We start from the raw sequence: 72089 nt of genomic DNA on the forward strand, positions 1-72089 counted from the left end.
ACAAACCAATATTAAGCAAAGTTGATAGAAAAATACGCGGGAAAATCATAATTTTTTTAAAAGACTTTTTTGGTTTTTTTTTTATTTTTTTGGACTGGGCCTAACCCGGCCCAACCATTTTGGTCTAGGCCAGTTCTGTCTGGCCTAGTGAACATGGATAACTCTCCACTGTTCACGTAAACGGTGGAGGTTGCACGTAGAGAAGGAGAGAAGGAAAATAAAGGAGGGGGAAGCTGACATGCGGTGGCGGTGTTGTTGTTGACAGTGGGCGAAGAGGAGGACTGACAGTGGTTTGCGGTGGACGCTGCTGGTTGTTCTTCCTCCTTCTCTGTATTTTCCTTCTACCTTTCTTCTGCTATCTCTTCTCCTTCCCTCTATTTTTCTGTTCTTCTCTTTTTGTTCTTTGGTATTCGCGGTGCTGCTGACGGCAACGTTGAGGCGGCTGGCGAAGGTTCGCGATGAGGAAATGGTGGCAGTTGCTACGGTTCTTTTTTTTCCCTGTGCAGAGACACCAACCTCCTCTTTTCTCTTTCTTATTTTCCTTTGTTTTCCTCCATTTGATTTCTCTATATTCTCTCGTCTTCTCATTTTTTTCATCCTTAGCAAGGTTTTTTTTTCCTCCCCTCTTCTATTCCTTTTTGGTGGTATTTATAGGGGTAGGGAGAGCGGGATCGACTGTAACAACCCTAATTTTTCTATTAGTTTATCCGTTAATCTCCCCCCTATAAAGGGTAGATGGAGCAAAAAAAAAAAAAAATTTCTCTCACCGAAATTTCTAACGAAATTTCGGCAGAGTCTCCTCTATACCGGGAGATCCCAAGTTATCGACAATGTACCCTGCACACATTTAGAATCACATCTCATCCACAATCACATCCATGTTTAGTACAATCAACTACATAATTCATTCCAGATTATGCTCAGGACCATATTCATTCCCAAACTCCATCTTACATCACACGCATAAGTTAATAATTAAAATAGCCAAATTCGAGCATGAAGATTGCATATATATATATATATAACACAACACAATTTAATATTCTAACATAGTCTAGTACATTCTAATATCTCAAGCATAGGTTGATACATTTAATATTTCAGAAACAAAATATTACGAATATAATATTCTATACAGGTTACATGTTTACTGCATGACAAAATTACACCACAAGTCCCTAAGTTCTTAACTTATACAAAAAGAGATCAAAGAACTTAAAATCTATTCCTGACATGAATGGGAGGGACCTGCAAAAATATAAATTTTCCATATAATTAAAAATAAATGATTAAAAAATACAAGCAATTTACGGAAGAAAAATTAAACAGCATATCTATCTACTTAAATCATAAACCCCTTTTAATGGTTATATAAGAATTCTCCTTTTTTTTTTGCTTTATTTTATATTATAACAATATTTTGAATTATTATAAACCCCCCTTCTTTGTACATTTTATTCTCGGGCTTCACAATCTTCCCTCCTAATAAAAATTTCATCCCCGAAATTTAAACTGCATACCTGACTCAAGGAATAGTTGGGGGTATTTTTCCTTAATCTCTGATTCTCTCTCCCACGTTTCTTCCTCAATTTGTGAGTTCCTCCACAACACTCTGACTAGTGATACTCTCTTATTCACTCTGATCCATGATCTTGACTGGCCTGGTTTCGAGTGTCAAGTTTTCTTTTACTTCCATAGGAACTGGAGGTAACACTCGGGAAGGATCCACTTCCGCCTTCCGTAATAATGATACATGAAATACATTGTGAATCTTCTCTAGGTGTGCCGGTAGCTTCAAGCGGTAAGCAACCAGCCCTATCCTAGCTATCACCTCAAATGGGCCAATGTACCTCGGAGCAAGCTTTCCTTTCATTTCAAACCGAATGATGCCCTTCCACGGTGCCACCTTTAAGAATACTCTATCCCCTATTTGGAATTCTAAAGGTCTCCTCCGGTTATCTAAATAACTCTTATGTCTATCTTGGGCTTCCTTCATTCTTTGCCTGATAACCCTTACTTTATCAGTTGTTATTTCTACCATTTCAGGACCCAGGAGTTTCCTTTCTCCAATTTCATCCCAGCATATCGAAGTGCGACATTTTCTCCCATAAAGGGCTTCATATGGAGCCATCCCGATAGTAGCTTGGTAACTATTATTATACGTGAACTCTACCAACGGTAAGAAGTCTTCCTAGCCCCAAACTCTAGCACACATGACCTTAGAAGGTCTTCAAGTGTTTGGATAGTTCTTTCAGATTGGCCATCTATCTGGGGGTGGAATGTCGTGCTCAGGTTTACCTCGGTTCCTAAAGCTCATTGTAAGCATGGCCATAACCTCAAGGTAAATCTCGGGTCTCGTTCTGACACCATTGATATGGGCACTCCGTGTAGTCTAATCACTTCGTTCACGTATAATTTGGCTAACTTGTCTACGGGGTTTGTCATTTTGATGGGCAAGAACAGAGTCAACTTTGTCAGTCGATCTACCACTACCCATATAGCATCATTGCCCTTTTTCCCCTTTAGCAAGCCGGTTACAAAGTCCATGGCTATATTTTCCCATTTCCATTCTGGAATTGGTAGTGGTTGTAATTCTCCTGCCGGCCTTTAATGTTCTATCTCTGTTGACATATCCCACATCTTGACATATATTCCGTTATCTCCTTCATATTTGGCCACCAGTAATACTCCCTAAGATCCCTATACATCTTGGTGCTCCCAGGATGGGTTGCAAACCGAGATTCATGAGCTTCCTTCAATATCTCATCCTTTAAGGTCTTATTCTCAGGCACGTAAACTCGTTTTCCCATCGCCACCAACCCTCCTGGCAACACTTGAAGGAATAACTCTTTGCCTTGCTTTATCTTTTCCTTGATTTTCCTTACACCCTCATCCGCCAACTGAACTTCTAGAACTTTATCCCGTAACACCGATCTAATCTTCATATGAGCTAGTAGTGACCCTTCAGGACCCACACTTAATTGTATTCCCATCCTTTTTAATTCCCTCACATTCCTTTGTTCTGAAGTTTCTATATCACCCATCACTGCTTTCCCTTTTCGACTTAATGCATCTGCCACTACATTGGCTTTGCCAGGATGGTAATCAATTATGCAATCATAGTCCTTTATCAATTCCACCCACCTCCTCTGCCGCATGTTTAGTTCCTTCTACGACATTAAATACTTCAAACTTTTATGGTCGGTGAAAATCTGCACTTGTGTTCCATACAAGTAATGTCTCCATACTCGTAAGGCAAATACTACTACTGCAAGTTCCAAGTCATGGACCGAATAATTCACTTCATGCAGCTTTAGCTGTCTGGAAGCATATGCGATCACCTTCCCATGCTGCATCAATACGCATCCCAAACCCCTGCTTGAGGCATCACTGTAAACAATGAACCCTTCTGTTCCAGAATGAAGGGCCAAAACAGGGGCTGATGTAAGCCTTCTTTTCAACTCCTGGAAACTCTCCTCACATTCCTTTGACCAATTAAACCTTACCTCTTTACTAGTCGACTTGGTCAGAGGCGATGCTATTGTAGAAAATCCTTCAATAAACCTCCTATAATACCCTGCGAGGCCCAAGAAACTTCGAATTTCGGTCACATTTGTGGGCTTCTCCCACTTTAGAACTGCCTCTACTTTTCCTGGATCCACACATATTCCTCCAGCTGAGATAACATGTCCCAAAAATATCACCTCTTTGAGCCAGAACTCACATTTATCCAATTTCGCATACAATTTATTTTCTCTCAATATTTCTAACACCTTCCTTAAGTGCTTCTCGTGCTCCAGATAAGAGCTCGAATATATCAGTATATCATCAATAAACACTACCACACATTTATCCAAATAAAACCGGAACACTCAATTCATTAGATCTATAAATATTGTAGGGGCATTAGTTAACCCAAATGGCATTACTAAGAATTCATAATGGCCATAGCGAGTTCTAAAGGCAGTCTTCTGTATGTCATGTTCTCTGATTCTTAATTGATGATACCCCGATCTCAAATCTATCTTCGAGAATACTCTCGCACCCTTCAACTGATCAAACAGGTCATCTATCCGTGGTAGCGGATACTTGTTCTTTACCGTCACTTTGTTCAGTTGACGATAATCAATACATAACCTGAATGTACCATCCTTCTTCTTTACAAATAACATCGGGGCTCCCCAAGGTGAATCGCTCGGCCGTATGAATCCTTTGTCCAACAACTCTTGAAGCTGGATCTTCAATTTGGCTAGTTCTATAGGGGCCATTCTATAAGGGGACTGTGCTATAGGGTTGACTCCTGAAAGAGTCTCAATGGAAACCTCAATTTCCCTGATTGGAGGTAGTTCTGGTAATTCCTCTGGAAACATGTCTGGAAATTCTTTTACAATAGGGATATTTGTTAATTCTATGCTTCCCTTCTTTAATTCTCTCACATGAGACAACCAGGCAGGGCATCCCTTTCTAATCAGTTTTCCGGCCGTCATGACCGAGATTATGGAGTTTGGAATTACCCTCCTCTCTCCCCTGAATACTACCCTTTTTCCACTCATATCTTGGAGGTTTACAGTCTTTGTGAAACAATCTACTCGTGCTCTATGTCTACTCAACCAATCCATTCCCAGTATCAAGTCAAAATCATCTAATGCTAAAGGCATGAGATCTGCCCTTAGCTCTGCCCCCTCAATGTTTAGTATCACTCCCTTGTATACCTCATCAATGTTTATATTTTTCCCTAAAGGTGTACTAACTACCATTCCCACATTCAATCTACTTGGTAACACATTTAAATTTCTAGTAATTCGATGGGACACAAAAGAATGACTGGCCCCAGGATCAATTAAAGCATAAGCTTGTATTAAACTTAATCGTAGTGTACCTGCTACGACATCTGGCATTGCCCCCATATCTTCCTGGGTCATGTGGTATATCCTGCCCCGAGTCCTTTCCTCCTGGAATCTGGATCGGCCTTTGTTAGCACTTGTCCCTGACTGAGTAGGTCGTACAGGCCGATCAACTGTCACTGACTGTTGCTGGCTTTGGGTAGCCATCCCCTGTCCATGTACTCCTTCAGTGACTCTATGTGGACATTCTTTCTTTCTATGACCCGTTTCCCCACAATGGAAACAACCTCTTCCCAAATACTGGCAGTCCCTCCATCGATGCCCTTCCCCTCTACAAATATAGCATCTTCCTGGTGTGGCTAAACAATCCCCGGGGTGTTTCTGATTACATCTCATGCATATCGGGTAGATATGTCCTCTATGCTCCATGGAACCCCCTATAACACTTGCCCCTTGGCAAGTCTGACCTCCCACGGATCCCCCAACATTAACTCGTCTAACTCCTCCTGAACTCCCACCATGAACAAAACTCCCCCTTTTTTCAGTAATGGCCTGAATGATGACCCACTCTTTCCTTTCTTTAGAGGAGGATTCCTTCCTATAGGAAGTGTGAAATCCCTTCTTTTGAATCCCGTGGTCTGACTCTGTTCACTTATTGGCCTTGGTGTGTCATTCATTACTCTTTCTATACCCTAAGCAGCTCGCACTAACTCTCGAATCGACTGAAACTGCATAGCCACCAAAATTAATTTAAGCTCTTGCCTGAGTCCATCCCGAAACCGTTCCACTCGATGATGCTCAGTGGGAAGATGGGTGGTGGCAAAGATAGATAAATCCTGGAACCTCCTTTCATACTCCAAGACAGTCATATTCCCCTGTTTCAGATCCAAGAACTCCTGCTCTTTTTCTTTTCGGTGCTGCCAGGAGTAATACTGTTCCTCGAATTCTTCTTGAAAGTTTCTCCACCTCAAATCTTCTCCTGCCCTTCTTTCTCTAATGGTCTCCCACCAGGAGTGGGCACTCTTCATTAACAACTGGGTCACACAATCTACTCGGGTTTCCTCTGGCACCTACATTTGATCTATAACCCTTTCTACCTTCCTTAACCAATGCCCTGCTACTTCGGCGTCTTCTTCCCCTGAATAGGTCGTGCAACCCATTTCTCGCATGCCTTTCACCCATTGAACCAGGGTGATTACTCTTTCCGTCCGAGGAGTAGAATTGGATGCACCTGCAGCCATCCCTGCTGCTACTGCCTTGACCAATTTCTCGAGAAATATGGGGTCCGAATAGGGATTCGGGGTGACCGTTGATGTCACTAGCGGTGGCCTGTCTTCTGATCCTTGGCCACCCAGTGTTTCAGCCAACGACACTTCTGTCCGAGAAGTGACAAGGTCATCCTGATGTCCCCCTGAATCTCCCCTCTCTGAATGGGTCGACGCCACAGATTGATGGGAGGCAGTGCCCATTAATGGGTCTCTTTCGGTTTCATCCCCAGAAAGTGAGTCATACTCTCTTTCTTACACTGGGGACGAAACAGCCCTTGCGGCTTGCCGTGTACGAGCCATCCTGCAACATTTTTTTTTCCAAAATCACATTAGTATTTCAATCCCTGAAACTGCAACCAAATGCTCTAATACCAACTGTAACAACCCCAATTTTTCTATTAGTTTATCCATTAATCTCCCCCTATAAAGGGTAGATGGAGCAAAAAAAAAAAAAATTTTCTCTCGCCGAAATTTCTAACGAAATTTCGGCAGAGTCTCCTCTATACCGGGAGATCCCAAGTTATCGACAATGTACCCTGCACACATTTAGAATCACATCTCATCCACAATCACATCCATGTTTAGTACAATCAACTGCATAATTCATTCCAGATTATGCTCAGGACCATATTCATTCCCAAATTCCATCTTACATCACACGCATAAGTTAATAATTAAAATAGCCAAATTCGAGCATGAAGATTGCATATATATATATATATATATATATATATATATATATATATATATATATATATATATATATGTATATAACACAACACAATTTAATATTCTAACATAGTCTAGTACATTCTAATATCCCAAGCATAGGTTGATACATTTAATATTTCAGAAACAAAATATTACGAATATAATATTCTATACAGGTTACATGTTTACTGCATGACAAAATTACACCACAAATCCCTAAGTTCTTAACTTATACAAAAAGGGATCAAAGAACTTAAAATCTATTCCTGACATGAATGGGAGGGACCTGCAAAAATATAAATTTTCCATATAATTAAAAATAAATGATTAAAAAATACAAGCCATTTACGGAAGAAAAATTAAACAGCATATCTATCTACTTAAATCATAAACCCCTTTTAATGGTTATATAAGAATTCTCTTTTTTTTTTTGCTTTATTTTGTATTATAACAACATTTTGAATTATTATAAACCCCCTCTTCTTTGTACATTTTATTCTCGGGCTTCACATCGACCCTGCCCTGTCCTATTATGGCGTATGGGGAGTGAGGCCACCCTACCCTGCCACGGTGCCAGGGAAGGTGGCCAATAGGGAGCCGTTTGCAGTGCGTGACTCCCCTTGTATTTTCATCATGAGGGGGTGTAGGTTGCGTTGGGTTTTGGGTTTTGACAATGGTTGGGCAAGTGGGGGGGGGGAGAGAGTGAGACAGGAAGAAACAAAAGAAAAAAAACAAAAAGTTTCTCTTCCTCTGTTGCTCGTCCAGGGGAAGAAGAAGAAGAAGAGTACTACTTAAAACGACACTATTTTGTGTTTCTGTCCTTTTTTTGTGTGGGGATCTAAAAATGAATAACAACAGATACCCCCTCTTTAGAATACTTATAGAGCAAAAACTAGTTGAGAGCTTTGCATAGTAAGTTTTGTAAAGATAAACAAGAATGGCTTGCTTTAATGTGAAATAAAGGTAGCACATACAACCTAAGGACAAGTTCTATTTATTAAGTGAGCATGGGTAGGTTTCTACCCAGTCTAAAAAAGGTCTCATATCTGCCTAGTGACGATCTTTGTAAAGACAGTATGGGGGTGTTGTGAGAAATGGTTAAGGCATGTGTGCCCACTATTATCAAGCAGACACTTATATATGAGTTGGGTTTTTCACGCATCTAAACCCTGACCCATAGTCATAGGGCAGATCATTAATCCCCCACCTAACTTAAAAGCTTTGCATGCTTTCAAAAATTAAGACATGAGATGCATGAGAAAATTATATACAATGCATGAATAAATATGTACACAATTTAAAACATATAAGAAAATAAGGAAATGCAATATCAACAATAACATACAAACCAAATCATAAAACACAACAATCAGGAAAAAAAAACAAAGCTTAGTGACACGACCAAAAAATTAATGTCTTCTCCCAAGTGCAAAAGTGTCAAAGTAATAAATAACCTGACAAGACCGGGGTCGAACCACAGGGAGGTTAACTATATAAATTATAGATGATGATAGTAATAGTAATAGTAATAGTAATAACAATAACAACAGCAACAATAGTAAGTATAATAATAATAATAATAATAAGTTAAAGAGGACTTTGAGATGTAAGACTAATGTGAGGATTAAACAATGATAAAAACAAATGTTAAGGTTATAGGATCCACTAATGATATTTCAAACAAGTATAGTATAAACTCTTATTATTAAACCACACACAAAGAAGGTTGTAATCGGATTATAAATTTTTACATGATTACATTAGTTATCTTATTCGAATAATGCTAGTACATGTAAATGTTGTCAGGCATTCATGATTATAACTTATGTTAACAACAAATCAAGTTCCTTTCATAGCACAAGTGTCGGTTATACCATATGGTTTGGGCTATGAAAGTGCCAAGTATTTGTTGTACCAAGGGTTATACAACATAAATCTAGATTAACCATTTAACAAGCAAAGTATTAAAAGTGAACAAGATAATAAATATAAAACATGTTAGTATCAAACATTAAGGTCCATGTTGAGTTTATACTATACTTATTCTTACACTATTAGTGTAACCTTTTCACATTGACATAATAAACTTAGCTACACATAATGAAAGAGAGAAACATAAATAAACAAGATAAGAACATAAATAAGATATAAGTTAACTAAGTAAAGGAAAGGAAATGAAAAGCATAAAAAAGAGATTAATATAAATAAAACTTAAGCATTACAAAGAGAGAGCAAGAGCATGATCTTGATCTGAAAACCAAGATGCCTAAATGCATGGCAAATGCCTCCTTTTATAGGCAAAAATTTAGAACTATTGATTTGATGACTAATTGTTGAGTGGGTGGCCATATTTTGACTTGGTGACAATCCTTATCTTCTTGTCTGAACAAAATGTCATTAATAATGTCAGAATTTGAACAAACTTAAACATGAAAGTTCTAGGAAATTTTCTCAGCTTTGCAACAAAAAAAGAATCAGTGTATTTGGACTTCTAGAACTTGAGATATGGGCTGAACACTTAACAGTATCTGGGCTGCAGGACAGATTCTGACTTCTCTGTTGTTGCTAAGATTTGGACTTCCAAACAACAGAATTAAGTCTTGCACTCCTATGAATTTTTTAGGCCTATGTCTTAGCTTTTTAGCCATATAAACCAAATTGAAATCCAAGATCTAGAACTTCAGATATGACCCAATGACTGAACAGTGTTCCAGTTTGGACTGAACCAGCATCTCTTTTCTAAGCTTAACCCTCTCTTTGTCTTCTTAATTTTTGTAGTTCAACTCATCAATCAATCCTTTGATTTATGTGATAAGCCTGCATTTAAGATGAACATTTACCAAAATTAAAGGTATCTTATAATATTAGACTTGTTATTATAAAACATGCTTTAGTTAAGGAGTTATTGATACTTCAAGTGCAAAATGATGATATAAAACCTAGATAAAAATACACTTTTAAGTACTAATCACTTAGTCCACAAGATCCCTAGTGGAGTTGTCATTTTGTCGCACGTGCCCGCGCGGCGTCGCGAGGATCGTCCACTCTTGTAAATATGTATCCGGGAAAATCAAGAAAATGGGAAAGATAAGGAATTCTTGTCTTTTATTAGTGGAATGGAGGAATGAGAGTCGCCGCCTGGTATTTTGGTCACTAGGAACCCTAACTAGTTTTAGAGATCGGGCACAAAGACTAGTTGCCTAAAGAAAATGTATTAGCACCCCAAATACGCCCTGCTTAAGGTAAACTGCATTGTTTGATTGTCTGATAAAAGCTAAGGTATGGTCATGTTTTCTGGTTGTTGGCATGTCTAAGGTTTAAGAAAATTCATTCTCAGTAAGGAGATCCTTATCTTATCGGGTAAAACCTAATCGTTCTAACGTAAAAAAAAAACTACTTTTTCAATATCAGGAATACGTTTTATGTATAAATTCATATTCCCAGATACTAAAAGAAAACAAAATATTTTTTGGGTATTTTTAAAATATTGGCCTAGTTTTTATGGCTTTAATAAACTGGTTATTAAAGTCAAAATGCATGCTGAATATTTTTTTTTTTGAATTTTTGTTGTATAAAAATACGATATGATTTGTTTGTTTGTTTTTTTTTTAATCTTTGAGAGACTTGACTGTATGTATGAAAATAAGATTTTTTTTTCCTTTTATAATTTTTTTGCAATGTTTCGATGAAAACCAGGTATTTTAATACTAGATTTTGTATTTTTACAATATAAAAATACAAACCAATATTAAGCAAAGTTCATAGAAAAGTACGTTGAAAAATCATAAATTTTTTTGGAAAAGATTTTTTTGGTTTTTTTTTGAAATGTTTTTGGACTGGGCCGGACCCGGCTGAACCATTTTGGTCTAGGCTGGTTCTGTCCGTCCTAGTGAATAGTGGAGAAGTCTCCACTATTCATGTGAACAATGAAGAGCGAATTAATTCACTCTCTAATATTCACTTGTAGAACAATAGAGGTTGCACGCAGAGAAGGAGAAGAGGAAAATAAAGGAGGGGGAAGTTGACCTGTGGTGGAGGTGTTGTTGTTAACGGTGGGTGAAGAGGAGGACTGAAAACGGTTTGCAGTAGACGCTGCTGGTTGTTCTTTCTCTTTCTCTATATTTTCCTTTTCCCTTTCTTCTGTTATCTCTTCTCCTTCCCTCTATTTTTCTATTCTTCTCCTTTTGTTTTCTTGTAATGGTGGTGTTGCTGGTGACAGCGTTGAGGCGGCTAGCGATGGTTCATGGCGAGGAACGGTGACAGCTGCTGCAGTTCTTCTTCTTCCCTGTGCAAAGAAACCAACCTCCTTTTTTCTTTCTTATTTCCCTCTGTTTTTCTCTATTTGATTTCTCTCTATTATCTTGTCCTCTTCTCTATTTTTTTTTTACCTTACAAGGTTTTTTTTCCTCCCCTCTTTTGTTCTTTTCTAGTGGTATTTGTAGGGGCAGGGGGAGCGAGATCGACCCTACCCCTATCCCATTATGGCATATACGGAGTGAGACCACCCTACCCTACCCTTGTGCCGAGTAAGGTGGCCAATAGGGAGCCGCTTGCAGGGCGTGACTCCCCTGGTATTTTCATCATGAGAGGGTGTGGGTTGCATTGGGTTTTGAGTTTTGATAATGCTTGGGTGAGTGGGGGGGAGGGAGAGAAAGAGAGCGAGGTAGGAAGAAACAAAAAGTTTCTCTTCCCCTGTTGCACATTCAGGGACAAAAAGTTTCTCTTCCCCTGTTGCACATTCAGGGGAAGAAGAAGAAGAAGAGTGCTGCTTAAAACGACATTGTTTTGTGTTTCCTTTTTTTTTGTGCGGGGATCCAAAAATAGGTAACAACAGATGTCCTTTCTTTATAATACTTACAGAACAAAGACTAGTTGAGAGCTTTGTATAGTAAGTTTTGTAAAGATAAACAAAACTTAACTTCCGAAATTGATCTTTTCAAAGCTTGGCCGATCTGAAACTCTATCTTTACAATAATCTCCTTTAACCAGAAACAAATGATCAATATGTACAACTTAGTTATTCTAAGATCTCGATCTGGTGATCCTATAAATTCTTTTTTTGGTTAGTGATTAGTACTTAAAAGTGTATTTTTATCAAGGTTTTATATCATTATTTTGCACTTAAAGTATCAATAACTCCTGAACTAGAGCATGTTTTATAATAACAAGTCTAATAATATAATATATCTTTAATTTATGGTAAATGCTTATTTTGAATGCAGATATATCTCACAATTAAAAGGATTGATTGATGTGTTTAATATTGAAATTGAGAAGACAAAGAAAAGGCTAAGAGAAGAGATGTTGGTTCAATTCCAACTGGAACACCATTCGGTTATTGGATCATAACTGGAGTTGTAGACCTTGGATTTAGGTCTCCTTTATATGTATGGAAAGCTAAGACATAGACCTAAAACTTTCATGGGAGTCCAAGACTCAATTCTGCCATTTTCAAGTTCAAATCTTAGCAACAATGGAGAAGTCGGAATATGTCTTGCAGCTCAGACACTGTACGGTTTTTAGCTCATATCTTGAGTTCTAGAAGTCCAAATGAGCTCTGGTTTTTTTTGTTAGAAAGCTGAGACAATTGCCCACAACTTTAATGGTTCAATGGGCTATAATTCTGATGTTAGCAATGATGTTTTGGCCAGCCAAGAATATCAATAATCAGCCAACAATATCAATAACCAGCGGCCAACAATGTCAAAAACCAGCCACCAAATCAGTGGTTGGCCACCAATTATTTTCTTAGTCAACCAATCAATAGTTCTGAATTTTAGCCTATAAAAGGAGGCATTTGCCATGTATTTAGTCATCTTGGTTTTCAAATCAAGATCATGTTTTTGCTTTCTTTCTTTATATTTTTATAATGCTTAAGTTTTGCTTTCATTAATCTCTTGTTTATGTTTTTCATCATAACTATGTTCTTATCTAGTTTATTTATGTTCTTCTTCTTTATTATGTTTAGCTAAGTTAATTATGTCAAGGTGAAAATGTTTCTCTAATAGTGTTAGAATATGTATAATATAAACTCAACATGGACTTTAATGTTTATATCCAAGAAAGATTGTTATTAACATGTTTTATCTTTTTATCTTACTAATTCTTAATACCTTGCTTGTTAAATGGTTAATCTAGTTTTGTGTTGTATAACATTTGGTACAATAAATGCTTGATCCTTCATAGTCTTCGACCGACATCGTTATTATGATAGGAACTTGATTTGTTGTCAACATAAGTTAGCATCATGAATACCTGACAATATTTACAAGTATGGTGTTACTTAGATAAGATGATTAATATGATTTTGTTAATACTTTCTAATGAGCCATTAACGATAAATCATCCGATTGGAACCTCCTTTGTGTGTGGTTTTCAGTTGAGTAATAAAAAGAGTTTATTATACTTATTTGAAATACCATTAGTGGATCCTCTAACCTTGACAACTGTTTTTATCATTGTTTAGTCTTCACATCTCAAAGTCCTCTTTAAATCATCATCATCATCACCATTATTATTATTATTATTATTATTATTATTTATAATTTATATAGTTCACCTCCTTGTGGTTCGACCCCGGTCTTGTCGGGTTATGTATTACTTCGACACTCCTACACTTGGGATAAGACATCAACTCTCTGAGCGTGTCAATGAACACCATCAGATTAAAGCTTTTTTCCTTTTTCATTAAAAGATAAAGCTAAAACATGGCTACAAAATTTGAGACCAGGATCCATTCGTGCTTGTGATGAAATACAAGAATAATTTTTAAATAATTTTTTCCATCTCACAGAACAAACTCTTTCGAAATACAAATCATCACATTCACTCAAAACCCAGGAGAAATATTTTACCAATGTTGGGATAGGTATCGAGACATGCTTAATACTTACCAATGTTGCTAACTTACCAATCTCCATGTTTTCAAAACCATGATGAAGGCAAGTATTAAGCAAGTCTCGATACCTATCCCAACATTAATAAATTGTTTCTCCTAGTTTTTGAGTGGCAGTGGTGATTTCTCTTTTGAAAAAGTTTGTTCTGTGAGACGAAAAAAACTTCTTTAAAAATTATTGTTGCATTTCATCCCAAGCACGAATGGATCCTGACCTAAGATTTTGTAGCCATGTTTTAGCTTTATCTTTTAATGAAAAGGGAAAAATGTTTAATCTAATAGTGTTCATGCTACAATTTGAGTCATTATAAGTATTACAAACTTCTTCAAATTCTCTCAAATGCAAGTACGGATTTTCTAGATCTAAGCCATGAAAAGAAGGTAAAAGTTGAATAATGTCTGGCTTAAAATTAAAGTGAGATGCATCAAGAGGAAAAACTATGCATGATGGTGCACTTGTTTTTGTTGGATTCATGTGGTCTCTAAGTGTTCTCACTCGATGATTCTCATTATTCTCATTATGAAGTGACTGGTTATCTTCTTCGACCATATTTTTTTAAAATGATGAGGATAACCAACAAAGTCTACCACTTAATGTACGTGACCAAACTCTCATGCACGTGTAGGAAGAGAATAAAAGGAAGAAAAAAACAAAAGAAACAAAAGTTAAATACAAGAAAAGTGAAAAGAGAAAATAAAATAAATATTATAATTTATACAGGAATTTACCTCCCCGGCAACGACTCTAAAAACTTGACACGATCAAAAGATTGATGTCTTATCCCAAGTGCAGGAGTGTCGAAGTAATAAATAACCCGACAAGACCGGGGTCAAACCACAAGGAGGTGAACTATATAAAATTATGAACAACAAATGAAAAGGAGTTAAAGAGAACTTTTGAGATGTGATATTGATGTGAGTATTAATCAAAGATAAAAGAAAAAATGTCAATGCTAGATGATCTACTAATAGTATTAGAAATAAGTATAGTATAAGCTCTTTTTATTAATCAACTGGAATCCACACACAAAGGAGGTTCCAATCGGATGATTTATCCTTAATAGTTTATTATAAATTTTTAACATGATCATATTAATTATCTTATTTGAGTAACACCATACTTTTAAATATTATCTAGAATTCACGATGTTAACTTATGTTAACAACAAATCAAGTTCCTTTCATAGCACATGTTTCGGTTATACCATACAGTAGGCTATGAAAGTGCCAAGTATTTGTTGTACTAAGGGTTGTACAACACAAATCTAGATTAATCATTTAACAAGCAAAGTATTAAGAATTAGTAAGATAAAAAGATAAGACATGTTCATAACAAACTTTCTTGGATATAAACATTGAAGTCCATGTTGAGTTTATATTATACCATGATAACACCATTAGTGAAACATTTTCACATTGACATAATAAACTTAGCTAAACATTGTGAAGAAGAGAAACATAAATAAACTAGATAAGAACATAGTTATGATGAACACTACAAGATTTCACAGTTTTACAGACGTAAAAATTCTGTCGGTGTGTGATTAGAATTTCATCGGTGACTTTTTTATCGAAGTCATCATTGACGGATTACATTCGTCGGCTTTTCTTTCATCGGTGATTCCCCATTCCGTCGCTATATCGGTCGGCAAAACAAAAAAAAACCATTTGCCGATGGTTTTACAGACGGAATTTGCGTGCCAAAAAAAAAAGATTCCCGCTTGAAATATACCAACGGATTTTTAGTCCGTCGGTGGTATCGTGATTTACCGACGGCTACTAACCGTCGGTAAAGCTGTCAGTGAGTGTATGAAATACCGACTAAATATATCCGTCTGTAAATTCATCGATAAGTGTGGCAGCTACTATTAAATGCCGACGGATTAATTTTGTCGGTAAGTCTGTCGGTGAGTGTTTAAAATACTGACCGAATGAATCCGTCGGTAAAATCCTTGGTAATAGTTTTTTTCTAAATTTGTTTTTAAAAAATTATTTAGGATATATAATATAAAACTATATAAATTAATTGTAATACAAACCAATTATGCAAATAAAATTTATATTAAACATAAAAAAAACAAAGTTAAATAATATTCATTACAAACTGAATATGTTTCAAAAAAAATATTAAATGAAGTTTTAAAGGTAAATAATGTTTATTACAAATTAATATAAAGGTGGAGCTGGAGGAGGAGGAGGAGGCTGGTGGTTATACGGCCAAAAAGGATTAGGCGCACATGTTCCACTATTTGTCATGTTCATAACCATTTCACGAAGCTGTTCATAAGCCGTTTTTTGTTGTTCATAAGCCGCTTTTTGTTGTTCATACTCCGTTTATTGTTGTGCTTGAGACGCTTTGATTTGCTCAGACTCCGCTCTTTGTTGTGCATGAGACGCTTTGAGTTGGGCGTACTTCGCTGATAGGTGGTTGTATTTGTCGGTGAGTTGAGACGTGTGTTGCTGCAAAGCCACGAACTCCTTAGATTGGGAGCTCGATATTGATTGGGAGCTCCCAACGGTTGAAGCACTGCGGGTCGACCGCAAGTTGTCAGCCATAGTGTTGGAGAGCCCGTAAACCTGATTTTTATCGGGTCCACCTGTCGAGCCAACCTCCATCCACAAATCCGGATCGAATTCTGGATGGGTCAAAATATCGTCCCCGTATCTCTCCCTCAACCGATTATTATAGGTCTCCTGAAAATAAAAAAAAGTAATCATCATATTCAATTCAATAAACATTATAACTTACATAATAACTTACAAAATAAAATGGTCGAACAAACATACCACGAAATGTTGAGCATGGTTATCAACGAACTGTTGCGCCCCCTTTTGGCGGTCTTGACTTCGCACGTGTGTCTCCACAAACAGCTCCATCGGGCTCGGCTCACGTCCAAGAGACGCAACCTATAATGAAAAAAGATATATTAACAACAACTTAATTTAACGATATATTTCATTTAAATTAATCTTACCATCCGTTTCGCATGTGCAGCAAACAGAACGGAGCCGCCAGTGTGCGTTGTCACCGAGCCATGAATTGGCCGATTCCGGTTGCCAGCACCAGACTGTGAGCGTCGTGTGAACCGCTCAGACGTCACGTGCTCAAGATAATGCGGCCATATATCTTCCGGGATGTATATCGATTTGAAATCCCTCCAAACCGCAACATCGTTCCAGCCTTGGCAACCCCTATCCCTCGCGGTTTTTTTTGCCCTTTTCTGTGCTTCATACCAAAAATCACGCAACCTACTTCATGCAACCAAAAATTACATTTCAAAACATAAATTTTAGTCTAAAAAAAATCTTGTATTTTTTTCGATCTTACCTAGTTGCCGCGTGATTTTCCCACACCCTCCTCACAACAGTGTTATGCTCACTGTCCCAGCAGAATTTGTGTTATGTATAAATAAACAAGTTTAAATTAAAACAATAATTTATTTACAATTATATTAATAATTTATTAGAAATAAGCTGAAAATTATAAATTAACACCAACCTGAAATCTGTCAAACCATGCATTGATTTGAGGCATCCATTCAGGATGCTTGGATATCTGACTCCATTGAAACAATGGAATCTCCATCGACAATTTAAACGCCGCTGATATTACTCGGGCGGCCTCAATGTTTGTGAACCTGAAAATAAATGAAATAAATTAAATAGTGATTACTTCATAAATTATGTTGTAATTTAAAAAAAAAAATTAAACCTTAACAAACTTACATTGAAATGTTGTCCTTCCACTGTGCCTCGTACTTGCGGGTAAATTGGTTCCGCTGCAAAGGCACTCCGCCTCTGCGCTGTGAAGTACCGCTGGAAGAGGCAGCATCAGTTGACGGCGCAGGTGGTGTAGGTGCCTCTTCTTGAGAGGCACCTAAGGAAATATCATCATCGCTGCTAGACGAACTAGCTGCGACCGTACGTGAGCGACCTTCTCTAGTTTTCATTCTACACATCTCCATAATTTTATACAAATAATTATATAATTAAATTCAAATGTTAAAAAAACATTCGACACCACCTCCCCTATACCGGATACTACTCCCCTATACCAGATACTACTACCCAAATCCACAAACCTGCACATATTAAAAAAAGCCACAACCAATTAACCCAATCTATACTAATTATTCCAACATATTCAATTACTAATCCTAAGGTAAATTCAACATTAAGAATTACAATTCAACAAATTATTCAATACTTATGCCAATACAACAATAAAATATATTCAATAAATAAATAAAAAACTTTAGACTAACAATTAAAATTAATTGAAAAAAATTAAACATAAATCATGCAATAATAGAGTAAAATTAACAATTATTCCAAAGTATTCAATTACTAATACTAAGGTAAATTCAACATTAACAATTACAATTCAAAAAATTATTCAATAATTATACCAATACAACAAAACAATAAATTAAAAAAAAACTCCAGAATAACAATCAAAATAAATACAAAACATTAAACACAAATCATGCAATAATAGAGTAAAATTAATAATTATTCCAACATATTCAATTACTAATTCTATGGTAAATTCAACATTAACAATAAATATTCAACAAATTAACTAATAATAATTATGTCAATACAACAATAAAAAATATTCAATAAATTCAAAAAAAAATTATAGACTTTAGCAATGAATTATGCAAAAAAAACTATAGACTTTATCTACATTACAAAAAATACACCAAAACAAAAAACATACCAAAAACAAATAGCAAAAAAAAAACCCTTATAGCAAAAAACATACATACCTTTTAAACTGATGGAGATTCACGAGAAAAATTGCTAGAGATTGCTGGTGAAACCTTTTAAGAACGGAGAGGAAAAGAATCAGTGAAAAACTGAGGAGAAAATTGGTGAAAAAACTGAGGAGAAGAAAAAATGAACTGAAACGGGGGACTTATATGGCAGTTTTACCGATGGATTCACCGACGGATATAAAATTAATTATTATTTTAATTTATTTCGTCGGTGAAGTGTCCAAAATCCGTAGGTACATTTTGAATTTTGCACCAAAATTTTTAATGACCCTCCATATTTTTCGTGGTCCGTCGGTAATTCCACGGCGAGTTGACGCGGTCAGAGATGCATTTAATGCACAACCCTTTGGAATTCACGCGGTTTGTCGGTAATGGCGTCGGTAAAATTGAGCCGTCGACAACTTGCCGACGTACTTATATCCGTCAGTATAGTCTTCGATGATTGTGGCATTTCAAGTAATTATTTTGAAACTCTCTGTGAAATGCCGACGGACTTAATCCGTCGGTATGCACGACGGTGAATGTGGCATTTTAAGTAATTATTTTCGAACTCTCTGTGAAACGCCGACGGACTAATAGACATTGGTGATTGTGGCATTTCAAGTAATTATTTTCGAACTCTCTGTGAAATGCCGACGGACATATATCCGTCGGTACGGACGTCGGTGATTGTGGCATTTCAAGTATTTATTTTCATGTTATAAAATATATCATCCATGATCTATAATTATTTCAAGTAATTATTTCATGATTGTGGCATTTCAAGTAATTATTTCAAGTAATTATTTCAAGTAATAAATATTTCATGTTACAAAATATATCATCCATAATCTAAATTACATGAAAGAAAGGGTTTTACACAGGGCTTAAATTTGATTGTTAGTCAGAATTTTCTTCTTCTTCGTCATCAATTGAATTGTCATCACCCTCATCACAATCTTCAATATAGATATCGTCTTCTTCATCCACATTTGCTTATCCGCTAGAGCTCAAAACAACATTCAACTCCTTTGCGTCAACATCAACAAGACTATCATCGAAAACACAAAAATTTGAATTTTCTTCCAATTCAATCGAAGGAGCAACTCGATATGGTTCAACCAGCTCACTAACTTGGAAGACTTCATCTCGCACACTTGTGTCTTCGTTTTCATCCTGAACAACCTCGACACGACCCTGGGGTTTCGTTTTTAAAATTGACAACCAATCAACTCTTGATCGATCCTTTCTAAATGAAGGGGTGTATGTGTAATAAACTTGTTGACATTGCTTTGCGAAAACAAAGACATCGTTTATGTTGTGGAGTCTAGCTTTTGAGTTGATTTCGACCAGACCATAGTGCGGATCAACTCTGATTCCTCTGTCAGTCATGTCATACCAATAGCATTTGAATAAAAACACTCTATTATGTTCGTTATGATATTGCAGTTCGACAACCTCTTCTAATCTACCATAGTAGTCAACTTCTAACTCACTACTAGTGGATCCCTTAACACAAACACCGTTGTTGTATGTCTTTCTTCCTTGCCCGTATTCTTCAGTATGGAAAACATATCCATTACCAAAATACCCGTTGTAGCACTTACATTTTCTTTCAGGCCCCAGATTTTTGTTTGGGGGGGAGGGGGGCTGGTTGTTTGCAGATGGAGAGAGTTGGGATTAGGAAGAAGAAGGAGAAATAGGGGAGGAGAGGGTCGGTAGATCGGATATATATTAACTTTTCCTGACGGTTTCACCGACGGACACTCCGTCGGTGAAATCGTCGATGATTCTGACGGAACATTCGACATGTCACCGTACGGATCTACCATTTCAAATCCGTCGATGATTCCATCGGCAATATAAACGGTGGTCACTGTACGGGTTGTCTTTTTGAATCTGTTGGTGATCCCGTCTGAAAAAATAATCCGCCAAAACCTCCACGTCAGCGACTCGCCTTTTTTTGACGACGAAAACTTTTCCGTCCGTAATTACGGCCTCAAATTTTCTGCCGGTAGTTACCGACTGAATTACAGACGGAATATTATCCGTCAGTAATTTCGACCTCAAATTACCGACAGAAATATTCCGTCGGTAAATCCGTTGCTATTTAGCGAATTTCTGGTAGTGGAAAAGCATAAACTAGAGATTAATGAAAGCAAAACTTAAATATTACAAAAATACAAAGAAAGAAAGCAAGAATATGATCTTGATCTGAAAACCAAGATGTCTAAATGCATGGCAAATGCCTCCTTTTATAGGTCAAAATTCAGAACTATTAATTTGATGACTAATTATTGAGTGGGTGGCCACCTCCTAACTTGGTAACAACCCTTATCTTCTTGTCTGCAGAAAACATCATTGCAAACATCAGAATTTTAATAGATAGTCTGCATAAAAGTTCTAGGAAATTGTCTCAGCTTTCCAAAAAAAATAAGAATGAGTTCATTTGGACTTCTAGAACTCGAGATATGGGCTGAACATTAAACAGTGTCTGGGCTGCAGGACAAATTCTAACTTTTCTGTTGTTGCTACAATTTGAACTTGAAAACGGTCCTTTTGAATCTTGGACTCTGCATGAAAATTTTAGGCCTATGTCTTAGCTTTCTATCCATATAAACCAGACCTAAATCCAAGTTCTACAGCTCTAGTTATGATCCAATAACCAAATGGTGTTCCAATTTGAATTCAATCAGCATCTCTTTTCTAAGCTTAACCCTCTCTTTGTCTTCTCAATTTCAGTATTTAAACTCATTAATGAATCCTTTGATTTATGTGATAGGCTTGCATTTAAAATGAACATTTACCATAAATTAAAGGTGTCTTATATTATCAGACTTCTTATTATAAAACATGCTCTAGTTCAGGAGTTATTGATACTTCAAGTGCAAAATAATGATATAAAACCTTGATAAAAATGCACTGTTAAATACTAATCATAATGCCACTGTAATCACTTTGTTTCGACTTCTAGAGCTCAAGCTCTACACAAAACATCGATCAGAGGACAAATCTGCCAATTATCTTCAATTTACTTCTTTTTTGAATCTTACATCCAAAAGTTCCTTCAAAACATAAAACAAATAATATCAAAGCATTTTATATATAAAACATAGGCAAAAAATACTAGGTAAATATGGGTAAAACTATCAAATAATATGGTCACATCAGAGGCTGAAGTCTATGGCTGGGTATGGTAGTTGGTGATGCTAGGCTTGTGTGATTAACTATGATGAATTCTTGGTGGCTGATAGTGGTTGACAGTGGTGTGAAGAGAGGATGAAGATGGGGTGGTTGTTTTTGTTAAGTGGCAGGCGTTGGTTTTAGTTTTGAAGGGGGCAATGGTGTTTAACTTACAGTGGTGTTAAGGTTTGACCGTGGAGAAGGGTTTTTTGGCTCAATAGGGAAGATGGTGAGCTGTCCTGAAAAAGCGTTGGTGGAGTTTATTATGAAGGTGAAAGAGATGGTGGCATATGGGTCCATGATGGAAGGAGGTAATTCATATTTTGTTCTTCCTTTTAAAGAGAAAGAGTGAGGTCACAAGTTTTGTAACTTTTTCTCTTGGAAGATGATCCTTTTTTATTCTCCTCTGTAATTGACGGTTGGCCTAAACAAAAACGGGTTTATGGTTTTTTGAGTGTGCCTTTTTAGAAAGTGTGTGCATTGGTGAGAAAAGTGTGGCAAAATGTTTTGGTATGTGGGTCATTTTTGTTCTAACTAATTCCCTTATAAGATTCCTCCCACTTTTTTGTGTGATACAACCATCTATTTATAGGCAACATAATTTATCATTTTCCTCCTAATTTCTTAGTCCCCAAACAACTAAAACAACTTTGGTCTCTTATTTTTCTTTTTTACACTTTTGGTGCCCTTGTCCAAATATGTTGTTTTTCTTTTTTATTTTTCTTATTTATTGTATTTTGATATTTGTTTTGAAAAGACAATGTCAACGTCGACTCAATAAAATTGATCAATGATTTTAAAATGAGCTTGTTGAAAACTAAATGCATTGAAAGTAAATTTTTGAATTTTTAATTCTTTAGAAAAGAAGTTGGTAATGCCAAAAACGACGTAATTACATCAAAAATATATTTTTTAGATTTGTTTATTGTTTTTTTCTATTTTTTGGATTCTTTAAGAAAAATTAAGAAAAAGAGGGTAAAAAATCGAGTTATGACAACATCAATCCATTTGTTCTATGTTTCTTTTTATATCACTCTCTAAACTCTTTTCTTTCTTTTTATTTTCTTTTTTTAATTATCATTATAAAAATAAAATAAAATAGAAAAATTAGGGGTAAAAAAAGAGTTATGATAATGGTGTTGAGAATAAACATGATTCGACAGAGTAGAAACACTTCATTCTTGAATATCTAAATTGAAACATTCTTGATGAATGAATAATAGTTATATTAAAAAACTAGTCACTAAGAGATTAAGTCAAACCATATATGACTTTTATAATATTCGAAGGAGCATGACATGTTACTAGACGTTGCATTTAATCTTTAAATATAAATCAATCAATTTCTTGTAAATATATCTTCTTATAATCATTTAATTAAATTAAAAAAAAAGATTCTAAAAAGCAAGATTATTTAACCTAGCCAGGGTCATGATCATGGCCTAAGTCATAAGTTACACACGTTAACCTCATTTAACTTGAGTCAATCCAAGACGTTGTCATTCTAATTTTCTTTTCTTTTCTTTTAAAAAAAGAAAACATCAAAGCAACGTTGTTCTTAATTTATTTTTAAATTTAAAATTGGTTTTGCTAGGTCGACCGAGTAGTAGGCGCACTTGCCAAGTCAACTGGGTCACTTTGTCAATTCTCACCCAGTTTACTTTGATACTTGGCTTCATCCTAGGTTGTTGGGTCACCATGTTGACCTGACAAGCTTGGCTTTATTTAATAACATTAATGAACAGTTCCCTTAGGCAACATATAGGCAATTGACTAGTTATGATAAACTCTAAAAGAAGTGGTGAAAACTCTGTTCACCACACTATTCTCACTGGCACAAGGTATTATGAATTGCTACAGTGCTTTTTTTTTCATCCCTATTTTTAATGTTATTTTTCCCTTATAGAACCAAATTTACAACCAATTTAAATAAATTTGTTAAGAGAGGACAAAATTGAAAGAAATTGACCAAAATGAAAAAGGCAAACATAATAGGTGGAAGTTCCAAAATTCATTTAAAATGTTCACTTTGGTTCTCTAACTTTATAAAATATAACCTTTCAATCCCTCAACATTTTAAAAATTCAATTATGGTACAAAACTTTACTGTCCTATTTTTTATGACCTTTCGGTTGCCTGAAACTGGACCAACATATAATGCATCATCTACCATAACAAGTGATGTGTCATTCACCCCTTGAAAATGAAAAGGAAAAAAAAAAAACCTAGCCCAAGTTCGTGTACTAGGTTTTTTTTTTTTTTTTGAATTTTTAGGTCTTTTATTTTATTTTATTTTTTTCTTTAATTGCATCCTTCAATATTGACTTTTTATTAGGTTTTTGTATTGAATGCTTTTTTTTCATTTTTATGATTTGTTTTAATATATTATGATTTAATTTTTACTTAGTTTACAAATAAGTTTTGAATGTTTTTTTTATGGTATTAGAAGTCATTCTTTATGTGTAGTCGTGTGTGTGTGTGTGTTATAATTTCATTCAATATCTTTTCTACATGTTTCTTTTTTATCATTTTATTAGATGAAGCATTGGTTTTAGAAACAAATTTATTAAATATAATTAAGTTTATGACCTGTTTTTTTAGATCAGATATTTACATCTATATCTATCTTTTAACTTTTTAATTTAGTCTTTGGTTAAATATTATTTATTTTTTACTTGGTTTGCACACAAAATGATAATATTTTTTTTTCCAGATATGTGCAACCTTGTATAATTTTTTATTTGACTTTATTTAGTCGCTTTCATGTGTGTGTCTATTTCTTTTATTATTTGATTAAATAAAAAATTGATTTTAATAAACAAAATCATTAAACACAACCAAGTATAAAATCTATGTTGCGAGATCAAATATCTTGATATACATTTATCTCTTGATTTTTCTAGTTTAGTCTTTAGTTATTATTAATGACTTTTTTTATATTTATTTTCATAAATAGTTTTTGATCTATTTAATTAAATGCATGTATAAACTCTTCGATTTTTTATTACAATTTGTTTTGGTAAATAACCATATTAGAAAAGTTTGCATATTATTTTTTTACTAAAACAAATATTTGACGGGTAATGGAGCACTAGCCAATAAATCACTGGTTTGGAGGGGAAGAACATGATACTGTAGATGTTCTTGTGAATCTTTAGGGCCAAGCAGACCTTGAATTTACATTAACTACAAAGAACATTAAAGCAATTATCTTGGTTAGTATATTTATTGCTTCACACACACACACACGAGTTTGCCAAATTTGACGCTGCTAAGAAATTCAAGGTTCTGCCTCCATAAATAGGTAACACGTGATAATGAAAACCCCGCTCATCAATGCATAACCAGCATCAACTTCGAGTAAATAAGATTTATAATATGGAGCACCTCCACTACTGAGGTCAAGCTGCAAGTTCTATGTAATATCTCTTCTTGTCTATAAAATATGTTGTATGATTCTACAGTAAATGGTGTGCAGTTGTCTAGCATAAGACAATAATTGAATTTCAGGACATGTTCGTTGCTGGTAGTGAGACATCATCTAGGACGGTAGAATGGGCAAAACGGAAATGGTAAAACATCCAAAAGTAATGGAAAAGGCACAAGCAGAAGCCAGGCAGTTCTTCGCAAATGTTGATGCAGCAGGTCTTCACAAACTGGACTACTTACAGTTGCTTATCAAAGAAACTCTTGAACATACCCCCAATTCCTTTGCTATTTCCAAGAGAAAGCAAAGAGGCATGCAAGATTACTGGTTACGACATGCCTGCCGAATCCAAAGTTACTGTGAACATATGGGGAATTGGGAGGGAACCCATTAACTGGACTGAACCTGAGAGATTCTATCCAGAGAGATTTCTTGATAGTTCAATGGATTATAAGGGGATTGATTTTAAATTCATCCCATTTGGTGCTGGAATATTGTTTGGTATGGCTACTGTGGTGCTTCCACTTGCACAGCTGCTATGCTTTTTGGATTGGATACCCCCTAATGGTCTGAGATCAGCAGATCTTGTCACGTCCCAGGTTTTTGGCTCTAGTTAAGACGAAAAATGATCTTTCCATAATCCTCATTCAGCATCTTCCAGTGCTTTTCTATCGGCTGAATAATCAGCTTGTGTGCGGCCAAATAAACAACAAAAGTGCAGGTCTTTAAGGAAAACACAAGTCTGCAATTTTTCTGCAGATCAGTCAGCTATGAATAAGGGAGAGTCGTCACTAAAACTGCTGAACTTTTAATTCACTCTTCTCTCTCTCTTATAGTTCCTTGCAAAACATTCAGCCCTATTTATACATACAGAATCAGCACACCTTCCTTACACTTGTTCACTTTAATTACCACGTAAGCTAACTCTAATTACATTAACTAATTAACACAAGTTCATGTCAGTGTCAGTAATTTCCTATGTTATTCATACTTCATGTACATATGTTTAGCTATGTATGTGAAAGTTATGAGATGTTGTGAACTATTATTTGCTCGTATATTGACTTGTGAGCAGATTTGATATATTGGACGTACGTTTATGGCTAAAGTGAGAAGATCATTTCTCATTTTAGCAGAAGAATAGAGCTTTTCAGCAGTGGGCTTTTTGGTGCCAGAAGAGCTGCATGTTGAGGGACAATTACTCCGCATTGACAAATTTTTCTGCTCACAAGAGTTTCATGATAGACTCGAGTTTTGTCTATTCATTATTGGAATCCATTTTCATGGATCTCCTCTTGTTCATGTTGATCTTAAATAAAGACCTGATCACTAGTTTGCTACTGGATCATGTAATTAAGAGACAGCAGTAATTGATGCCCTTGACACAATCTTCATGCAAGCAAGATCATGTCTTAGCTCCCACGTGAAAATTTGCAGAGACAGCTAAGAATGAGTAGGATCTAGTGACATGATTGTTTGACATTTACTGAAAAAAAATTAATACTCTTAATTGACACTTGATATTTTTAAATTTTAAAAAATAATATTGACTTGCGAGGTAGCCTCAACTAATATACTAATAATTATATATATATTATCAGCTACAGTGCCTCCGCTTGTGTTTTGAGGTGGAGGTATTGTACCATCTGATTCAAACTTTGTGTTTTTATATCCAAGAAACAGGCGGTGGCAATCACAGCATCTATTTCTTGGTGACCACACCACGACGGAGACTTTCTTTAGTCATCAAAATGTAGTGTTAGCCACTTTGTCCTTTTGTTACTGCGAATAAATTAAGGATTGGTTGGTTATGACTATGACTCCTGAGAGCAGATTACAGAATTATCCAATCATACTTCATTGTATTAATTTGTAAAATGACTATTCAGTTGAAATATATATAAAAAAAATCAAAGAAATTAATTTGTAAAATAACGACATTACTTGGTCTTTAAGATTCTTCTCAATATCACTGGCATTGAATAATATAAAAAATAATTTTTTAAAAAATAAAAAATAATTTTTTAAAAAATCAAATTTCTAAAAAATAAAATATTAAAATAACTTTGATATGAAAATTATAGTGTCCATGTATTGTCGTTTTTGTTAATTTGTTTTTCTATATTCTTCTCATTCCTGAAAGATTCTCAATTTATTTAATTCCTTAAACATTATTGAGAATCTTAATCTATCTCCATCCTACAATTTAATGCAATTTAGTTCAATTGGATTAAATCAACTAAATTTTACTAAAATCTGAAAAAATCCTTTTGCTGAACTGCTACAAAGAAATGGTCAATTTTGGGGATTTTTCCTGACAACTTTCTTAAGGAAATAGTCAGCAATGGCAAGGAAAGAAAGGAGCATTTTCCCAAGTTGCTTAAGTTTGACTATTAAAAACATAATTAACTTTTCATTTTTCATTTTTCTTCATCAAAACCTATAAAATACTTCCGTAATTATACCTTTCAAAGTGTGCGATGAGAGCACATTAAAAGATACATCCCTCCGATAGACCAGCCACAGTATAAGGTAGGTTGGCTAAAAGTATTCCGACCGTATTTGACAACACAACTGTCATGTGTTTTTAAAATATTTTATTTTTTTTTATTTAAAATTAATTTTTTATATATTTGTTTTTATTGTTTTGATGTGCTGGTGTCAAAATTTTTTTTTTAAAATTATTATTTAAAAGCATTTTCAAATAAAAAAATTTACTACACTATCAAATTCATTTCTTAACTAAATAAATAAAAATAAAACTCATCATACAATGTTTTCACGTTTTATTCTTCATCGGGCAGGTCGCCTGAAACAATTAGACCACTCGCGAAATCTTTCGCATTTCTTCTTCCTATCAGGCAGGTCGCCTGGAACAATTAGACCACTCGCGAAACCTTTTTCGCGTTTTATTCTTCATCGGGCAGGTCGCCTGGAACATTAGACCACTCGCGAAACCTTTTTCGCGTTTTATTCTTCATCGGGCAGGTCGCCTGGAACATTAGACCACTCGCGAAACCTTTTTCGCGTTTTATTCTTCATCGGGCAGGTCGCCTGGAACAATTAGACCACTTGCGAAATTCTTCGCGTTTCTTCTTTCTATCGGGCAGGTCACCTGAAAAAATTAGACCACTCGTGAAACCCTTTTCGTGTTTTATTCCTCATCGGGCAGGTCGCCTGGAACAATTAGACCACTCTCAAAACCCTTTTCGCGTTTTATTCTTCTCATCGGGCAGGTCGCCTGAAATAATTAGACCACTTGCGAAACCCTTCGTGTTTTTTTATTATCAAGCAGGTCGCCCAAAACAATTTGATCTATTTCAAAAAAAAAAAAGATGGGTCGTCTTCTAAATGACTTGTTTCTTGATTTCAACATCTCTCTTTTGTTTTCGAAGTTTTCAAAGACTCTAAAAAAAAAAGCAAAAGTTCGTTTTGTATCTACTTTTCTTTATAAATTTACTACGCAAAGCCAAGAGAAAACAAAAATTTCTAATATCTTTGCATAGTAAATATTATAAAGAGATGGCAACTGTCATAACCCAATTTTTTATCCTTTTATTTTAAAATGATAAAAAAATAAAAAAATGATGATGAAAAACAAATAAAAATAAATAAATAAATAATAAATTAAAATTCGGGTTAAGGGCATCATGATTGGAAGTTTTGAGATTTAATTAAACTTTGGATTAGTTTTATTAATCAAATCAAGAGCTTAAGTGAAGAATTGACAAGTTTTGAGACTTAATTGGACTTGGATTTGTTTTAATTAATGAAATTAGAGACTTAATTGAAACAATACCAAATTTTAGGGCTGATTTGGGTCAAAATTGCAAGAAATTAAAATCCAATGACCAAATTGAAAGGGCAGTGGTACTGTAGTGAGTTTAATTGATTTTTCCAGGGGTAATTTTGAAAGAATTAAAAGTTTGAAGAGTCAATTAAGGACTGAAATGAAACATTCGGAAACCAGGGACTGTTTTGTAAAATACGCTGAAATTCAAGGGTCCAATTAAAGTTTATCCAGGGGCTTGCTTACGAAAATCTCAAAACTTCAAGGACCAAAACCAGGAACCGTTCGTCTTCTTCCGCTCACCAAACCAGAGAAACGGACGCCCCTGCCATCACTACAATAACGGTCCTGAGTCTTCATTACTAAGGGAAACGCATGCCATTCTCCGACTATAAAAGCCAGAGAAGGGATGCGCACAAGAGAACAAAAAAAAAAGAAGCCACGAACGACAGAGAACAAAAAACACAGAGACAAAAAAAGAAAACAGAGAGAGGAAGAGCGTAAGGAAAGAAAAGGGAGAAGGGAGAGTAAAAGAAAAACAAAACTGAGGAGAGAAGGCAGTGGCAGTGTTGGTGGGACAGCCCTTCTACACTGTCATCGTCGTCTGCAACTGCAAGCAACAGGTTCTAGGAACCAGAGCGTTTCTTTCTTTCTTTGAGAACAGAGGGAGAGAGGAGGACAGGGAAATAAGAAACCAGCACCGCCACTACTTCCTCTTCTCCAGCACCAGCTTCCTAAACCAGAGGAAGAAGCTAAAAAAAATAGGAGAGGAACGAGCAGCTGACAGAAAGGAACGCTGACAGAAGGGGAACGAACGAACACAGGGGTCTTGAGCCAAGGATAGAGGACCGAGAAAGACTGAAAAATCCGGATCATCACCAGCTACACACATTTCTTCTCTGATTCTTGCAAATGAGCTTAGTTACTGTGCGAAGGTAATTTAATTACCTTCGCACTGTTCATGAAAGCGTGAATAAGTTCACGCGTGCTTTCAATGGCCAGCTGGGTCAAGCCTGTGACCCGGCTAGGCCTGCTGGATCCAGCCCAGTCACATGAGCTGAGCTCGACTCGGCCCAATAAAAAAAAATAAAAAGTAATAAAAGAATTAAAAAAATTAAAAAAAATTATTCACTGGCGCAAAAGTTAGGAATATTACAAGTAAACCATCATAATACAAATCAACAAAGTTTTAGCAATTTAAGACAAAATCAGCAATGCAGCTTACCTCAGGTAGGGTGCGCTAGGGGTGCTAATACCTTCTCTAGCCACAACCAGTCCCGAACCATAAAATCTTTGTTGACCAGTTAGGGTTTCTAGTGACCATAATACTAGGTGGTGACTCCTTAAACGAGATCTTTTTCCATAAAAAAACATGATGCCAGAAATCTGTTTTTTTTATTTTCATTAAATATATTTTTAAAGCCGTCGCGATGTCGGGTGCGACAAATAGAAAAAAATAAAAATAACTAAAAAAAATTAATTTCACTTAAAACCTCTTGTATTAGTCTTTCTGGATTGAAAAAACTTGTCTTTAAGTTTAAAATACTCTTGCTTGGATCTGGTGGATGCTCAATCAAAAAATTACGTAGATATAAACTCTAATAGTTTCTTGTTAAATTTTGCACTAGAAATGTCAATTGACAAAATTATTTTTCTTTAATTAGATTATAAAATAATGAATTGCAAACTTGTTTCTTTAACATGTTTTTATTTATGTAACTCTTGAAAAAATCTATATTTTTAATAATAGAAAGTTTGTAATAAAAAAGATCTATATAATTTAAATTAATAATTTTTGTTTGTTTGTCGATCACCTTTTATATTCTTTTTGTACTGAACCTTGAATTTATTGATGAGAATATTATTGATGATATGATCATTATCTTTACTGTAAATAAGTATGTTATTGATTAATAATTTCTAATTTTTTTTAAAAGAATCTTCTCATCATCTTCTGCATGTTTATGTAATTGTTTTTTCATTAACTGACAAATATTATTTTAAAAGAGATCCTTCTCATCATTAGCTGACAAATTAATGTTTCAATATATCATGTTTTGCAATAACCTTTTTCGGCCTTATTATTCGACAATTAATCTCTATAAATTATTGAGCTAATACATACTAAATCAACACAAGAACAACTGCAAGTAACATAGAATTCCTCCTAACAGTTACCCCTCCAAATTTTTATTATTGAATATTTTTTTAAATAATGTAATTCTATAAAAGACCCACTCCATCACAACTTCTCGAATAAACCTTAAAATTAATATAAAAGCAGAAAAAACCTAAAAATAAAGGAAAAGTAATAAATAAATAAAAAATTATTAAAAATAAAATTTAATTTAAGAAAAAATAAAAATAACCGAGAAATTTTTCTCTTAAAACCCACTCCATCACAAATGGGATGTTGATGGCTAGTCTTAACGAAAAGCCAGGGGTGGCAGGGATTGGTGGGGTTTTGAGAAACTCAAGTGGAGACTTTCTGTGTATTTCCTCCTGTCATATTTGTATCGGGGAGCCAAATATGGCTGAGCTTAATGCCATTGCTAAGGCTTTGAAGATCCCAGTCTCCGAAATGGGTGTTAATGGTTCAGCCGTGTGTGTGTGTGTGTAGAATCAGACTCCATTAATGCTTTAGCTTGCGCCAATTTGATTGCAGGGCGTTTAGGCTTAGCTGCAATTAATTAATACTTGTTCAACGATATAATAATAACCTTGCAGCTCCAGAAAACAGAGTAAATAGTTTATTCCAGGCAAATCCTTCTGATCTGTCTAGGATGATTCGGATTGAATAATTTATATCAAACTTGTTGAAATAGAACGAGGTAAGATCCAACTACTCATATCACACATGGAGTAATGCGAAAATGAAGTAGAACGAGATGCTATCCAACTACAGGACAAGTATGATTATCAAATAAAGATTCCTGTCCTGAGCGGCTGACGCTAAGGTTAGCCTCACAACTTCAACTGAAACTAGATCATATATAGAAGAGAGAAGCAAATTTACCAACCAACACTCGATAATGGAGCAGCTTCAAATTCCCACCTCCTTGGTCCTTCTCTCATCACTCCTCTTTATCTTCATGGTATTAAGGATACTCAAAAAGTCGAAAACCAAAGACTTCACTCCAAATTTACCCCCAGGTCCACGGAAGCTTCCTGTGATAGGAAACTTGCACCAGTTATTTGGTTCTCTACCCCATCACCGCCTGCGAGACTTGGCCGAGAAACACGGACCTATCATGCACCTTCAACTCGGCCAAGTTCAGACCATTGTTATTTCTTCTCCAGAAACTGCTGAACAAGTGATGAAAGTCCATGATATCAACTTTGCTCATAGGCCCCGTCTCCTTGTAGGACAAATCATCTTTTATAACTGCACAGACATAGCGACTGCAGCATATGGAGACTACTGGAGGCAGTTGCGGAAAATTTCCATCGTGGAGCTATTAAGTCCTAAACGTGTGCAATCTTTTAGATCTATCAGGGAGGAAGAGGTATCCATTCTTATTGGAAGTATTTCTTCTAGTGCAGGATCAATAATCAACCTTAGCAGGATGCTGTTTTCTGTAGCATATAACATCACTACGAGAGCAGCCTTCAGTAAATTGCGGAAAGAGGAAGAGATATTCGTTCAATTCCGCTTGTTGAGGGAATAATACAGGTGGGAGCAGGTTTCAATATAGGTGATCTTTTCCCTTCCATCAAATTGCTTCCATGGATAACTGGGATGAGATCCAGAATGGAAAGGTTGCATCAAGAAGCTGACAGGATACTTGAAAGCATTATCAAAGAGCATAGAGCTCGCAAAGCGGAGGGCAATTCTAGTAACGAGAGTAAAGCAGATGATCTTGTAGATGTTCTTCTAGATCTCCAGGAACATGGGAACCTCGCCTTCTCCTTAACTACCGATAATATTAAGGCAGTCATCCTGGTAAGTGTTTGTATTGCTGTACATTTGGTTTTGCATGGTCTCAATATTTGCTTACCTCAATTTGATTATCGTGTCTCGCACTCAGGACCTTTTCATTGCTGGGACTGAGACATCATCAACTATTCTAGAATGGGCAATGTCAGAGCTGCTAAAGCACCCTGAAGTGATGGAAAAGGCTCAAACAGAGGTACGAGAGGTCTTTGGCAAAGATGGAAGTGTCGGTGAATTAAATTACTTGAAGATGGTTATCAGAGAAACTATGAGATTACACCCTCCTCTCCCTTTGCTGTTTCCAAGAGAATGTCGAGAGGAATGTGGAATCAACGGATACAATATTCCCATTAAATCCAGAGTCCTAGTTAATGTATGGGCAATCGGAAGGGATTCAAATTATTGGGTTGAAGCTGAGAGATTCCAACCAGAGAGATTTCTTGATAGCTCGATTGATTATAAAGGGGTTAATTTTGAGTTTACCCCATTTGGTGCTGGAAGAAGGATGTGTCCAGGCATTCTGTTCGGCATAAGTAACGTCGATCTTCTACTAGCAAATTTGCTCTACCATTTTGACTGGAAGCTCCCCGGTGACATGAAGCCAGAAAGTCTAGACATGTCTGAAGCTTTTGGTGCCACGGTTAGAAGAAAAAATGCTCTGCATTTAACTCCTATTTTGCACCATCCTCATCCTGTTAGATCTTGAAAATTACAAGGAAAATGATCTTAAATCTGCTTTTGTTATGTGTTACCTTATGCCAAAGGTGTTGCCCAGTCACGATAAGAATAGTAATAAAAAGCTGCTTATTTTTCAGTGTTATCTTTAACTTTTCCCAGAAATTATAATAATCCTACACTATCTGCATTTAACTGCTTCTCTTATCGGGTTAAACCTAACTGTTCTAACATGAAAAAAAAAACTACCTTTTAATATCAGGAATATATTTTACATATAAATTCGTAATCTCATATACTAAAAGACAACAAAATATTTTTGGGTATTTTTGAAATATTAGCCTAGTTCTTATAACTTTAATAAACTGGTTATTAAAGCCAAAATGCATGTTGAACATATATTTTTTTTGAATTTTTATTGTATGAAAATACGATACAATTTTTATTTTTATTTTTATCTTTGAGAGAGTTGGTCGTATGCATGTATTTTAATACCGTATTTTGTATCTTTACGGTATAAAAGTACAAACCAATATTAAGCAATGTTGATAAAAAAATACGCTGGAAAATCATAATTTTTTTAAAAGACTTTTTTGGTTTTTTTTTTAGATTTTTTTGGACTGGGCCTAACCCGGCCCAACCATTTTGGTCTGGGCCAGTTCTGTCTGGCCTAGTGAACATGGATAACTCTCCACTGTTCACGTAAACAGTGGAGGTTGCACGTAGAGAAGGAGAAAAGGAAAATAAAAGAGGGGGAAGCTGACATGCAGTGATGGTGCTGTTGTTGACAGTGGGCGAAAAGGAGGACCGATAGTGGTTTGCGGTGGACGCTGCTGATTGTTCTTCCTCCTTCTCTGTATTTTCCTTCTACCTTTCTTCTGCTATCTCTTCTCCTTCCCTCTATTTTTCTGTTCTTCTCCTTTTGTTCTTTGGTATTCGCGGTGTTGCTGGCGGCAACGTTGAGGCGGCTGGCGAAGCTTCGCGATGAGGAAATGGTGGCAGTTGCTACGGTTCTTTTTTTTCCTTGTGCAGAGACACCAACCTCCTATTTTCACTTTCTTATTTCCCTTTGTTTTCCTCCATTTGATTTCTCTATATTCTCTCGTCTTCTTCTCATTTTTTTCATCCCTAGCAAGGTTTTTTTTTCCTCCCCGCTTCTGTTCCTTTTTGGTGGTATTTATAGCGGTAGGGAGAGCGGGATCGCCAGTAACAACTGATTAGTACTTAAAAGTGTATTTTTATCAAGGTTTTATATCATCATTTTGCACTTAAAGTATCAATAACTCCTTAACTAAAGCATGTTTTATAATAACATATCTAATTATATAAGATACCTTTAATTTATGGTAAATGTTCATCTTAAATGCAGGCCTATCACATAAATGAAAGAATTGATTGATGAGTTGAAGTACTGAAATTGAAAGGACAAAAAGATGGCCAAAGAGATGCTGGTGCAGTCCAAACTGGAACACAGTTTGGTAATTGGGTCATATCTGGAGCTGTAGATCTTGGATTTAGGTCCATTTTATATGGATGGAAAGATAAGACATAGGCCTACAACTTTTATGTGGAGCCCAAGATTTAAAAAAACTGTTTTCAAGTCCAAATTGTAGCAATAACAAAGAAGTCCGAATCTATCCTGCAGCCCAGACACTGTTTAGTGTTCAGCCCATATCTCAAGTTCTAGAAGTCCAAATGATCTCAAATTTTTATCCTGGAAAGATGAGATAATTTCCTAGAACTTTCATCATTTAAGTTTGTTCAAATGATGACTTCATCAATGACGTTTTTGGCAGACAAGAAGATAAGAATTGTCACCAAGTCAAGATGTGGCCACCCACTCATCAATTAGTCAACAAATCAATAGTTCTGAATTTTGGCTTATAAAAGGAGGCATTTGCCATGTATTTAGGCATCTTGGTGTTGAGATCAAGATCATGCTCTTGCTTTCTCTCTTTGTATTGCTTATGCTTTGCTTTCATTAGTATCAAGTTTATGCCTTTCATTTCCTTTCCTTTACTTAGTTAACTTTTATCTTACTTATGTTCTTATCTTGTTTATTTATGTTTCTTTCTTTCATTATGTCTAGCTAAGTTAATTATGTCAAGGTGAAAAGGTTACACTAATGGTGTAAGGATAAGTATAATATAAACTCAACATGGACTTTAATGTTGGATACTAACATGCTTTATATTTGTTATCTTATTCACTTTTAATACTTTGCTTGTTAAATGGTTAATCTAGATTTATGTTGTATAACACTTGGTACAACAAATACTTGGCACTTTCATAGCCCATACTGTATGGTATAACCGACACCTGAGCTATGAAAGGAACTTGATTTGTTGTTAACATAAGTTATAATCATGAATGCCTGAAAACATTTACAAGTATTAGCATTATTCTAATAAGATAACTAATGTAATCATGTTAACAATTTATAATCTGATTGGAACCTTCTTGTGTGTGGTTTCCAATTGAATAATAAGGGTTTATACTATACTTGTTTGAAATACCATTAGTGGATCCTCTAACCTTGACATTTGTTGTTATCATTGTTTAATCCTTACATTAATCTTTCATCTCAAAGTTCTCATCAACTTCTTCCTCTTCTTCTTCACTATTATTATTATCACTATTATTATTATTATTATTATTATTATTGTTACTATTGTTGTAGTATTATTTTTGCTTATAATTTATACAAGTAACCTCCCTGTGGTTCGACCCCGGTCTTGCCGGGTTATTTATTACTTCGACACTCCTGCACTTGGGAAAAGACATCAATCTTTTGGTCGTGTCAAGTTTTTGGCGTCGTTGCCGGGGAGGTAAATTCTTGTACAAATTATAGTATTTACTTTATTTTCTCTTTTCTCTTTTCTCTTTTCTTGTATCTAACTTTGTTACTTTTGTTTTGTTTCTCTTTCTTTTATTTTCTTCTTCCTTTTATTCTCTTCTTACACGTGCATGAGAGTGTGGTCACGTACATTAAGTGGTAGACTTTGTAGGGTATCCTCATCACTTTCAGAAAATATGGTTGAAGAAGATAACCAATCGCTTCATAATGAGAATAATGAGAATATTCGGGTTAGAACTCTTAGAGACCACATGAATCCCACAAGAACAAGTGCACCCTCATGCATAGTTTTTCCTCCTGATGCGTCTCATTTTAATTTTAAGACAGGCATTATTCAACTTTTACGATCTTTTCATGGCTTAGATTTAGAAAATCCATACTTGCATTTAAGGGAATTTGAGGAGGTTTGCAACATATATAATGACTCGAATTGTAGCATGAACACCATTAGATTGAAGCTTTTTCCTTTTTCATTAAAAGATAAAGCTAAAACATGGCTACAAAATTTGAGACCTGGATCCATTCGTGCTTGGGATGAAATGCAACAACAATTTTTAAAGAAATTTTTTCCATCCCACAGAACAAACTCTTTCAAAAGATAAATCATTACTTTCTCTCAAAAACCAGGAGAAACATTTTATCAATGATGGGATAGGTATCGAGACTTACTTAATACTTGCCCCCATCATGGTTTTGAAACATGGAGATTAGTTTCATATTTTTATGAAGGGTTAACTCCTAGAGATAGGCAAATGGTTGAATTGATGTGCAATGGAACTTTTGAGGATAAAGACCCTAATGAAGCAATGGAGTACTTAGATTTGCTAGCTGAAAATGCACAAAATTGGGACACCACAGGTACTTATGAGGCACCAAGTAAAACCCAACCTCATACATCTAGTGGGGGTATGTACAACCTTAGGGAAGATCATGACCTCCAAGCCAAGTTTGCATCTTTAGCTAAAAAAGTTGAAGCACTAGAATTGAAAAAGAGTGGTCAATTAAAATCTGTTCAAGACATTGCATGTCAAATCTGTGAAACCAACGAACATTCAACCAATGACTTTCCAACCTTGCCTTCTTTTAAAGAATGTCTCCATGAACAAGCCCATGCATTAAACAGTTTTCAAAGGCCCAACCATAACCCATATTCGTAAACATATAACCCTGGTTAGAGAAATCATCCAAATTTCAATTGGAAGAGTGATAACAATAATGCACAAACTTCACAGCCACCGTTTCAAGCACACCATAATTTCCAAAATTCTCATGGATATGCACCTCCTTATGCTCCCCCTCCTAGAAGAAATCTTGAGGAAACATTGCATGCATTTATGGAAAAGCAAGAGGCAATTAACACTCAACTTACTCAAAGCATGACAGATTTTAAAGATACTCTTGCAAAATTGACATCTGCTCTCAGTTTCCAAGAGAAAGGTAAGTTTCCATCTCAACCACAACAAAATCCAAAAGGGCAATACAATTTGAATGCAAGTAGTTCTGGAAGCCAACACATGGATCAAGTCAAATCAGTCATCACTCTTCGCAGTGGTAAGGTTATTAAATAACTCATTCTTGAACCTTGTGAGAATGATGATGAGTCAATCTCTGAGGGTAAGGAAGGGGTTGAATCTGATCATTGCAAAGAAAAGATTGATTCTCCGCCAGCACTTCCATTTCCTCATGCCATGACGAAACAAAGGAAAGTCAATCACAACTCTGAAATCTTTGAAACCTTCAAACAGGTAAGGATCAATATACCTTTGCTGGATGCTATTAAACAGGCTCCTTTTTATGCTAAATTTTTAAAAGATCTGTGCACTGTGAAGAGAAAACTGAATGTGAAAAAGAAAGCCTTTTTAGCCGAACAAGTAAGTGCCATTCTTCAGAACAATAATGCTTTGAAATATAAAGACCCTGGTTGTCCTACAATTTCTTGCTTTATTGGAGAACATAAAATTGAAAAAGCCTTACTTGATCTTGGAGCTAGTGTGAATTTACTTCCATATTCAGTTTTCAAAGTCTCAATCTAGGTGAGTTAAAACCAACTTCTGTGACTCTTTTACTTGCCGATAGATCTGTAAAAGTGCCTAGAGGAATAGTTGAAGATGTGTTAGTACAAGTTGATAAATTCATTTATCCTGTGGATTTTATTATCTTGGACATACAACCTGTTGAAACATGTAATTCATTTCCTGTTATTTTAGGGCGCCCATTTCTTGCAACTTCTAATGCATTGATTAATTGTAGGAATGGACTGATGAAGCTATCTTTTGGAAACATGACATTGAAGATGAATATTTTCAACATTTGCAAGCAACCTGGAGATGATAATGATTTACAGGAAGTGGACTTTACTGAAAAATTAGTTCATGATCAATTTCAAAACACTTCCAGTGAAATTGAGATTGATGAATCTGACGATTTGCAAATGGTCTATTTTCAGGAAGAATCAAAGGCAAGTAATTGGAGACCACAAATTGAGGAATTGCCGCCACGATCAATTGAGCCAATACCTTCAAGTGTTCAACCACCAAAACCTGATCTGAAGCCGTTACCCCTCAATCTCAAATACTCATTGTTGGGAGAAAATGAAACTTTTCCGGTAATAATCTCTTCCAAACTTAATGCACAGCAAGAAGGTAAGTTATTACAAACTCTGAAAATGCACAAAAATACATTAGGATGGACCATAACTGACATAAAAGGAATTAGTCCTTTGATTTGCACTCACAGGATTTATTTGGAGGAAAATGCTAAACCCTCTAGAGAAATGCAACGAAGGCTTAATCCTAATATGAAAGAAGTAGTGAAAAATGAAGTCATTAAGCTTCTAGATAATGGAATCATTTATCCTATTTCTGACAGCAAATGGGTAAGTCCTACTCAAGTGGTACCTAAGAAGTCTGGAGTTACTGTGATAACAAATGAAAAAAATGAGTTAATTCCAACCAGGACTATTACTGGTTGGCGCATGTGAATTGATTATAGGAAACTTAATTCAATGATTAGAAAAGATCATTTTCCTTTATCTTTCATGGATCAAATTCTAGAAAGAGTTGCAGGTCATGAATTTTATTGTTTCCTAGATGGCTATTCAGGCTACAACCAAATTGAAATTGCATTAGAAGATCAAGAGAAAACTACTTTCACATGTCCATTTGGTACCTTTGCATATCGAAGAATGCCTTTCGGATTATGTAATGCACCAGCCATGTTTCAAAGATGCATGCTTAGTATATTCAGTGATATGGTTGAACGTTTTCTTGAGATTTTTATGGATGATTTTTCTATTTTTGGTGATTCATTTGATGATTGTTTGACTAACTTAGAAAAGGTTTTGAGCAGGTGTGAAGAGAAGAATCTTGTACTGAATTGGGAAAAATGTCACTTTATGGTAATAGACGGCATTGTACTTGGTCACATTGTTTCATCAAAAGGAATTGAGGTTGACAAATCTAAAATCGAGTTAATTGCTAACTTGCCAACACCAAAGTCTATTAAAGATGTTAGATCATTCTTAGGACATGTTGGTTTTTATAGAAGGTTCATTAAAGATTTTAGTGTGATATCTAAGCCCTTGAGTAGCCTTCTAACAAAGGATAATATTTTTGAATGGACTGAACATTGTGAAGAAGCCTTTGTTAAACTTAAAAACCTGCTTACTTCTGCTCCTGTCATTCAACCTCCTGATTGGTCATTACCTTTTGAAATAATGTGTGACGCTAGTGACTATGTCGTGGGTGCGGTCTTGGGACAAAGAAAAGATAAGAAACCCTATGTGATTTACTATGCAAGTAAAACTTTGAATAGTGCTCAAATGAATTACACCACCACTGAAAAAGAATTACTTGCAGTAGTATTTGCATGTGAAAAATTCAGGTCTTATCTTGTTGGCTCACCTGTTGTTGTTTTTAATGATCATGCAGCATTGAAATATCTTCTTTCTAAGAAAGATTCTAAGGCTAGATTGGTTCGGTGGATTTTGTTACTTCAAGAATTTGACATCACAATCAAAGACAAGAAAGGCACTGAAAATGTTGTCGCCGATCATTTGTCAAGATTGACAACAGATTCAAAATCTGACATCACACCAATCGATGACTACTTTCCTGATGAATCTTTATTTTCTGTCTCTACGATGCCTTGGTTTGCTAATATTGTTAATTTTCTTATTTCAGGACAATTGCCAGCTCATTGGAGTACCCAAGACAAAAGAAAGTTCTTGAACGAAGTAAAGAACTTTTATTGGGATGACCCTTATTTATTCAAATATTGTCCTGATCAAATATTTCGAAGATGCATTCCTGACAATGAGGTAAGTAGTGTCATTAAATTTTGTCATTCTGAGGCATGTAGGGGCCATTTCTCATCAAGAAAGACAACTGCAAAAATCTTACAATGCGGATTTTACTGGCCCACCATGTTCAAGGATTCACATGCATTCTGTAAGATTTGTGAAAATTATCAAAAGTTGGGATCTATTTCAAAACGTCACATGATGCCTTTAAATCCTATTCTTGTCATTGAGATCTTTGACTGTTGGGGTATAGATTTCATGGGTTCATTTCCTTCATTTGGTTTTGTGTACATATTAGTCGCAGTAGATTATGTTTCAAAATGGATAGAGGCAATTCCAAGTCGAAACAATGATCACAAAACAGTGATAAAATTCTTGAAAGAAAATATTTTGAGTCGATTTGGAATCCCTCGAGCCATGATAAGTGATGGTGGAACACATTTCTACAACAAGCCATTTGAGTCTTTAATGAAGAAATATGGAATCACTCACAAAGTTGCCACCCCTTATCACCCTCAGACTAGTGGACAGGTAGAGCTTGCTAATAGGGAGATCAAACAAATCTTGGAGAAAACAATGAACCCTAATAGGAAATACTGGTCTTTAAGACTTAATGATGCACTTTGGGCTTATCGAACTGCTTATAAAACAACATTAGGTATGTCACCTTATAGACTAGTCTATGGAAAACCTTGTCACTTGCCTGTGGAACTTGAACATAAAGCTTATTGGGCTATTAAAGCTTTTAATTCAAACCTTGATGATGCTGATCAACTGTGAAAATTACAAATAAATGAGCTTGAGGAAATAAGAAATGATGCATATGAAAATTCAAGAATTCATAAAGCAAGAATCAAAGAGTTGCATCACAAGAAAATATTGAGAAAAACATTCAATGTTGGTCAAAAAGTCTTGCTTTATAATTCTCGACTCCATTTATTTCCTGGAAAACTAAGATCAAGATGGAGTGGTCCTTTCATTGTGAAACATATGTATCAACATGGGGCCTGTGATATCGAGAATCCAAGGAATGACAATGTTTTCAAGGTAAATGGACATCATTTGAAAGTCTACTTTGATAATTTTTCAGTTGAAAATGACTCGATTGAATTGAGTGATCCTGTATATAAAGATTGATTCGTTTTCTCACATTGTTTTGTGTTTCATTTTGCTAGTTTCTCTCACCCCGGTCAAAAGGCGGATAACGGTACTCCGTGACTTAAGTCGGTTCTTTCAGTTTCCCATAATAACTGATATCTGTATATATTTGTGCAATTTTTTCTCTTTCTCTCTTCTTTGAATCTCTTCTCCAATTCTCATTTCAAAATGGACACCATTCTTAAAAAATTGAAAAAGTACTTTCCCGCTCTGCCTCAGAATGCGATTACAAAAATTTACCGTGCTAGGTGTGCAAGATTGAAGTTGTTAATGGATCATGGAATTCCTGAAGATATTCGCTGGCTAATTGAAGCAAAGGTCCGATTATCAGGTGAGTCCTCCAATTCTTTCATTTCACATATGCCTGGAACATGTAAAAGCACTTTTGCAAAGAAACATCGTGCAAAACGACTGAAAGTCTGTCACAAATGTGCCAGATGGACTTGCAATGCAACATGTCGTTCTTTAGGAATGGTATCTATAAACCGTGAAGATAAAATACAATTCATTAAGGATGGCCTGAGTAAGGGGTCTTTAGATAATCTTTTGTTGACCCTTGAGACGCATCCTAGTGGAGATGTGCATCGTGCAATTCATGATTTATGGCCCCATTTTCATAAAGAACATGATAGACTTAGTCTTAGGAATCTGACTAAAAAAGACCATGTTTGCCAGTTTTTAAGAAAACTGGATGAGAAGCCTATCCCTGACCCATAGAGGGCGTTTAAGCCGTTCTTGGACGTAAAACCAAGGGAAGATGTGAGCCACAATCACAACTACCTGTACATACACATGCTTTTTCAAAATAAATAAATAAAGAGAGAGAGAGTGTGTGAGACTCCAGCTGGCCTACATATAGGTGGTATGATTGCATCTTCAATTTCTCATCTATAAAATTTTCTCTTCCTTCCTTTCATTTCCACTCATCCCTTACATTAGACAGATATAAAAGCGTGTAGAAATAGCAGGTTCCTCAAGTTATAACATAAAAAATATTTGTGTTTTCGGTGGATCCAGTCCTGGAAAGGAAATAGTTTTCTTAGAAGCAACAAATCATCTTGGTCAGGTACTAGCTGAGAGAAAGATTCATTTAGTGTATGGAGGAGGCAGCCTTGGGTTAATGGGGGGTGTGGCAATAGCTGCATTTTTAGGAGGTAGTCAAGTTTTGGGGGTCGTCCCCGAAGCTTTAACAAAAGGGGACATCATTGGAAGAACAATTGGAGAGGAACTACAGGTCTCCACAATGTTTGATCGAATGAATACAATGTTTAACCATGTTGATGCCTTCATTGCCTTACCAGGTGGTCTGGGCACATTGGAAGAGATCTTTCATATTTCCTCTTGGGCCCAACTTCACATTCACCATAAACCTATAGGTTTGCTCAATGTTAATGGTTTTTATGATACTTTGTTGTCTTTTCTTGATCAAGCTGTGGAACAGGAATTTCTAACATCTTCGGCATGACAAATCATAATCTCTGCTGCTACTGCTGAACAATTGATCGACAAACTACAATCTTTCACCCCTGTAATTGATCCCTCCATGAGTCGCATAAATTGTTCAACTACAGAAAGCCGTAAAAAGCTTAGATTGGATTTGAGCCTTCGTTTATGAATCCTTGTGTCTTTTGGTTTTATTTCTAGCATAGTATTTTGTTTTGCTATTTCTTATATTTGTTTAAGTGTGTTTCAGGTTTGTCAGTGTTTGTTATTTCAGATGAGGTCTTCTATTATCTATCTTTCTACCATAGGACATTGAGGACAATGTCTCGTTTTGGTTGGGGGGAGAGGGTAGTAGTATTAAAAAAAAAAAACTAACCAACTAACTGTTTTTGTTTTAAAAACCATTTGGCAAAACTGTTATTACTAGGATGGCAGAGTAAGGGGGAATGACTCTTGAGACGCATTTTAGTAAACATTTTCTAATGGTTATTTGCAATATTCATAACAAGGCCTATTAGAATACTTCTTGAAATATTCAGGTTTACAAACTCTCGCATTGTTATCACTTGGTTCTGCTCATATACTCATTTAACAAATATTATTAAACCTTCATTTTCACACACACACTTTAACATATGATTGTGGGTTGCACATTGGATTATTACATTATTTATGTTCTTTTGTTAAAGGTAACAACTAAGGGATAGGGATAGTCTATAATTTCCAAAAAAACAAAACAAAACAAAACAAAACAAAAAAAAACAAAAAAAGAGAAAAAAAAATAAAAAAATGATGATAATAAAAACGTAGATAAGTTTGGTTTTGTAGCCTCCCTAACCTAAGCAATTAAGCCCGAAGGGGTGTTTTAACACCTAATACCCTAAAGTCAACTGACTTGGGAGCTATTGGCCCAAAGCTTGTTACATGGGTTAAGGAAAAAAGCTTAAGGGAATCAAACATTGCACTATCTACGTATCAGTATCTGCAACCCGAGTTACTAAGCTCGTTGGGGTGTCTCAACACCTAATGCCCTAAGATCAACTGGTCTTTGAGTTATTAGCCGAAAGCTCGTTACATGGGTTAAAGATGCATTGTGTTTTAAGTTATATGTATAGATATTAAAAAAAAAAGAGTAAAATAAAGTAAAATAATCCCAACCCAAGAAAGTTAACCTTAAACATTAGAACAAAATATTGTTTTCTTCCAATAAAAGCCCCATCATCTATGTTTCATACATTGAGCACATAACAAGGAAGGTTTATTAATATTTTGTTTAAGAGGTATTGAGCAAATATATAAAATTTAATGAGAGTTTGTTTATCTGGATAGATTAATGGAAGTTGAATGATGAATGCCTTGCTTTGTAGAATTTTCAAATTGTTTTTCTATTTTAAAGCCTTAATTACTAGGGACTAGTAATAAGCTGGTTGGGGGGTGTGATTAGTATTTAAAAGTGCATTTTTATCAAGGTTTTATATCATCATTTTGCACTTAAAGTATCAATAACTCCTTAACTAAAGCATGTTTTATAATAACATATCTAATTATATAAGATACCTTTAATTTATGGTAAATGTTCATCTTAAATGCAGGCCTATCACATAAATGAAAGAATTGATTGATGAGTTGAAGTACTGAAATTGAAAGGACAAAAAGATGGCCAAAGAGATGCTGGTGCAGTCCAAACTGGAACACAGTTTGGTAATTGGGTCATATCTGGAGCTGTAGATCTTGGATTTAGGTCCATTTTATATGGATGGAAAGATAAGACATAGGCCTACAACTTTTATGTGGAGCCCAAGATTTAAAAAAGTTGTTTTCAAGTCCAAATTGTAGCAATAACAAAGAAGTCCGAATCTATCCTGCAGCCCAGACACTGTTTAGTGTTCAGCCCATATCTCAAGTTCTAGAAGTCCAAATGATCTCAAATTTTTATCCTGGAAAGATGAGATAATTTCCTAGAACTTTCATCATTTAAGTTTGTTCAAATGATGACGTCATCAATGACGTTTTTGGCAGACAAGAAGATAAGAATTGTCACTAAGTCAAGATGTGGCCACCCACTCATCAATTAGTCAACAAATTAATAGTTCTGAATTTTGGCCTATAAAAGGAGGCATTTGCCATGTATTTAGGCATCTTGGTGTTGAGATCAAGATCATGCTCTTGCTTTCTCTCTTTGTATTGCTTATGCTTTGCTTTCATTAATATCACGTTTATGCCTTTCATTTCCTTTCCTTTACTTAGTTAACTTTTATCTTACTTATGTTCTTATCTTGTTTATTTATGTTTCTTTCTTTCATTATGTCTAGCTAAGTTAATTATGTCAAGGTGAAAAGGTTACACTAATGGTGTAAGGATAAGTATAATATAAACTCAACATGGACTTTAATGTTGGATACTAACATGCTTTATATTTGTTATCTTATTCACTTTTAATACTTTGCTTGTTAAATGGTTAATCTAGATTTATGTTGTATAACACTTGGTACAACAAATACTTGGCACTTTCATAGCCCATACTGTATGGTATAACCGACACCTGAGCTATGAAAGGAACTTGATTTGTTGTTAACATAAGTTATAATCATGAATGCCTGAAAACATTTACAAGTATTAGCATTATTCGAATAAGATAGCTAATGTAATCATGTTAACAATTTATAATCTGATTGGAACCTTCTTGTGTGTGGTTTCCAATTGAATAATAAGGGTTTATACTATACTTGTTTGAAATACCATTAGTGGATCCTCTAACCTTGACATTTGTTGTTATCATTGTTTAATCCTTACGTTAATCTTTCATCTCAAAGTTCTCATCAACTTCTTCCTCTTCTTCTTCACTATTATTATTATTATCACTATTATTATTATTATTGTTATTATTATTGTTACTATTGTTGTAGTATTATTGTTGCTTATAATTTATACAAGTAACCTCCCTATGGTTCGACCCCGGTCTTGTCGGGTTATTTATTACTTCGACACTACTGCACTTGGAAAAAGACATCAATTTTTTGTTCGTGTCAACAACCCCAATTTTTCTATTAGTTTATCCGTTAATCCTCCCATATAAAGGGTAGATGGAGCAAAAAAAAAATTTTTCTCTCGCCGAAATTTCTAATGAAATTTTGGCAGAGTCTCCTCTATACTAGGAGATCCCAAGTTATCGACAATGTACCCTGCACACATTTAGAATCACATCTCATCCACAATCACATCCATGTTTAGTACAATCAACTGCATAATTCATTCCAGATTATGCTCAGGACCATATTCATTCTCAAACTCCATCTTACATCACACGCATAAGTTAATAATTAAAATAGCCAAATTCGAGCACGAAGATTGCATATATATATATATATATATATATATATATATATATATATATAACACAACACAGTTTAATATTCTAACATAGTTTAGTACATTCTAATATCCCAAGCATAGGTTGATACATTAAATATTTCAGAAACAAAATATTACGAATATAATATTCTATACAGGTTACATGTTTACTGCATGACAAAATTACACCACAAATCCCTAAGTTCTTAACTTATACAAAAAGGGATCAAAGAACTTAAAGTCTATTCCTGATATAAATGGGAGGGACCTGCAAAAATATAAATTTTCCATGTAATTAAAAATAAATGATTAAAAAATACAAGCCATTTACGGAAGAAAAATTAAACAACATATCTATCTTCTCAAATCATAAGTTATATAAGAATTCTCCTTTTTTTTTGCTTTATTTTATATTATAACAACATTTTGAATTATTATAAACCCCCCCTTCTTTGTACATTTTATTCTCGGGCTTCACATTCTTCCCTCCTAATAAAAATTTCATCCTTGAAATTTAAACTGCATACCTGACTCAAGGAATAGTTGGGATTATTTTTCCTTAATCTCTGATTCTCTCTCCCACGTTTCTTCCTCAATTTGTGAGTTCCTCCACAACACTCTGACTAGTGATACTCTCTTATTCCTCAATGTTTTTTCACTCCGATCCATGATCTTGACTAGCCTGGTTTCGAGTGTCAAGTTTTCTTTTACTTCCATAGGAACTGGAGGTAACACTCGGGAAGGATCCACTTCCGCCTTCCGTAATAATGATACATGAAATACATTGTGAATCTTCTCTAGGTGTGCCGATAGCTTCAAGCGGTAAGCAACCAGCCCTATCCTAGCTATCACCTCAAATGGGCCAATGTACCTCGAAGCAAGCTTTCCTTTCATTCCAAACCGAATGATGCCCTTCCACGGTGCCACCTTTAAGAATACTCTATCCCCTATTTGGAATTCTAAAGGTCTCTTCCGGTTATCTAAATAACTCTTATGTCTATCTTGGGCTTCCTTCATTCTTTGCCTGATAACCCTTACTTTATCAGTTGTTATTTGTACCATTTCAGGACCCAGGAGTTTCCTTTCTCCAATTTCATCCCAGCATATCGGAGTGCGACATTTTCTCCCATAAAGGGTTTCATATGGAGCCATCCCGATAGTAGCTTGGTAACTATTATTATACGTGAACTCTACCAATGGTAACAAGTCTTCCTAGTTTCCCCCAAACTCTAGCACGCATGACCTTAGAAGGTCTTCAAGTGTTTGGATAGTTCTTTCAGATTGGCCATCTGTCTGGGGTGGAATGCCGTGCTCAGGTTCACCTCGGTTCCCAAAGCTCGTTGTAAGCATGGCCATAACCTCGAGGTAAATCTCAGGTCTCGTTCTGACACCATTGATATGGGCACTCCGTGTAGTCTAATCACTTCGTTCATGTATAATTTGGCTAACTTGTCTACGGGGTCCGTCATTTTGATGGGCAAGAACAGAGCCGACTTTGTCAGTCGATTTACCACTACCCATATAGCATCATTGCCCTTTTTCCTCTTTGGCAATCCGGTTACAAAGTCCATGGCTATATTTTCCCATTTCCATTTTGGAATTGGTAGTGGTTGTAATTCTCCTGGTGGCCTTTGATGTTCTATCTTCACCTGTTGACATATCCCACATCTTGACACATATTCCGCTATCTCCTTCTTCATATTTGGCCACCAGTAATACTCCCTGAGATCCCTATACATCTTGGTGCTCCCAGGATGGGTTGCAAACCGAGATTCATGAGCTTCCTTCAATATCTCACCCTTTAAGGTCTTATTCTCAGGCACGTAAACTCGTTTTCCCATCGCCACCAACCCTCCTGGCAACACTTGAAGGAATAACTCTTTGCCTTGCTTTATCTTTTCCTTGATTTTCCTTACACCCTCATCCGCCAACTGAACTTCTAGAACTTTATCCCGTAACACCGATCTAATCTTCATATGAGCTAGTAGTGACCCTTCAGGACCCACACTTAATTGTATTCCCATCCTTTTTAATTCCCTCACATTCCCTTGTTCTGAAGTTTCTGTATCACCCATCACTGCTTTCCCTTTTCGACTTAATGCATCCGCCACTACATTGGCTTTGCCAGGATGGTAATCAATTATGCAATCATAGTCCTTTATCAATTCCACCCACCTCCTCTGCCGCATGTTTAGTTCTTTCTGCAACATTAAATACTTCAAACTTTTATGGTCGGTGAAAATCTGCACTTGTGTTCCATACAAGTAATGTCTCCATACTCGTAAGGCAAATACTATTGTTGCAAGTTCCAAGTCATGGACCGGATAATTCACTTCATGCGGCTTTAGCTGTCTGGAAGCATATGCGATCACCTTCCCATGCTGCATCAATACGCATCCCAAACCCCTGCTTGAGGCATCACTGTAAACAATGAACCCTTCTGTTCCAGAAGGAAGGGCCAAAACAGGGGCTGATGTAAGCCTTCCTTTCAACTCCTGGAAACTCTCCTCACATTTCTTTGACCAATTAAACCTTCCCTCTTTACGAGTCAACATGGTCAGAGGCGATGCTATTGTAGAAAATCCTTCAATAAACCTCCTATAATACCCTGCGAGGCCCTAGGAACTTCGAATTTCGATCACATTTGTGGGCTTCTCCCACTTTAGAACTGCCTCTACTTTTCCTGGATCCACACATATTCCTCCAACTGAGATAACATGTCCCAAAAATATCACCTCTTTGAGCCAAAACTCACATTTATCCAATTTCGCATACAATTTATTTTCTCTCAATATTTCTAACACCTTCCTCAAGTGCTTCTCGTGCTCCAGATAAGAGCTCGAATATATCAATATATCATCAATAAACACTACCACACATTTATCCAAATAAAACCGGAACACTCAATTCATTAGATCCATAAATACTGCAGGGGCATTAGTTAACCCAAATGGCATTACTAAGAATTCATAATGGCCATAGCGAGTTCTAAAGGTAGTCTTCTGTATGTCATGTTCTCTGATTCTTAATTGATGATACCCCGATCTCAGATCTATCTTCGAGAATACTCTCGCACCCTTCAACTGATCAAACAGGTCATCTATCTGTGGTAGCGGATACTTGTTCTTTACCGTCACTTTGTTCAGTTGACGATAATCGATACATAACCTGAATGTACCATCCTTCTTCTTTACAAATAACACCGAGGCTCCCCAAGGTGAATTGCTCAGCCGTATGAATCCTTTGTCCAATAACTCCTGAAGCTGGATCTTCAATTCGGCTAGTTCTATAAGGGCCATTCTATAAGGGGACTGTGCTATAGGGTTGACTCCTGGAAGAGTCTCAATGGAAACCTCAATTTCCCTGATTGGAGGTAGTCCTGGTAATTCCTCTGGAAAAACGTCTGGAAATTCTTTTACAATAGGGATATTTGTTAATTTTATGCTTCCCTTCTTTAATTCTCTCACATGAGACAACCAGGCAGGGCATCCCTTTCTAATTAGTTTTTCGGTTGTCATGACCGAGATTATGGAGTTTGGAATTACCCTCCTCTCTCCCCTGAATACTACCCTTTTTCCGCTCACATCTTGGAGGTTTACAGTCTTTGTGAAACAATCTACTCGTGCTCTATGTCTACTCAACCAATCCATTCCCAGTATCAAGTCAAAATCATCTAATGCTAAAGGCATGAGATCTGCCCTTAGCTCTGCCCCCTCAATGTTTAGTATCACTACCTTGTATACCTCATCAATGTTTATATTTTTCCCTAAAGGTGTACTAACTACCATTCCCACATTCAATCTACTTGGTAACACATTTAAATTTCTAGTAATTCGATGGGACACAAAAGAATGACTGGCCCCAGGATCAATTAAAGCATAAGCTTGTATTAAACTTAATCGTAGTGTACCTGCTACGACATCTGGCATTGCCCCCATATCTTCCTGGGTCATGTGGTATATCCTGCCCCGAGTCCTTTCCTCCTGGAATCTGGGTCGGCCTTTGTTAGCACTTGTCCCTGACTAAGTAGGTCGTACAGGCCGATCAACTGTCACTGACTGTTGCTGGCTTTGGGTAGCCATCCCCTGTCCCTGTACTCCTTCAGTGACTCTATATGGACATTCTTTCTTTCTATGACCCGTTTCCCCATAATGGAAACAACCTCTTCCCAAATACTGGTAGTCCCTCCATCGATGCCCTTCCCCTCTACAAATATAGCATCTTCCTGGTGTGGCTGAACAATCCCCGGGGTGTTTCTGATTACATCTCATGCATATCGGGTAGATAGGTCCTCTATGCTCCATGGAACCCCCTATAACACTTGCCCCTTGGCGAGTCTGACCTCCCACGGATCCCCCAACATTAACTCGTCTAACTCCTCCTGAACTCCCACCATGAACAAAACTCCCCCCTTTTTCGGTAATGGCCCGAATGATGACCCACTCTTTCCTTTCTTCGGAGGAGGATTCCTTCCTATAGGAAGTGTGAAATCCCTTCTTTTGAATCCCGTGGTCTGACTCTGTTCACTTTTTGGCCTTGGTGTGTCATTCATTACTCTTTCTATACCCTGAGCAGCTCGCACTAACTCTCGAATCGACTGAAACTGCATAGCCACCAAAATTAATTTAAGCTCTTGCCTGAGTCCATCCCGAAACCGTTCCACTCGATGATGCTCAGTGGAAAGATGGGTGGTGGCAAAGATAGATAAATCATGGAACCTCCTTTCATACTCCAAGACAGTCATATTCCCCTGTTTCAGATCAAAGAACTCCTGCTCTTTTTCTTTTCGGTGCTGCCAGGAGTAATACCGTTCCTCGAATTCTTCTCGAAAGTTTCTCCACCTCAAATCTTCTCCTGCCCTTCTTTCTCTAATGGTCTCCCACCAGGAGTGGGCACTCTCTGTTAACAGCTGGGTCACACAATCTACTCGGGTTTCCTCTGGCACCTGCATTTGATCTATAACCCTTTCTACCTTCCTCAACCAATGCCCTGCTACTTCGGCGTCTTCTTCCCCTGAATAGGTCGTGCAACCCGTTTCTCGCATGCCTTTCACCTATTGAACCAGGGTGATTACTCTTTCTGTCCGAGGAGTAGAATTGGATGCACCTGCAGCCATCCCTGCTGCTACTGCCTTGACCAATTTCTCGAGAAATATGGGGTTCGAATAGGGATTCAGGGTGACCGTTGATGTCACTGGCGGTGGCCTGTCTTCTGATCCTTGGCCACCCAATGTTTCAGCCGGCGACACTTCTGTCCGAGAAGTGACAGGGTCATCCTGATGTCCCCCTGAATCTCCCCTCTCTGAATGGGCCGACGCCACAGATTGATGGGAGGCAGTGCCCATTAATGGGTCCCTTTCGGTTTCATCCCCAGAAAGTGAGTCATACTCTCTTCCTTGCATAGGGGACGGAACAGCCCTTGCGGCTTGCCATGTACGAGCCATCCTGCAACATTTTTTTTCTCTCCAAAATCACATTAGTATTTCAATCCGTGAAATTGCAACCAAATGCTCTGATACCAAATGTAACAACCCCAATTTTTCTATTAGTTTATCCGTTAATCTCCCCCCTATAAAGGGTAGATGGAGCAAAAAAAAAAAATTTCTCTCGCTGAAATTTCGTTAGAAATTTTGGCAGAGTCTCCTCTATACCGGGAGATCCCAAGTTATCGACAATGTACCCTACACACATTTAGAATCACATCTCATCCACAATCACATCCATGTTTAGTACAATCAACTGCATAATTCATTCCAGATTATGCTCAGGACCATATTCATTCCCAAACTCCATCTTACATCACACGTATAAGTTAATAATTAAAATAGCCAAATTCGAGCACGAAGATTGCATATATATATATATATAACACAACACAGTTTAATATTCTAACATAGTCTAATACATTCTAATATATATATATATATATATATATATATATATATATATATATATATATATAACACAACACAGTTTAATATTCTAACATAGTCTAATACATTCTAATATCCCAAGCATAGGTTGATACATTTAATATTTTAGAAACAAAATATTACGAATATAATATTCTACACAGGTTACATGTTTACTACATGACAAAATTACACCACAAATCCCTAAGTTCTTAACTTATACAAAAAGGGATCAAAGAACTTAAAATCTAGTCCTGACGTGAATGGGAGGGACCTGCAAAAATATAAATTTTCCATATAATTAAAAATAAATGATTAAAAAATACAAGCAATTTACAGAAGAAAAATTAAACAGCATATCTATCTACTTAAATCATAATCCCCTTTTAATGGTTATATAAGAATTCTCCTTTTTTTTTTTGCTTTATTTTATATTATAACAACATTTTGAATTATTATAAACCCCCCTTCTTTGTACATTTTATTCTCGGGCTTCACATCGACCCTGCCCTGTCCTATTATGGCGTATTGGGAGCGAGGCCACCCTACCCTGCCACGGTGCCAGGTAAGGTGGCCAATAGGGAGCCGTTTGCAGTGCATGACTCCCCTAGTATTTTCATCACGAGGGGGTGTAGGTTGCGTTGGGTTTTGGGTTTTGACAATGCTTGGGCAAGTGGGGGGGGGAGAGAGTGAGGCAGGAAGAAACAAAAGAAAAAAACAAAAAGTTTCTCTTCCTCTGTTGCTCGTCCAGTGGAAGAAGAAGAAGAAGAGTGCTACTTAAAACGACACTATTTTGTGTTTCTGTCCTTTTTTTGTGTGGGGATCTAAAAATGAATAACAACAGATACCCCCTCTTTACAATACTTATAGAGCAAAAACTAGTTGACTGCTTTGCATAGTAAGTTTTGTAAAGATAAACAAGAATGGCTTGCCTTAATGCGAAATAAAGGTAGCACATACAACCTAAGGACAAGTTCTATTTATTAAGTGAGCATGGGTAGGTTTCTACTCGGTCTAAAAAAGTCTCATATCTGCCCAGTGACGATCTTTGTAAAGACAGTATGGGGGTGTTGCGAGAAATGGTTAAGGCACGTGTGCCCACTATTATCAAGCAGACACTTATATATGAGTTGGGTTTTTCACGCATCTAAACCCTGACCCATAGTCATAGGGCAGATCATTAATCCCCCACCTAACTTAAAAGCTTTGCATGCTTTCAAAAATTAAGACATGAGATGCATGAGACAATTCTATACAATGCATGAATAAATATGTACACAATTTAAAACATATAAGGAAATAAGGAAATGCAATATTAACAATAATATACAAACCAAATCATAAAACACAATAAACAGAAAAAAAAACAAAGCTTAGTGACACGACCAAAAGATTAATGTCTTCTCCCAAGTGCAAAACTATCGAAGTAATAAATAACCTGACAAGACCGGGGTCGAACCACAGGGAGGTTAACTATATAAATTATAGATGATGATAGTAATAGTAATCGTAATAGTAATAGTAATAGTAATAGTAATAGTAATAACAATAACAACAGCAACAACAGTAAGTATAATAATAATAATAATAATAATAATAAGTTAAAGAGGACTTTGAGATGTAAGACTAATGTGAGGATTAAACAATGATAAAAACAAATGTTAAGGTTATAGGATCCACTAATGATATTTCAAACAAGTATAGTATAAACTCTTATTATTAAACCACACACAAAGCAGGTTGTAATCGGATTATAAATTTTTACATGATTACATTAGTTATCTTATTCGAATAATGCTAGTACATGTAAATGTTGTCAGACATTCATGATTATAACTTATGTTAACAACAAATCAAGTTCCTTTCATAGCACAAGTGTCGGTTATACCATATGGTTTGGGCTATGAAAGTGCCAAGTATTTGTTGTACCAAGGGTTATACAACATAAATCTAGATTAACCATTTAACAAGCAAAGTATTAAAAGTGAACAAGATAATAAATATAAAACATGTTAGTATCAAACATTAAGGTCCATGTTGAGTTTATACTATACTTATTCTTACACCATTAGTGTAACCTTTTCACATTGACATAATAAACTTAGCTACACATAATGAAAGAGAGAAACATAAATAAACAAGATAAGAATATAAATAAGATATAAGTTAACTAAGTAAAGGAAAGGAAATGAAAAGCGTAAAAAAGAGATTAATATAAATAAAACTTAAGCATTACAAAGAGAGAGCAAGAGCATGATCTTGATATGAAAACCAAGATGCCTAAATGCATGGCAAATGCCTCCTTTTATAGGCAAAAATTTAGAACTATTGATTTGATGACTAATTGTTGAGTGGGTGGCCACATTTTGACTTGGTGACAATCTTTATCTTCTTGTCTGAACAAAACGTCATTGATAATGTCAGAATTTGAACAAACTTAAACATTAAAGTTCTAGGAAATTTTCTCATCTTTGCAACAAAAAAAGAATTAGTGTATTTGGACTTCTAGAACTTGAGATATGGGCTGAACACTGAACAGTATCTGGGCTGCAGAACAGATTCTGACTTGAGTCTTGCACTCCCATGAATGTTTTAGGCCTATGTCTTTGCTTTTTAGCCATATAAACCAAATTGAAATCCAAGATCTACTACTCCAGATATGACCCAATGACTGAACAGTGTTCCAGTTTGGACTGAACCAGCATCTCTTTTCTAAGCTTAACCCTCTCTTTGTCTTCTTAATTTTAGTAGTTCAACTCATCAATCAATCCTTTGATTTATGTGATAGGCCTGCATTTAAGATGAACATTTACCATAAATTAAAGGTATCTTATAGTATCAGACTTGTTATTATAAAACATGCTTTAGTTAAGGAGTTATTGATACTTCAAGTGCAAAATGATGATATAAAACCTTGATAAAAATACACTTTTAAGTACTAATCACTTAGTCCACAAGATCCCTAGTGGAGTTGTCATTTTGTCGCACGTGCCCGCGCGACGTCGCGACGATCGTCCACTCTTGTAAATATGTATCCGGGAAAATCAAGAAAATGGGAAAGATAAGGAATTCTTGTCTTTTATCAGTGGAATGGAGGAATGAGAGTCGCCGCCTGGTATTTTGGTCACTAGGAACCCTAACTAGTTTTAGAGATCGGGCACAAAGACTAGTTGCATAAAGAAAATGTATTAGCACCCTAAATACGTCATGCCTAAGGTAAACTGCATTGTTTCATTGTCTGATAAAAGCTAAGGTATGGTCATGTTTTCTGGTTGTTGGCATGTCTAAGGTTTAAGAAAAGTCATTCTCAGTAAGGAGATCCTTATCTTATCGGGTAAAACCTAATCGTTCTAACGTAAAAAAAAAAAACTAGTGTTTTAATATCAGGAATACGTTTTATGTATAAATTCATATTCCCAGATACTAAAAGAAAACAAAATATTTTTTAGGTATTTTTGAAATATTGGCCTAGATTTTATGGTTTTAATAAACTGGTTATTAAAGTCAAAATGCATGTTGAACATATATATTTTTTTGAATTTTTGTTGTATGAAAATACGATATGATTTGTTTGTTTTCTTTTTTTTTAATCTTTGAGGGACTTGACTGTATGTATGAAAACAAGATTTTTTCTTCGTTTTATAATTTTTTTGCAATGTTTCGATGAAAACCAGGTATTTTAATACTAGATTTTGTATTTTTACAATATAAAAATACAAACCAATATTAAGCAAAGTTCAACGAAAAGTACGCTGGAAAATCATAAATTTTTTTTGAAAAGATTTTTTTAGTTTTTTTTTGAAATTTTTTTGGACTGGGCCGGACCTGGCTGAACCATTTTGGTCTAGGCTGGTTCTGTCCGTCCTAGTGAATAGTGGAGAAGTCTCCACTATTCACGTGAACAATGAAGAGCGAATTAATTCACTCTCTAATATTCACTTGCAGAACAATAGAGGTTGCACGCAGAGAAGGAGAAGAGGAAAATAAAGGAGGGGGAAGTTGACCTGCGGTGGAGGTGTTGTTGTTAACGGTGGGCGAAGAGGAGGACTGACAACGGTTTGCAGTAGACGCTGCTGGTTGTTCTTCCTCTTTCTCTATATTTTCCTTTTCCCTTTCTTCTGTTATCTCTTCTCCTTCCCTCTATTCTTCTATTCTTCTCCTTTTGTTCTCTGGTAATGGTGGTGCTGCTGGTGACAACGTTGAGGCGGTTGGCGATGGTTCACGACGAGGAACGGTGACAGCTGCTGCAGTTCTTCTTCTTCCCTGTGCAAAGAAACCAACCTCCTTTTTTTCTTTCTTATTTCCCTCTGTTTTTCTCTATTTGATTTCTCTCTATTATCTTGTCCTCTTCTCTATTTTTTTGTACCTTATAAGGTTTATTTTCCTCCCCTCTTTTGTTCTTTTCTGGTGGTATTTGTAGGGGCAGGGGGAGCGAGATCAACCCTACCCCTATCCCATTATGGCATATGCGGAGTGAGACCACCCTACCCTACCCCTGTGCCGAGTAAGGTGGCCAATGGGGAGCCGCTTGCAGGGCGTGACTCCCCTGGTATTTTCATCATGAGAGGGTGTGGGTTGCATTGGGTTTTGAGTTTTGATAATGCTTGGGTGAGTGGGGGGGGGGGGGAGGGGGAGAGAGAGAGCGAGGTAGGAAGAAACAAAATAAAAAAACAAAAAGTTTCTCTTCCCCTGTTGCACATTCAGGGGAAGAAGAAGAAGAAGAGTGCTGCTTAAAACGACATTGTTTTGTGTTTCCCTCTTTTTTTTGTGCGGGGATCCAAAAATAGGTAACAACAGATGTCCTTTCTTTACAATACTTACAGAACAAAGACTAGTTGCGAGCTTTGCATAGTAAGTTTTGTAAAGATAAACAAAACTTAACTTCCAAAATTGATCTTCTCAAAGCTTGGCCGATCTGAAACTCTATGTTTACAATAATCTCCTTTAACCAGAAACAAACGATCAATATGTACAACTTGGTTATTCTAAGATCTCGATCTGGTGATCCTATAAATTCTTTTTTTGGTTAGTGATTAGTACTTAAAAGTGTATTTTTATCAAGGTTTTATATCATTATTTTGCACTTAAAGTATCAATAACTCCTGAACTAGAGCATGTTTTATAATAACAAGTCTAATAATATAATATATCTTTAATTTATGGTAAATGCTTATTTTTAATGCAAATATATCTCACAATTAAAAGGATTGATTGATGTGATTAATATTGAAATTGAGAAGACAAAGAAAAGGCTAAGAGAAGAGATGCTGGTTCAATTCCAACTGGAACACCATTCGGTTATTGGATCATAACTGGAGTTGTAGACCTTGGATTTAGGTCTCCTTTATATGTATGGAAAGCTAAGACATAGACCTAAAACTTTCATGGGAGTTCAAGACTCAATTCTGCCGTTTTCAAGTTCAAATCTTAGCAACAACGGAGAAGTCGGAATATGTCTTCCAGCTCAGACACTGTTCGTTTTTTAGCTCATATCTTGAGTTCTAGAAATCCAAATGAGCTCTGGTTTTTTTTGTTAGAAAGCTGAGACAATTGCCCACAACTTTAATGGGTTCAATGGGCTCTAATTCTGATGTTAGCAATGATATTTTGGCCAGCCAAGAATATCAATAATCAGCCAACAATATCAATAACCAGCGGCCAACAATGTCAAACACCAACCACCAAATCAGTGGTTGGCCACCAATTATTTTCTTAGTCAACCAATCAATAGTTCTGAATTTTAGCCTATAAAAGGAGGCATTTTCCATGTATTTAGTCATCTTGGTTTTGAGATCAAGATCATGTTCTTGCTTTCTTTCTTTATATTTTTGTAATGCTTAAGTTTTGCTTTCATTAATCTCTTGTTTATGCTTTTCATCATAACTATGTTCTTCTCTAGTTTATTTATGTTCTTCTTCTTTATTATGTTTAGCTAAGTTAATTATGTCAAGGTGAAAAGGTTTCTCTAATAGTGTTAGAATATGTATAATATAAACTCAACATGGACTTTAATGTTTATATCCAAGAAAGATTGTTATTAACGTGTTTTATCTTTTTATCTTACTAATTCTTAATACCTTGCTTGTTAAATGGTTAATATAGATTTGTGTTGTATAACACTTGGTACAATAAATGCTTGATCCTTCATAGTCTTCGGCCGACATCGTTATTATGATAGGAACTTGATTTGTTGTCAACATAAGTTAGCATCATGAATACCTGACAATATTTACAAGTATGGTGTTACTTAGATAAGATGATTAATATGATCTTGTTAATACTTTCTAATGAGCCATTAATGATAAATCATCCGATTGGAACCTCCTTTGTGTGTGGTTTCCAGTTGAGTAATAAAAAGAGTTTATTATACTTATTTGAAATACCATTAGTGGATCCTTTAAGCTTGACAACTGTTTTTATCATTGTTTAGTCTTCACATCTCAAAGTCCTCTTTAAATCATCATCATCATCACCATTATTATTATTATTATTATTATTATTATTATTATTATTATTATTATTATTATTATTATTATTTATAATTTATATAGTTCCTGTGGTTCGACCCCGGTCTTGCCGGGTTATGTATTACTTCGACACTCCTGCACTTGGGATAAGACATCAACTCTCTGAGTGTGTCAATGAACACCATCAGATTAAAGCTTTTTCTCGATACCTATCCCAACATTGATAAACTGTTTCTCCTAGTTTTTGAGTGGCAGTTGACACGACCAAAAGATTGATGTCTTTTCCCAAGTGCAGGAGTGTCGAAGTAATAAATAACCCGGCAAGACCAGGGTCGAACCACAGGGAGGTTAATTGTATAGATTATAGATAATAACACAAAAGTAACAATAACAACAACAACAACAATAATAATAGTGAAGAAGAAGAGGAAGAAGTTGATGAGAACTTTGAGATGGAAGATTAACGTAGGATTAAACAATGATAACAACAAATGTCAAGGTTAGAGGATCCACTAATGGTATTTCAAACAAGTATAGTATAGACTCTTATTATTCAATTGGAAACCACACACAAGGAGGTTCCAATCAGATTATAAATTGTTAACATGATTACATTAGCTATCTTATTCGAATAATGCTAATACTTGTAAATGTTTTCAAGCATTCATGATTATAACTTATGTTAACAACAAATCAAGTTCCTTTCATAGCTCAGGTGTCGGTTATACCATACAGTATAGGCTATGAAAGTGCCAAGTATTTGTTGTACCAAGTGTTATACAACATAAATCTAGATTAACCATTTAACAAGCAAAGTATTAAAAGTGAACAAGATAACAAATATAAAGCATGTTAGTATCCAACATCAAGGTCCATGTTAAGTTTATATTATACTTATTCTTACACCATTAGTGTACCCTTTTCACCTTGACATAATTAATTTAGCTAGACATAATGAAAGAAATAAACCTAAATAAATAAGGAAAGGAAATGAAAAGCATAAGCAAGAGATTAATATAAGCAAAACTTAAGCATTACAAAATATAAAGAGAGAGCAAGTGCATGATCTTGATTTGAAAACTAAGATGCCTAAATACATGGCAAATGCCTCCTTTTATAGGCAAAAATTCGAAACTATTGATTTGTTGACTAATTGATGAGTGGGTGGCCACATCTTGATTTGGTGACAATTCTTATCTTCTTGTCTGCCAAAAACATCATTGATGACGTCATAATTTGAACAAACTTGAATCATGAAAGTTCTAGGAAATTGTCTCATCTTTCCCGGGTAAACATTTGAGATCATTTGAACTTCTAGAACTCGAGATATGGGCTGAACACTGAACAGTGTCTGGGCTGCAGGACAGATCCGGACTTCTTCTTTGTTGCTACAATTTGGACTTGAAAACGGCCTTGTTAAATCTTGGGCTCCACATGAACGTTGTAGGCCTATGTCTTATCTTTCCATCCATATATAATGGACCTAAATCCAAGATCTACAGCTCCAGATATGACCCAATTACCGAACTGTGTTCCAATTTGGACTGCACCAGCATCTCTTTGGCCATCTTTTTGTCCTTTCAATTTCAGCACTTCAACTCATCAATCAGTTCTTTCATTTATGTGATAGGCCTGCATTTAAGATGAACATTTATCATAAATTAAAGGTATCTTATGTAATTAGATATGTTATTATAAAACATGCTTTAGTTAAGGAGTTATTGATACTTCAAGTGCAAAATGATGATATAAAACCTTGATAAAAATGCACTTTTAAGTACTAATCAGCAGTGGTGATTTGTCTTTTGAAAAAGTTTGTTCTGTGAGACGAAAAAAACTTCTTTAAAAATTATTGTTGCATTTCATCCCAAGCACGAATGGATCCTGACCTAAGATTTTGTAGCTATGTTTTAGCTTTATCTTTTAATAAAAAGGGAAAAATGTTTAATCTAATAGTGTTCATGCTACAATTTGAGTCATTATAAGTGTTACAAACTTCTTCAAATTCTCTCAAATGCAAGTGTGGATTTTCTAGGTCTAAGCCATGAAAAGAAGGTAAAAGTTGAATAATGTCTGGCTTAAAATTAAAGTGAGATGCATCAAGAGAAAAAACTATGCATGATGGTGCACTTGTTTTTGTTGGATTCATGTGGTCTCTAAGTGTTCTAACTCGATGATTCTCATTATTCTCATTATGAAGCGACTGGTTATCTTCTTCGACCATATTTTTTGAAAATGATGAGGATAACCTACAAAGTCTACCACTTAATGTACGTGACCAAACTCTCATGCACGTGTAAGAAGAGAATAAAAGGAAGAAGAAAACAAAAGAAACAAAAGTTAAATACAAGAAAAGTGAAAAGAGAAAATAAAATAAATATTATAATTTATACAGGAATTTACCTCCCCGGCAACGGCGCTAAAAACTTGACACGATCAAAAGATTGATGTCTTATCCCAAGTGCAGGAGTGTCGAAGTAATAAATAACCCGACAAGACCGGGGTCGAACCATAAGGAGGTGAACTATATAAAATTATGAACAACAAATGAAAAGGAGTTAAAGAGAACTTTTGAGATGTGATATTGATGTGAGTATTAATCAAAGATAAAAGCAATTGTCAATGCTAGATGATCCACTAATAGTATTAGAAATAAGTATAGTATAAGCTCTTTTTATTAATCAACTGGAATCGACACACAAAGGAGGTTCCAATTGGATGATTTATCCTTAATAGTTCATTATAAAGTTTTAACATGATCATATTAATTATCTTATTTGAGTAACACCATATTTTTAAATATTGTCTGGAATTCATGATGTTAACAACAAATCAAGTTCCTTTCATAGCACAGGTTTCGGTTATACCATACAGTAGGCTATGAAAGTGCCAAGTATTTGTTGTACTAAGGGTTGTACAACACAAATCTAGATTAATCATTTAACAAGCAAAGTATTAAGAATTAGTAAGACAAAAAGATAAGACATGTTAATAACAAACTTTCTTGGATATAAACATTGAAGTCCATGTTGAGTTTATATTATACTTATGATAACACCATTAGTGAAACATTTTCACATTGACATAATAAACTTAGCTAAACATTATGAAGAAGAGAAACATAAATAAACTAGATAAGAACATAGTTATGATGAACACTACAAGATTTCACAGTTTTACAGACGGAAAAATTCTGTCGGTGTGTGATTAGAATTTCATCGGTGATTTTTTTACCGAAGTCATCACCGACGGATTACGTCCGTCGGCTTTACTTTCATCGCTATATCGGTCAGCAAAACAAAAAAAAACCATTTGCTGATGGTTTTACAGACGAAATTTGCGTGCCAAAAAAAAGATTCCTGCTTGAAATATACCGACGGATTTTTAGTTCGTCGGTGGTATCGTCATTTACCGACGGCTACTAACCGTCGGTAAAGCTGTCGGTGAGTGTATGAAATACTGACTGAATATATCCGTCTGTAAATTCGTCGGTAAGTGTGGCAGCTACTGTTAAATGCCGACAGATTAATTTTGTCGGTACGTTTGTCGGTGAGTGTTTAAAATACCGACCGAATGAATCCGTCGGTAAAATCCTTGGTAATAGTTTTTTTCTAAATTTGTTTTTAAAAAATTATTCAAGATATATAATATAAAACTATATAAATTAATTGTAATACAAACCAATTATGCAAATAAAATTTATATTAAACATAAAAGAAAACAAAGTTAAATAATATTCATTACAAACTGAATATGTTTCAAAAAAAATATTAAATGAAGTTTTAAAGGTAAATAATGTTTATTACAAATTAATATAAAGTTGGAGCTGGAGGAGGAGGAACAGATTCCTGGAGGAGGAGGCTGGTGGTTATACGGCCAAAAAGGATTAGGCGCACATGTTCCACTATTTGCCATGTTCATAACCATTTCGTGAAGCTGTTCATAAGCCGCTTTTTATTGTTCATAAGCTGCTTTTTGTTGTGCTTGAGACGCTTTGATTTGCTCAGACTCCGCTCTTTGTTGTGCATGAGACGCTTTGAGTTGTGCGTACTCCGCTGATAGGTGGTTGTATTTGTCGGTGAGCTGATGTGTGTCTATTTCTTTTATCATTTGATTAAATAAAAAATTGATTTTAATAAACAAAATCATTAAACACAACCAAGTATAAGACCTATGTTGCGAGATCAAATATCTTGATATACATTTATCTCTTGATTTTTCTAGTTTAGTCTTTAGTTATTATTAATGACTTTTTTTATATTTATTTTCATAAATAGTTCTTAATCTATTTAATTAAATGCATGTATAAACTCTTCGATTTTCTATTACAATTTGTTTTGGTTAATAACCATATTAGAAAAGTTTGCATATTATTTTTTTACTAAAACAAATATTTGACGGGTAATGGAGCACTAGCCAATAAATCACTGGTTTGGAGGGGAAGAACATGATACTGTAGATGTTCTTGTGAATCTTTAGGGCCAAGCAGACCTTGAATTTACATTAACTACAAAGAACATTAAAGCAATTATCTTGGTTAGTATATTTATTGCTTCACACACACACACACGAGTTTGCCAAATTTGACGCTGCTAAGAAATTCAAGGTTCTGCCTCTATAAATAGGTAACACGTGATAATGAAAACCCCGCTCATCAATGCATAACCAGCATCAACTTCGAGTAAATAAGATTTATAATATGGAGCACCTCCACTACTGAGGTCAAGCTGCAAGTTCTATGTAATATCTCTTCTTGTCTATAAAATATGTTGTATGATTCTACAGTAAATGGTGTGCAGTTGTCTAGCATAAGACAATAATTGAATTTCAGGACATGTTCGTTGCTGGTAGTGAGACATCATCTAGGACGGTAGAATGGGCAAAACGGAAATGGTAAAACATCCAAAAGTAATGGAAAAGGCACAAGCAGAAGCCAGGCAGTTCTTCGCAAATGTTGATGAAGCAGGTCTTCACAAACTGGACTACTTACAGTTGCTTATCAAAGAAACTCTTGAACATACCCCCAATTCCTTTGCTATTTCCAAGAGAAAGCAAAGAGGCATGCAAGATTACTGGTTACGACATGCCTGCCGAATCCAAAGTTACTGTGAACATATGGGGAATTGGGAGGGAACCCATTAACTGGACTGAACCTGAGAGATTCTATCCAGAGAGATTTCTTGATAGTTCAATGGATTATAAGGGGATTGATTTTAAATTCATCCCATTTGGTGCTGGAATATTGTTTGGTATGGCTACTGTGGTGCTTCCACTTGCACAGCTGCTATGCTTTTTGGATTGGATACCCCCTAATGGTCTGAGATCAGCAGATCTTGTCACGTCCCAGGTTTTTGGCTCTAGTTAAGACGAAAAATGATCTTTCCATAATCCTCATTCAGCATCTTCCAGTGCTTTTCTATCGGCTGAATAATCAGCTTGTGTGCGGCCAAATAAACAACAAAAGTGCAGGTCTTTAAGGAAAACACAAGTCTGCAATTTTTCTGCAGATCAGTCAGCTATGAATAAGGGAGAGTCGTCACTAAAACTGCTGAACTTTTAATTCACTCTTCTCTCTCTCTTATAGTTCCTTGCAAAACATTCAGCCCTATTTATACATACAGAATCAGCACACCTTCCTTACACTTGTTCACTTTAATTACCACGTAAGCTAACTCTAATTACATTAACTAATTAACACAAGTTCATGTCAGTGTCAGTAATTTCCTATGTTATTCATACTTCATGTACATATGTTTAGCTATGTATGTGAAAGTTATGAGATGTTGTGAACTATTATTTGCTCGTATATTGACTTGTGAGCAGATTTGATATATTGGACGTACGTTTATGGCTAAAGTGAGAAGATCATTTCTCATTTTAGCAGAAGAATAGAGCTTTTCAGCAGTGGGCTTTTTGGTGCCAGAAGAGCTGCATGTTGAGGGACAATTACTCCGCATTGACAAATTTTTCTGCTCACAAGAGTTTCATGATAGACTCGAGTTTTGTCTATTCATTATTGGAATCCATTTTCATGGATCTCCTCTTGTTCATGTTGATCTTAAATAAAGACCTGATCACTAGTTTGCTACTGGATCATGTAATTAAGAGACAGCAGTAATTGATGCCCTTGACACAATCTTCATGCAAGCAAGATCATGTCTTAGCTCCCACGTGAAAATTTGCAGAGACAGCTAAGAATGAGTAGGATCTAGTGACATGATTGTTTGACATTTACTGAAAAAAAATTAATACTCTTAATTGACACTTGATATTTTTAAATTTTAAAAAATAATATTGACTTGCGAGGTAGCCTCAACTAATATACTAATAATTATATATATATTATCAGCTACAGTGCCTCCGCTTGTGTTTTGAGGTGGAGGTATTGTACCATCTGATTCAAACTTTGTGTTTTTATATCCAAGAAACAGGCGGTGGCAATCACAGCATCTATTTCTTGGTGACCACACCACGACGGAGACTTTCTTTAGTCATCAAAATGTAGTGTTAGCCACTTTGTCCTTTTGTTACTGCGAATAAATTAAGGATTGGTTGGTTATGACTATGACTCCTGAGAGCAGATTACAGAATTATCCAATCATACTTCATTGTATTAATTTGTAAAATGACTATTCAGTTGAAATATATATAAAAAAAATCAAAGAAATTAATTTGTAAAATAACGACATTACTTGGTCTTTAAGATTCTTCTCAATATCACTGGCATTGAATAACATAAAAAATAATTTTTTAAAAAATAAAAAATAATTTTTTAAAAAATCAAATTTCTAAAAAATAAAATATTAAAATAACTTTGATATGAAAATTATAGTGTCCATGTATTGTCGTTTTTTGTTATTAAAATAACTTCGAACGGCGTCGTTTCAAAGAGAACCGTTCGTCTTCTTCCGCTCACCAAACCAGAGAAACGGACGCCCCTGCCATCACTACAATAACGGTCCTGAGTCTTCATTACTAAGGGACGCCCCTGCCATCCAAGGGGTCTTGAGCCAAGGATAGAGGACCGAGAAAGACTGAAAAATCCGGATCGTCACCAGCTACACACATTTCTTCTCTGATTCTTGCAAATGAGCTTAGTTACTGTGCGAAGGTAATTTAATTACCTTCGCACTGTTCGTGAAAGCGTGCATAAGTTCACGCGTGCTTTCAATGGCCAGCTCGGTCAAGCCTGTGACCCGGCTAGGCCTGCTGGATCCAGCCCAGTCACATGAGCCGAGCTCGACTCGGCCCAATAAAAAAATAATAAAAAGCAATAAAAGAATTAAAAAAATTAAAAAAAAATTATTCACTGGCGCAAGAGTTAGGAATATTACAAGTAAACCATCAGAATACAAATCAACAAAGTTTTAGCAATTTAAGACAAAATCAGCAATGCAGCTTACCTCAGGTAGGGTGCGCTAGGGGTGCTAATACCTTCTCTAGCCACAACAAGTCCCGAACCATAGAATCTTTGTTGACCAGTTAGGGTTTCTAGTGATCATAATACTAGGTGGCGACTCCTTAAACGAGACCTTTTTCCATAAAAAAACATGATGCCAGAAATCTGTTCTTTTTATTTTCATTAAATATATTTTTAAAACCGTCGCGATGTTGGGTGCGACAAATTAAAAAAATAAAAATAACTAAAAAAATTAATTTCTCTTAAAACCTCTTGTATTAGTCTTTCTAGATTGAAAAAACTTGTCTTTAAGTTTAAAATACTCTTGCTTGGATTGGGTGGATGCTCAATCAAAAAATTACGTAGATATAAACTCTAATAGTTTCTTGTTAAATTTTGCACAAGAAATGCCAATTGACAAAATTATTTTTCTTTACCCTAAGCAGCTCGCACTAACTCTTGAATCGACTGAAACTGCATAGCCACCAAAATTAATTTAAGCTCCTGCCTAAGTCCATCCCGAAACCGTTCCACTCGATGATGCTCAGTGGAAAGATGGGTGGTGGCAAAGATAGATAAATCCTGGAACCTCCTTTCATACTCCAAGACAGTCATATTCCCCTGTTTCAGATCAAAGAACTCCTGCTCTTTTTCTTTTCGGTGCTGCCAGGAGTAATACCGTTCCTCGAATTCTTCTCGAAAGTTTCTCCACCTCAAATCTTCTCCTGCCCTTCTTTCTCTAATGGTCTCCCACCAGGAGTGGGCACTCTCTGTTAACAGCTGGGTCACACAATCTACTCGGGTTTCCTCTGGCACCTGCATTTGATCTATAACCCTTTCTACCTTCCTCAACCAATGCCCTGCTACTTCGGCGTCTTCTTCCCCTGAATAGGTCGTTCAACCCATTTCTCGCATGCCTTTCACCCATTGAACCAGGGTGATTACTCTTTCCGTCCGAGGAGTAGAATTGGATGCACCTGCAGCCATCCCTGCTACTACTGCCTTGACCAATTTCTCGAGAAATATGGGGTCCGAATAGGGATTCGGGGTGACCGTTGATGTCACTGGTGGTGGCCTGTCTTCTGATCCTTGGCCACCTAGTGTTTCAGCCGGCGACACTTCTGTCTGAGAAGTGACAAGGTCATCCTGATGTCCCCCTGGATCTCCCCTCTCTGAATGGGCCGACGCCACAGATTGATGGGAGGCAATGCCCATTAATGGGTCCCTTTCGGTTTCATCCCCAGAAAGTGAGTCATACTCTCTTTCTTGCACAGGGGACGAAACAGCCCTTGCGGCTTGCCGTGTACGAGCCATCCTGCAACATTTTTTTTTCCAAAATCACATTAGTATTTCAATCCCTGAAACTGCAACCAAATGCTCTGATACCAACTGTAACAACCCTAATTTTTCTATTAGTTTATCCGTTAATCTCCCCCTATAAAGGGTAGATGGAGCAAAAAAAAAATAATTTTCTCTCGCCGAAATTTCTCACAAAATTTCGGCAGAGTCTCCTCTATACCGGGTGATCCCGGGTGATCCCAAGTTATCGACAATGTACGCTGCACACATTTAGAATCACATCTCATTTACAATCACATCCATGTTTAGTACAATCAACTGCATAATTCATTCCAGATTATGCTCAGGACCATATTCATTCCCAAACTCCATCTTACATCACATGCATAAGTTAATAATTAAAATAGCCAAATTCGAGCACGAAGATTGCATATATATATATATATATATATATATATATATATATATATATATATATATAACACAACACAGTTTAATATTCTAACATAGTTTAGTACATTCTAATATCCCAAGCATAGGTTGATACATTTAATATTTCAGAAACAAAATATTACGAATATAATATTCTATACAGGTTACATGTTTACTGCATGACAAAATTACACCACAAATCCCTAAGTTCTTAACTTCTACAAAAAAGGATCAAAGAACTTAAAATCTATTCCTGACGTGAATGGGAGGGACCTGCAAAAATATAAATTTTCCATATAATTAAAAATAAATGATTAAAAAATACAAGCCATTTACGGAAGAAAAATTAAACAGCATATCTATCTACTTAAATCATAAACCCCTTTTAATGGTTATATAAGAATTCTCCTTTTTTTTTTTTTTTTTGCTTTATTTTATAATATAACAACATTTTGAAATATTATAAACCCCCCCTTCTTTGTACATTTTATTCTCGGGCTTCACATCGACCCTGCCCTGTCCTATTATGGCGTATGGGGAGCGAGGCCACCCTACCCTGCCACGGTGCCAGGTAAGGTGGCCAATAGGGAGCCGTTTGCAGTGCGTGACTCCCCTGGTATTTTCATCATGAGGGGGTGTAGGTTGCGTTGGGTTTTGGGTTTTGACAATGCTTGGGCAAGTGGGGGGGGGGGAGAGAGTGAGGCAGGAAGAAACAAAAGAAAAAAATAAAAAGTTTCTCTTCCTCTGTTGCTCGTCCAGGGGAAGAAGAAGAAGAAGAGTGCTACTTAAAACGACACTATTTTGTGTTTCTGTCCTTTTTTATATGGGGATCTAAAAATAAATAACAACAGATTCCCCCTCTTTACAATACTTATAGAGCAAAAACTAGTAGAGAGCTTTGCATAGTAAGTTTTGTAAAGATAAACAAGAATGGCTTGCCTTAATGCGAAATAAAGGTAGCACATACAACCTAAGGACAAGTTCTATTTATTAAGTGAGCATGGGTAGGTTTCTACCCGGTCTAAAAAAGGTCTCATATCTGCCCAGTGACGATCTTCGTAAAGACAGTATGGGGGTGTTGCGAGAAATGATTAAGGCATGTGTGCCCACTATTATCAAGCAGACACTTATATATGAGTTGGGTTTTTCACGCATCTAAACCCTGACCCATAGTCATAGGGCAGATCATTAATCCCCCACCTAACTTAAAAGCTTTGCATGCTTTCAAAAATTAAGACATGAGATGCATGAGACAATTCTATACAATGCATGAATAAATATGTACACAATTTAAAACATATAAGAAAATAAGGAAATGCAATATTAACAATAACATACAAACCAAATCATAAAACACAATAATCAGAAAAAAAAAAAAACAAAGCTTAGTGACACGACCAAAAGATTAATGTCTTCTCCCAAGTGCAAAAGTGTCGAAGTAATAAAAAACCTGACAAGACCGAGGTCCAACCACAGGGAGGTTAACTATATAAATTATAGATGATGATAGTAATAGTACTAGTAATAGTAATAGTAATAGTAATAACAATAACAACAGCAACAACAGTAAGTATAATAATAATAATAATAATAATAATAATAATAATAATAATAATAATAATAATAATAATAAGTTAAAGAGGACTTTGAGATGTAAGACTAATGTGAGGATTAAACAATGATAAAAACAAATGTTAAGGTTATAGGGTCCACTAATGATATTTCAAACAAGTATAGTATAAACTCTTATTATTAAACCACACACAAAGCAGGTTGTAATCGGATTATAAATTTTTACATGATTACACTAGTTATCTTATTCGAATAATGCTAGTACATGTCAATATTGTCAGGCATTCATGATTATAACTTATGTTAACAGCAAATCAAGTTCCTTTCATAGCACAAGTGTCGGTTATACCATATGGTTTGGGCTATGAAAGTGCCAAGTATTTGTTGTACCAAGGGTTATACAACATAAATCTAGATTAACCATTTAACAAGCAAAGTATTAAAAGTGAACAAGATAATAAATATAAAACATGTTAGTATCAAACATTAAGGTCCATGTTGAGTTTATACTATACTTATTCTTACACCATTAGTGTAACCTTTCACATTGACATAATAAACTTAGCTACACATAATGAAAGAGAGAAACATAAATAAACAAGATAAGAACATAAATAAGATATAAGTTAACTAAGTAAAGGAAAGGAAATGAAAAGCATAAAAAAGAGATTAATATAAATAAAACTTAAGCATTACAAAGAGAGAGCAAGAGCATGATCTTGATATGAAAACCAAGATGCCTAAATGCATGGCAAATGCCTCCTTTTATAGGCAAAAATTTAGAACTATTGATTTGATGACTAATTATTGAGTGGGTGGCCACATTTTGACTTGGTGACAATCCTTATCTTCTTGTCTGAACAAAACGTCATTGATAATGTCAAAATTTGAACAAACTTAAACATGAAAGTTCTAGGAAATTTTCTCATCTTTGCAACAAAAAAAGAATCAGTGTATTTGGACTTCTAGAACTTGAGATATGGGCTGAACACTGAACAGTATCTGGGCTGTAGGACAGATTCTGACTTCTCCATTGTTGCTAAGATTTGGACTTCCAAACAACATAATTGAGTCTTGCACTCCCATGAATGTTTTAGGCCTATGTCTTAGCTTTTTAGCGATATAAACCAAATTGAAATCCAAGATCTACAACTCCAGATATGACCCAATGACTGAACAGTGTTCCAGTTTGGACTGAACCAACATCTCTTTTCTAAGCTTAACCCTCTCTTTGTCTTCTTAATTTTAGTAGTTCAACTCATCAATCAATCCTTTGATTTATGTGATAGGCCTGCATTTAAGATGAACATTTACCATAAATTAAAGGTATCTTATAGTATCAGACTTGTTATTATAAAACATGCTTTAGTTAAGGAGTTATTGATACTTCAAGTGCAAAATGATGATATAAAACCTTGATAAAAATACACTTTTAAGTACTAATCACTTAGTCCACAAGATCCCTAGTGGAGTTGTCATTTTGTCGCACGTGCCCGCGCGGCGGCGCGACGATCGTCCACTCTTGTAAATATGTATCCGGGAAAATCAAGAAAATGGGAAAGATAAGGAATTCTTGTCTTTTATCAGTGGAATGGAGGAATGAGAGTCGCCGCCTGATATTTTGGTCACTACGAACCCTAACTAGTTTTAGAAATCGGGCACAAAGACTAGTTGCATAAAGAAAATGTATTAGCACCCCAAATACGCCCTGCCTAAGGTAAACTGCATTGTTTGATTGTCTGATAAAAGCTAAGGTATGGTCATGTTTTCTGGTTGTTGGCATGTCTAAGGTTTAAGAAAATTCATTCTCAGTAAGGAGATCCTTATCTTATCGGGTAAAACCTAATCGTTCTAACGTAAAAAAAAAACTACTTTTTCAATATCAGGAATACGTTTTATGTATAAATTCATATTCCCAGATACTAAAAGAAAACAAAATATTTTTTGGGTATTTTTGAAATATTGGCCTAGTTTTTATGGCTTTAATAAACTGGTTATTAAGGTCAAAATGCATGTTGAACATTTTTTTTTTTTTGAATTTTTGTTGTATGAAAATACGATATGATTTGTTTGTTTTTTTTTTTTAATCTTTGAGAGACTTGACTGTATGTATGAAAACAAGATTTTTTTTTTTCGTTTTATAATTTTTTTGCAATGTTTTGATGAAAACCAGGTATTTTAATACTAGATTTTGTATTTTTACAATATAAAAATACAAACCAATATTAAGCAAAGTTCATAGAAAAGTACACTAGAAAATCATAAAAAAATTTTGAAAAGATTTTTTTAGTTTTTTTTTGAAATTTTTTTGGACTGGGCCGGACCCGGCTGAACCATTTTGGTCTAGGCTGGTTCTGTCCGTCCTAGTGAATAGTGGAGAAGTCTCCACTATTCACGTGAACAATGAAGAGCG

At 35.6% G+C, this 72089-nt stretch overlaps 3 protein-coding genes and 3 pseudogenes across 3 annotated transcripts; 3 read left to right on the forward strand and 3 right to left on the reverse strand.

The window, feature by feature from the left end:
* The first annotated feature begins 25291 nt into the window (after positions 1 to 25291).
* On the forward strand, positions 25292 to 25705 carry LOC133668151 (cytochrome P450 71D9-like). The gene has a single exon (XM_062087922.1). It carries the CDS (start codon positions 25292 to 25294, stop codon positions 25703 to 25705), a length of 414 nt encoding a protein of 137 aa, XP_061943906.1.
* A 6042-nt stretch (positions 25706 to 31747) lies between these two features.
* On the forward strand, positions 31748 to 33632 carry LOC133702369 (desmethyl-deoxy-podophyllotoxin synthase-like; annotated as a pseudogene).
* A 3295-nt stretch (positions 33633 to 36927) lies between these two features.
* Positions 36928 to 37038, reverse strand: LOC133681225 (small nucleolar RNA R71; annotated as a pseudogene).
* Positions 37039 to 47145: 10107 nt separating this feature from the next.
* LOC133668226 (uncharacterized) lies at positions 47146 to 47748 on the reverse strand. Its single transcript, XM_062088033.1, has one exon. The coding sequence runs from the start codon at positions 47746 to 47748 to the stop codon at positions 47146 to 47148; it is 603 nt and encodes a 200-aa protein (XP_061944017.1).
* Positions 47749 to 49499: 1751 nt separating this feature from the next.
* Positions 49500 to 52039, reverse strand: LOC133668398 (uncharacterized). The gene is made up of 4 exons (XM_062088254.1): positions 51703 to 52039; positions 50939 to 51609; positions 50656 to 50830; positions 49500 to 50614 (listed from the first exon to the last, which is right to left on the reverse strand). The coding sequence occupies exons 1-4, from the start codon at positions 52037 to 52039 to the stop codon at positions 49500 to 49502; spliced, it is 2298 nt and encodes a 765-aa protein (XP_061944238.1).
* An 11769-nt stretch (positions 52040 to 63808) lies between these two features.
* Positions 63809 to 64339, forward strand: LOC133668464 (desmethyl-deoxy-podophyllotoxin synthase-like; annotated as a pseudogene).
* Positions 64340 to 72089: the final 7750 nt, after the last annotated feature.

Source organism: Populus nigra, chromosome 1 (assembly GCF_951802175.1).
Source record: "Populus nigra chromosome 1, ddPopNigr1.1, whole genome shotgun sequence".
NCBI lineage: Eukaryota > Viridiplantae > Streptophyta > Magnoliopsida > Malpighiales > Salicaceae > Populus > Populus nigra.

Bases quoted from the DNA above. Each gene is read 5' to 3' on its own strand.
- LOC133668398 (XM_062088254.1), bottom strand. From the start codon at position 52,039: ATGGCTCGTACATGGCAAGCCGCAAGGGCTGTTCCGTCCCCTATGCAA. The intron at 51,610-51,702 runs GTGCATCCAATT...CGACCTATTCAG, and splicing joins AGCAGCAGGGATGGCTGCAG to GGGAAGAAGACGCCGAAGTA. The intron at 50,615-50,655 runs GTCAGTGACAGT...CTACTTAGTCAG, and splicing joins GCTACCCAAAGCCAGCAACA to GGACAAGTGCTAACAAAGGC.
- LOC133668151 (XM_062087922.1), top strand. From the start codon at position 25,292: ATGTTGATGCAGCAGGTCTTCACAAACTGGACTACTTACAGTTGCTTA.
- LOC133668226 (XM_062088033.1), bottom strand. From the start codon at position 47,748: ATGGCTCCATATGAAACCCTTTATGGGAGAAAATGTCGCACTCCGATA.